Source organism: Pipra filicauda, unplaced genomic scaffold, assembly GCF_003945595.2.
Source record: "Pipra filicauda isolate LSUMZ 115617 unplaced genomic scaffold, ASM394559v2 scaffold25_size4600443_pilon, whole genome shotgun sequence".
Lineage (NCBI taxonomy): Eukaryota > Metazoa > Chordata > Aves > Passeriformes > Pipridae > Pipra > Pipra filicauda.
In genome coordinates this window covers 962,954-1,035,042 of record NW_024104376.1, presented here as the reverse complement: position 1 = coordinate 1,035,042, position 72,089 = coordinate 962,954, and the positions used below count along the sequence as shown (strand labels likewise).

At 41.8% G+C, this 72,089-nt stretch overlaps 1 protein-coding gene across 1 annotated transcript; it reads left to right on the top strand.

The window, feature by feature from the left end:
- Positions 1-15,516: 15,516 nt before the first annotated feature.
- On the top strand, positions 15,517-34,221 carry HAS2 (hyaluronan synthase 2). The gene is made up of 4 exons (XM_027726981.2): positions 15,517-16,085; positions 25,231-25,857; positions 30,384-30,485; positions 32,675-34,221. Exons 2-4 carry the CDS (start codon positions 25,231-25,233, stop codon positions 33,605-33,607), a joined length of 1,662 nt encoding a protein of 553 aa, XP_027582782.1. The 5' UTR covers positions 15,517-16,085; the 3' UTR covers positions 33,608-34,221.
- Positions 34,222-72,089: the final 37,868 nt, after the last annotated feature.

Genomic DNA, 72,089 nt, shown 5'->3' with positions numbered 1-72,089 from the left:
GGTGTGTCCCACTGGCATTTATGAATATCACAGATTTTATATAATAATTATGCAGCATTTTAGCTATAGTGGTCACTCTTATTGAAGCAGATTTGGACTGCTGTGAAAGCCAAGGCTGAGGGTATGAAGGATAAGCTTTTTCTCACTTAGCTACCTAAGTATTAGGCACTTTCTTTAAATGATCACCCAAGATTCCTCATGAAACACTCATCCAAACAACCTCAGGAAGGGATGAACAATCATCGTCAGTGTCTACACTTCTCTGTTGAAAAGTGGGAGAGAATTTAAGTGACTGTCTTGAGCTCAACATTTAATACTTAGATATATAAAGTTAGGAGGGATGAACTCAAGAATGAGAAGTATATGCCAAAATTACTTCACAGCTTTTGAAATTATGATCGTACAAGTAGTATAAAGAGCTTTGCCCAGATATAGATTAAAAAAGCTATCACTCTGCTGTAAATCTGTATCTAAAAAGTGTTAGAGCCAAAAATCTAAGACAAGATGTTAAAAATAGGTGTGAGGGTGTATATTTAGATATCTGAAGAACTGGTAAGGATTTTAAGTGTGTCTACTGAGCAGAGCCATATGGGCTCAAGGGGAGCTACTAGCTTTTGGTGTTCTTGAAATGAAGGAAGCTATGTGTTGAAAGCTTTAAACTGACAGAAAACTTTATTTTATGCCATTACTATTGTTATTATTAATTTTTGCTTAAAGGTTTTTTTACTGTCACATAAGTCAACAACAAGAAGATCCAATTTGTTGCCTTTTTTTATGTTAGAATCAAAGCTCAGGATTAAGATGTCCTGAAACGTTGCCTTAGGTGGGACATACAGAGTCAAGCACTCCAGCCCAGGTGTTCATGTTTACAGTTGGACAGGCAATTCCCCAGCATCATTACACTGCCAAGGAACAAAGATTCACCAAATAACTCACTCACATCTGCTCAGAAATACCCCAGCTGGCAATGACCATATCTTAATTTTGCTTATGTTCATCTGCAGACTCTAAACTCTGCAAGAGTCTACAGGAGCACTTTGAACAAGTAAGTGTGCCCTGAACAGGCCTAATTAATGCTGACAGCAAGGGTAGACATTACCTGGAAGGCAGTCAGTGGAAGTGGGAATAGGCCCTATCTCACCCAACCTCTTGAGTAACACCAGAGATTTTACTTGAAAATTTCAGGAATCAGAATGGATGATTTTTGTCTGCTTCCAGCCAATGATACAGAACAGCCCCCACAAGGAAGAATACAAAACAGATTAAATGTGTGTATCAGAGAATCAGAGAATCATATAACTAATACGCTTGGAAAAGACCTCTAAGATCATTGGGTCCAACTGTACGTGTGTGGGCATACACCTATGTGTGTGGAACTGGACTAGTGTTTAGAGGTGTTTTTCTGGGTTTCCTCCTAGGAAAGGGGCTAGAAGAGGATGAAGAAACACATTCAGTGCTGTTTAGTTACCAAGTTATTAAAAATGGTAGACCTACCAGAGTAGATGGTAAATGCCTGACCCAGGAAGCATCACTTACATCAAAACTGCTTCTTAAAGCATGAATATGGAAATACCTTGAAAGATGGTGACTCCTGGAGAGCCTTTTGGTCTTATCATGTATACAGAGAATCGTCTGTAATTACAGAGAGCAGTGTTTTTCTGTTCTTGATACCACTAAAGGCTTGGACCTCTTGAACCACAGCCGGTGACAGGAACCAGCCTAACTTCGATGCTAAAACTCTGCACTACAAGAAAAATACCAAGACAACAAGCACTACATTCTTTGGACTAAAAATTAAAAATAAAATATAAAAGGTAGATGGGGAGAGATATTTGCCACCTCCTAAGAAGATTTTTAAATCAAAGGGGGACACCGTGATTAGATTATGGCCCCAGAATGACAACAACTCAAATTTCTCTTTGAACTCACAGAGGCTCCCAGGACGAAGTGGTGTTCAAAGACAATTCCTTTGCATGAATAATATGGGGGAGGGTTTAATTACCACCTCCTCCTCTCATTCTTCATCTTCTCTAGCCAGAAAGCTCAGGTTTCAGCAGTTTTGTTTCTCACTGACACTCTGGCTGACTGGGGGAAGGGAGAGAAGGGTGGAAATACTACAAGGCTGGGAAAAAAGGGAAGCAGCCAGTGAGCTGTAGCAAAAAGGACAAGAAAAGAAAAGAAAAGGGCACTGCCTCATTCATACAAAAACCAGTTAAAAAAAAAAAAAGGAAAGGAAAGAAAAGAAAAAGAAAAGAAAGAAAGCACTACCCCACTAATATTGTAAATTTCTGGACAGGGTAGTGTCAGAAATCACAAGTCTTGTGCAAAATAATCCTGTGGCTCAAAACTCATCTCGTGCAGAGGTGTTACATTATAGCTATATGTGAACTCTGGTATATACTGAGCAGAGCTGTTTCAAACCTGGTTTCACTCTGGCTAAGTCAGCTTAAATAGAGCTGCAGCAGATCCAGATCAAGAATGAGTAAATCCTAATGTTTCCCTGTGTAAATAAAGACTGAATTTATCTTGCCTTTACATTTATGTTGTCACTTATCTCCTTTTTAATGGATGTAATATTAAGCACTTCTAATATTATTGGCCAATAACACAGAACAAAGAGAGAAGTGTGAGTCTGTTTTTTACAGATTTCAAATATTTTCAAAATACAGATGATTTGAACTCATATAATATTGACAGCTTAGAGGTGAGATGGGAAATGCTCTTGGTTAATATTACTCATAGTTTACAATCAGTCATGCTATCACTTGTCTCTGCAGACCTCTTAAAATATCTGCAATAAGAGTGCCCTCTCTGGACAGAGAAGTAAGCTCTCCACATATATTGCAGAGAAAGGGGTCTGGCTGTGTTTCCTGACTCAAATGGCTCCAAGCTTTCTCTGTGATACTTGGTGGAGAATCACCTCTTGCTGTTCTCTGCCCACCTCCTTTGCCATCTGAGGACCTCTGCAATGACGTGTCCTGACGTGAACTTTCCCTCTCCAGGACTCTGCTGTGAGTCAGTTGGAACCAATTACTGTGTTGTGCAAAGCTCACGTTAGGCAATAGCAGCTGCGTGAGGAAGCAGATTCCTCCCAGGTTGCTCCACTTCCAGTGGTTTCTGACTAACTATCCCTGTTCGTGCCAGGTGTCAATGGGACACCCCACTGTGACAGAAAGGCTTCGTTTGCTGTCCTCCAGCCTCTATCTTGGATGGAGGTGAGAGGCAGCAGAGCAGACTGTCAGAGTGCACTTGATTGGGTCCACCCAACCCAAGGTCACCTAAGGACACCTGGGACTAGGAGGAAAGGATCACAGCACGCCTGATGTCTGCAGTACCGAGTAGAAGCAGCCTAGAGTGTGAAGAACACTCTCAGAACCTCGGTCTGAGCTCAGGTTTTGACATCTCCCCTTTTCCTGTGCTAAACAGCAATGGCATGTCCTAGAAAAGTGCTCTGGAAGCTCTGCCTGCTGAGCAGAGGTCATATGAAAGACTCAGCACAGGGTCATAGAAGCTTTTGGCTAGTGCTCCACAGAGTACTGGAGCTCATCTACACTGTGGGCCAGTGCTCCCCCAAGCCCCCAAGACTTACCAAGAGAACTACAAAGGCCAAGTCAGAGGCAGCCCAAAAGGTGTTCAAAAAGTCAAGAAACATGGGCAGAAAGAGAACTGACTCTTAAGTGTGGTCTCCGGGCTATTTATATTCTGTAGGGGTGGCCTCTGAGCCCCTTTTGTGCCATGTACAAAAAGACAAGCCTAATCCTGCACCATACAAGGTGCTGTTTGGGTGATTATCCCTAGCAAGAGGGTGAGAGGGAAGTGAAAAATATTCAGTGGGGCTGCTGTTTCTGTGGGAAGAGAGGAATACACAAAGTGAAAAAAGATATTAAGAAAACCCTTCTAGATTTTACTTCAATGAAAGATTCCTCTCTGTTTCTGGGAAAAAAAATGGAGATGAGGCAGTATAACACATCACTATGAACTAGCTCTACCCACCTCTACACCTTGGGGGATTTGATTGCTGACTTGCATTTACCGAAACAATGCCCAGCTGAGGGGTTTGATCAGACACACCGAAGATGACGAAACAAATGACACCAGAGGAGATGGAAGTTCCCAGTAGCAGATACACGATAAGGATTTAGAGCATTTTGCAGCCCTGCCCTCCCTGCTGCGGCCAGCTCAAGCAGCCCACACAACTGCTGAACTGCTTTGGGGAAGACTGGTTCCTAGAAAAGATAAAGAAAGAGACATGGACAGATCATGCAAGATTAATGATGGAAAAAAAGTGAAAATACTTGTAAGAGGAAGTTTTCACTATGCCAGAATGGTTATTAATCCCCTGCAACTCCCTGTGACTAAGAGTTGTTAAACTTCATTGGCATTTAAAAATGTATTCTATTACACAGGCAAAAAAACAACTAAGACATTGCGTTGTGAAAAGGGGATTAACTCCAACGGGTATTTTTCATTCACTTTTAAGAGTATTTTTTCAAAAGTGTTTTTTACTATGTCTGTTTAATTAGCAACTAACGAGTTGTTGTCACTCCCTCTATATTAACTTTCTTTTCTTTTTTTTAATTTGTCAGTGTTTTTTAACTCCCATGTCAGATTCTATGAAATCAATCAGAGCAATAGAGAAATTTGAAAAATATTAATGTATTTCAAGCACTGGGTGAAAAAGTGTCCAAAAGACAACCAAAATCTATTCCCTCATGGAGATCAACATGGGCACAATCCTTAGTAGATATCACAGAAGAAACACTCGACAGGAAGCAAATCTTGATGGTCCCAGCATCACTTGCTTTGATGTTATATTTGAAATTATATTTATAGAACTTTCTTTTTCACTTTTTTGTGACCTCTTCAGGGTCTTTTTCACAGGTAAATCTAATGTAGCATCTTAGCCTTTCATTGCTTTGTACAGCACACCATTTTTTGAGCAACATGAGACCTTGAAATATCTGCGCAAAGCAAGACTGGCATTCAGGTTTCCAATCTGTTCAGCTATAAATGGAGACCATGGAGACAAGGATCAAGTCTTTTGCCTAACAGGGACAATATGATGGTAGGCACTACCAGGCTGCTTATACACCCCATACTCCAAATTCAGGTATTCCCAGCAGCTCTCATCTGAAAGACCACCCTGCTTTTGAGCTGTACAGGGCTGCTAAAGCACCAGCACATGGAAAACCATTTGCAATGTTGGGGAAAAAGCTGATGGGCAAAGGGCTGTGACCTTTGAGGTCACAGACACCCATACATGAGTTAACATCACTCTTAGCTTCCTCAGTTCTCGTGTGCACCAGTAAAATCCCTTTGAACATGCAGGTAGAGGGTTTTGATATCTGTAGTACCTCCTATGCAGAACACATAATACTGCCTCCTGAATCTTTAAGCTTGCCTTAAGCTTACACTGTTTGTCTGGAATTGGGTAAAGGGGCGTAAATTCACCTCTTGCAAAGCAAACGCTGCCAGTTCGTTGAAACACATGGTCCTTTACTTCTTCCATAAGAGAGGGTCTAGAGCAGCTAAGCAAACTCAAAGGCAGGATACAAGATAAAGGCAGCTTTGAGAAGAAGGATTTGAAGTTTTGTTTTTCCATTGCTCCATTCTAAAAATAACAATCAAACCTCAGGAAGGGTGAGGTGGCACCCTGTTGTTACGGACTGCGAGTGTTGGTGCACAGATGCTATGGAAGTATCGCTAGCTGGGGCCTGGACTTGAGCTCAAGCACGGTAAGTCCCTCAGGAATGGCTCTACTTCCCAAGGAAGCAGTAAAAATGCTATAGGTCTCTGTAATGACTGGTGTTTGCCTGCCTTCACAAATCACCTCAATACTTTCACCCACATTTCTTGAATATAAGAAACAAATAACATACTTATTTTTTCCATTGTTATGAGGAACTGTAACTAAATGATGGATACCAATTCCTGCTGTCCTGAGTGCTAGGAGAGAGAAAGCCTTGGTACTCCATCAGCTGGGGACACCAGAGGGTGAATCTAGGAAAAAACCACCAGCTGCTGTTCCAGAGTACCAGGAGGAAGCAGGCTGCAGGTTCAAAGGACCCCGCAGATGTGTCTGGAAAGGAAACGGGGAAAGAAGTGTCTGTTATCTGTCACTTCCCTTGGAGCAGAATGCAAAGGGTATTGGCAAAATTTTCTCTTGTTCTTTCAAGAACAGAGATTTATGAGAAGCTGTTCACTAATTTAGTTCTGCTTTTCCCATGATTTCTTTGTCTCCACTCAGGATGCATCTCCTTCCAGCAAAGAGTACAACTACACAGATGAAGAAAACCCCCAATCTTCAAAGGGCTGCAGCACATTGCCATAATGCCATCATAGCAAGACTTAACCCCATCTATACAGGCAAGATCAAACAGTATCCTGCAGAGTCAGGATGCTATTGCATTACAACATGATTCTTCCCCATGACAGATTTGGCCAAAAGCCAGGCAGTGAAATGGGTCTACTCGGAGTGAATGGACTTGGAGTCTTAGACAGCAGTTAGAGATTTATGCTGCTGCTGTTGCTTCGATCTCTGATATACTCACATCAGAAATCAAGACACTGTTTCCCATCATCACAGACTTACCCAACCATCTGCATGGAAGAAGAGAGGCTGCTGCCCTAAACGTGGAAAGGATCTTTCCTTCTTCCCTTCTGAACTTTTATTGGAGGGAGAAGAGATTTGATCCATTGTAAATACTGCTTTATCATAGGAAAGATAATTAGAATTGTATATATAATGTATTATAATATTTATTTGTGTAGTGATTGTAATATAATTTCCTTCCCCTCATATTGAATATCTTGTGTTGTGTCTGGAAAACCCCTCTCATACTGGGGTGAGTTGTGGGAGAGGGGCTTGGACTCAGAAGTTGGATTTTGGGGGTCTCGAACCACCACAATAGGAAGTGGCATAGATCTTTTTGCTGGCACTTTGCTGTCAAGATGTTTTAACGAAAGGCAATCAGCAGGAGATAGCAACCTGAAGTACCAAGGAATGCCACAAAATCCACAAATTTTTGTGAAGAGATTTCATCTGTCCTCCTTCATACATCCATACCCTTGATCTTGGTCTTGAAGTCATGGATGTACTTAACATTCCTTGCAATATGCAGGATGAATCCATCAGTACTGTGGATTAGAGAGCAGAGAGCCTGTTGGGGCTTGGTGAATCTTGCAGAAATAGCGGAGGGACCGAGGCCCTTAATGCATCTACGTTAAAGGGGCTTCTGTCTGCTGTAATCTGGAAATTGCCAAATGTTTTCTGCATGCATGTAGGATTGTACATGGCACCCAGCCACCACACCTGAGATGAGTCATGGCATATGATAAGCTCAAATCCATTGCAAAAAAAAAATTGCTAAGGGATTTGCACAAAAATATAGATTAGCATGGTCTGAATGAGTGCATTTGATTGGGTCGAGTGATGGGTTGCAAAATCTGGAACGCAATTCCCAGCAATCATATGCCTAAAATGTTATCATGTCTGTGTTTATTCTAGTAAAAGAAATTAATTAGAGTCTGTCCACTGGTCCTGAAGAGTCATGTTATCACTTGTGTTCTTATGACCATACTGGAGCCTGCAGCTCATCCTGCCTGGTTTGGGACAGTAGGCACAGCCTGTCCTGCTGCCAAATGTGCATATTCAAAAGGAAAAAAAAAAATCTTGCTTGATCTCACAAAGCTGAGACCCCGGCAAGTGACATTAAATGTCATGGGAGGACATAGCTCTCTCTAGAAAGTACTTGAAGACAAGGGACTTTTTAAGTGTCAAGTCCAACAGGACCCTGAGTTCCAGACAGATGGCAGAGGGAGGGTGGCATTTTTCATCACTTGTCACAGAACATGAGTGTTTGCAAAATCACTGTTTAAATAATGGTTTAGTGGTAGACTTGGAAGTGCTGGATTAACAGCTGGACTTAGAGGTCTTTTCCAACCTAAATGTTTCTATTCTATGGTTATGCTAAATTGTGTGTTTGCTTGCACAGCCCCTTGTGTGAGATGCAGTGGATTACTACAAAAGGTTAAAAAAATCAGTAGTGTAAGCTATGCTTAACATCTAGAAATAGGTACATGACAGGAGCACCAAAGGAATTTTATTATGCAGATTACTGTGCATCCTCCAGCCACAATAGGGGATGAATCACTCACTGAAACACAGGAAGATGGAATGGGGGGTTACATTTCTTTAGCCAGGGTGCTCCTCGAAGAGGCAGTCCAAATCATAACACATTGGCTCTGAATTACTGTAGGAAGCTGTTGTCCCTGATTATCTGGAAAGATCTTGGAAAAACCATACAGCCCTCACACAAACTCCTCTCCTGCCCAGGGGAAATGTTTCCAGCTTCGGGGGGTCAGAGACACAGTGGTTGCCTGTAGCCTGCAGTGGGGACAGTGGGTAGCAAGGCTCACAGCTCTCCCTGACAGAGGAACATGGAAGTTCACACATCTTCTCTTGGCATTATTTCCATGATGATATCCACCTGGAGAATTTCGCCCTCCTGGCAGTGGAAAGACTTTTACCCATCATAGGCTGGACAGTCAATGTCACTTTGGAGTGCAGTCACCAGCAGCAGGAAAAGCTGAACTCTACATCAGGGCATGTTATCACTGCCAAATCTCTGTTGATTCACTGATAGCTCTGATATGTCACCTGTGGCTCTGGTCAGGGAAAAAAAACCTCATTGTCAAGGCTTCAGTCTGAAAACAGGCATGAAAGAGGGGTGTCTTTGAAATCTGCCTTCATAACCAGAACCAAAACCAGCACTTTTAGTGAAAGATTAGGAGAGCCAGTTGAATTAGCAGGCTCTGCAGCCTGTCGGTGCTTGCATTTGCTTTGTTATCAGCACATACATTCAAATGCATGTTTGTAAAAGGGTTGTGGCAGCCCAACCCCCCCCCCCTCCCCATCCCGTGTAAATCATGGGGGAAAGCAAGAAAGTGTTTGCCTGTGATGAGACCTCTGCCTGCTTTGAGTGCAAGCTGCTGGGGATCATTAGTACTCTCTGATACTCCTTATTTGTAAGCAGCCCTGCTCTCTTCAGGTTCATTTCCTGCTCCACAATGCAACACTGTCAGATATTTTCACACACTCTGGATGCATTGTGTAACAGAGGGCAAAAATCTTTGGCAACTAAGTGACCACCTGACCATCTAATAACCCAAACAGCTCAGCTGTTGTATGCTGCAACCCAGCCTTCAACCCAGATCATCTGCCAAAAAAATCCATGAAGGCCAGGGAGCTCCAAAAAGTGGGACCTGCACCCTTCCCACAGCCTGACAGTGTATAACAGGCAATAAAAAATATGGTACTCCTGGGGCAGGAATTGATTGTTAGTGTTGTCACATAAGGTGATGCTGTGCATACATGTGCTGGGTCCCCATCTTGAGATGCACCCTTCCTTGGTAAGGTCAGCCACACTACCACACAGCCACACTGCTTGGCAGCCAGCTGGGAGGTGCACAACACCACACAAGTGTTAGATCCACTCCTGATTTCTAGCTACTTTTGATGGAAAATGTGTCAGTAACTCAGAGCTGCTGCTCTGATGTGGGATTTCCAGAGAATTGAGCAGGAGACACATGTGCCCTCCGATTTCTGGTAAATTTTCATACAACATGAGCAGAAAATGGGTCTCTAAGTTGCGTGAGTGCAGCTGCATCCCATTATGTCTCCAGGGGCGGCTGTACTCGGAAGCCTGCATGATGGTAACCCATCTCTAACCGAGCTGGTGATGGTAAGGAGGGGCTGTCAATTTAGTAGTATTCACCATCCTACCACTGATCTGCAACACGAATCGTGTTTTTGGAAAGTGAGCAAGAGACCATGAAATTAATTAGGTAAAGTGGTAACTTTGGCTGAACTATTTGGTAAATACCAACAACAGACAAAAGAGCACCCTAAAAATGAATATAAGGGGTGTCCTGTGCTCCTGCCTGAATTTCATACACTCTAGGAAAGTCTCACTCATTCCTTCTATTTCAGTTAATGAAAATTTTGTTTCAAAGAAAATTGAATGCAATGAAAATTTATATTTCATTTTGATGATTTTTTAAATTATTATTATAAATAAGCACCTTATAGGGTGCCTGTGTCTTTGTTCCCATGTGGTGGCTGAGGATGACTGCACTGGCTCTGTTAGCATCACTACTGGGAGGACAACTCCAACCACCAGGCTGTCAGAGGCCAGGGCAATGCTGCAAGCAGGCTGTGACCGGCTGCACCACTTCAGTGCTTTGCCCAAGCAGCAGGGAGATTAATAAAGGCGACTACCTCCAACCAGTCATGGAGGCTTCTAAAAGACACTATGATGGTGTATGTAAAAACCATTATTCTGTCCAGTTTCTCCATCTGAAGGTGTCTGAGAATGTACAGGAGTATGTCCACATCCTGTGAGCAGCCCATTGGAGGTGAGAGCCAAGGCATCCTTCCAGGTGGGGACCTGGTCCCCTTCAGGGATAGTCAGACTCTCCAGACTGGTCAGGATCAGCCCCACCAGGAGCTTGGCAGCAGTGAAATAGCGTGGATTAACATGTGCCAGCCTTGAGCTGCCTGGCTCTGGTCAGTCTAGTTCACTAGTAGAGTCATTGTTTATAGACCTACCTTTAATTGCACGTGCTTTTTGTTTCATGTGGTGTTATCTATGAATCCTACATAGAATATAATGCTTCTACTTAAAATTAACATTGAGACATTCTAAACTGGACTTTCACTACTGTCACATTAGGCTATAGGCATGTGATTAAGTAATTTCTCTTAAATTAGACTTCACAAAAGAAACCTCTAACTGACCTGCTTTCCCTTCTGCTCCATGCTGGTTGCACATTAAAACTCATTACTTCAAACCATCCTGACAGGCATTTGTGCTGATAGTCACAGTCCACTCTAGCTAAGAGTTCTGTACACATCCAAATGTGCATGACTTGTTTCTAGTCTGAACCTGCCTCTGTTTAACTTCTAAGTGTTGCTTCGAGTTATGACTTTCTCTGCTATATTAAAGAGCAATTGTTGGAAAGTTTCAATTTTGCAAGAGTGATTTCCTTTTAAAGACCAATGGTTTTCTCTGGACCCTGTAGAGCCTTGCAGATAAATAACCTTGGATTTAAATAAGCAGAACACTAGAAGCCTCTAAAATGGTTCTACATATGGTGAAAACAACCACAGTGTTAGGTCTGTCTGCACCCAGTCTTCATGAGCCTTAAACTGCCCATGACATTTATATTAAAATCTGTGAGTGGATTCTCAGTTGCCATAAAATCATAATTTAGGGCATGATCCTGCTTTCACTTACACCCATATTGGTTTCTGTAACTCTCTCACTTCCAGCAGAATCTGCTACATGTGGAAACAGGTGTGGAACATACCTGACATGTCAGCGGGGTTGTTGATAGTTCCATGGAGTCTAGGGGTAGAAGGAACTGCTAGATCACTTTGTCTGATATTCCTGTTATGGAAATCCATTCAGTTATTCTTGTACGGGGTCAAATAAATTGCACTGAACTAAAATGTAGCTTCCAAAAAGGCCTCCAGAGGATTTCAAAACATAGGAATACACCACTCTCCTTCATCATTCAGATAACTGTGTAAAGAAAGCTTGCTACTAAACTATGCCTTCTGTCTAGTATGAATATATCTACCTTCCTCTTTTAGCTTTTTACTGTTACATGACAAAGAACCTTATTTTCTCTCATTTTCTTACTGTGAAGGTAACTATGCATTGCAAAGTGTTTGCTTCATGCTTTTCTTATTGATAAGCTCTACACAGTAGCTGATCTGCAGTAAAAGAGCCTGTATAAATCCTTACCTGAGGGATGACGCGAGATAAGAGCCCTCACCTTCACTGAGGGATCACCTCCGCTCCTGTTTTCCTGGCAGCTACTAAAGAGGCTGTTTAGGGTAATCCTGCTGTCAGCTACCACTGGCTGCTGGTTTCCACCCCAGAGCAGCCCTGTCCCCTGCACAACCAGTTCACACGTAGAAATGGCTCGACTGCTGCCTTCAACACTGGTCACTGAAGGGATCAGTGAAGCACTGCAAACTCTGCTGGTCCAAGAGAGGGAGTAGATTGACATATGTGTGTGTGGTGTATGTTGGAGGCAAGAATTCACATACTTTTGAGGATGATAGGAAAGAAGAGGTGGGAAAAAGCACATGGAGCCATTCCCTCAGGCTAAAAGTGAGTACTCAATGATTGCTAAAGAGTGGCTTACATGCCATCAATTCATCCACTGATTTGATCTTCAGTAACCAATTTATTCAACCATAGCCTATGCCAAACTCCCCCAAAAATATATTTTGTCTGACCTCTGTCAAACACACCCATCGTCTCAATAGAAAATTAAGTTAGGTTAGTTAATTAAGATTATTCCCCTACAGCTGATGATAATCTGTGCCTGTGGACAGTGACAGCCAAGAACTCCCTTTTCCTCACTACGTGTGATTATAAATCACAATTAGAAAGAAGGATTGTTTGATAATGGTAACCATGTAGATGTAACATAACATATAAATGTAGATGTGACATAGTTCTAATGAAATACATCTACATCTGGTTTCTACAGCATTGCGTGGATTGGCATTAATCATATCCTCCTAATTTTAATTCCTTCCTGGTAGGCAAACCTAACTTACCGGCCTACATTATCCCACTTGCCCTGACAGTGTGATCGCACAACATGAGGTATGGCTGAGAAGGAAATAGCTGTGGACATGAGAGACTCACCATTCCCATTATGTCATTTTCTAAAGCAAAATTTTGGTGTGATTTAAGTGCTGCTATTGCTGCACAAAGATTTGTGCCTCACCAGGCTCTGTCTCTTGATCCCTGTTCAAACCTAAAGAGCACGGGATTAAGCCAATGGGACATTGTGTATTTCCAGAGTAATATACAGTCATCAGTAGAGGAGGCGTGCAGTCTACAAATATAAATTACTGAAAGGTGGAATAAAAAAAAAAAGCTAGTTCATTTGTAAAAAATGCTCATTTGAAAAAATTAATTTGTAACATTTGCTTATTAACCAAACTAAACCAAACAAGCCCACTCTCCCCCTGAAACCTCATTTCAGAAATTATCCTAGAAGTGAAGTCCCCTATGCAGGACATACGTGTCCCTGAATCAAGACAAGGCAGCCAAGTGTCCGAGGAACCCAGAGGCGCTGGCAGCAACAGCTCCTCAAGGCACAGTGTTGAGGGTAGCCATGCTGAAGGACGGACTAGGGACACCCATGTTACCACTTAATTCTCTCTTGCCTCTGACAGTGCCAGAGAAATTCTGATATCAGGAAATGACGCTTTAGGACTCATGCAGACATCAAGGACTTGGTTACGTGTATGATGGTAGCAGACCTTGATGAGGTAGCTCCTTGCCTGGATAAATGACGAACATTTGTCATTCTTCATGAACTGCAGTGATAGGACAAGGAGCAATGGGTACAAATTGAAAGAGGGGAAATTTAAGTTAAGTATTAGAAAGAAATTTTTAACTATGAGGGTGGTTAGACACTGGAACAGGTTTCCCAGGGAGGTTCTGGGTGTCCCAACCCCGACAGTGTTCAAAGCCAGGTTGAATAAGGCCTTGAACAACCTGGTCTAGTGGAAGGTGCCCATGGCAATGGGGGGGTGAGACTAAATTATCTTTAAGGTCCATTTCAACCCCTTAACATTCTATGATTCTATGGTCATGTTAAGCCTGGCTTACACTACATATTTGGCTAGTAGGAAGGCTGCTGTGGAGAAGGGGTCAAGTAGCCTTCTTGACACCCTTCTGGCCCTCTGGCCCTGTTAGGAGCAGACACTGCAATATGTCCCTTGCCTGATGAGAGAGGCTCTGTAACAAAAGATGGTGTGACACAGATCATTTGGAGGTGGTTGGAGTACGAGAATGGGGCTGCCTAGGGAGGAAGGCCTGAAAAGGAGGAATGCCTGAAAGCCCCGACAGACTCCATGCTTGCTAAGTCATGATGTACTTTCAAGGGCACTCTAAACCATCAAAAATCAGATTGTTGCTAAAAGCAGTTGTTTTGCCTTCACCTTGCCCAAGGCACTTCTTAACTTTTGCTGTTCCCTCTCCCCAGGTAACTAATTTCTGACCTAGGTTAGTTCTTCTGATGTAGGAAAAGGGACAGTGAGGGCAAGGGTGAAACAGCTGCTTTCCCTGCCACATCCAGGTTAAAACTGCTCACAATACTGACTTAAACTACCATCAGACTTGTTATTTGAGACAGATGGATCGTTCAAGGATCTCGGCTTTGATGCAGCATCCTAAAGCCACTCTCCCCTTGGAGCACACCTGTGCTCTAACCACTTCCACAAGACAGATTCCCAAAAAATCTGCAGTCTAGGTAACCACCGACTTTAAACCATTTATTTGCACATGAGAAGCCCTCAGAGGGCTCCGAAGTTTTCCCACACGGTAAGGTAACGACAGGCGATAACTCGGCGAAGAGTCACCTCCGGATTTCCCAACGGTGTCTGGACACGGCTCCCTTTGTGGGCGCGACGCCTCAAAGCAGCGACCTTTGTGGTCCTTGAGAAAACAGCACGGGGGAATGGGAAGCTGATCCCCGCCATCCTCCCCCGCGGGTCCCCGCCAGGGCACGGCGAGACGCGGCAGCGCCAGCGCGGCCCCGCTCCGGCCCCGCGCCCGGCGCTGGGGGATTCCGGACCCCGCGCTGCTCCACTCGCCTCAACAGTGCCACCCAGTGCCTCTTTTGTATCATTTCAAGTGGAAACGGAGGCTCGAAAGCGGGGAAATCCGCCTTTAAGGCAGAACAGAGTCATAACGAGCGAGTGAAAGCAACTGGCGAGCAGCAGTGGGGTGTGCTGTGAGTTGCGGGTGCCCCCGGCTACCGCGAACCATCGACAGAAAAGAGCGGACATTTCTGATTTAAAACAAAACAAGTGAAACCCCCCCAAACAAAACACCAAATCAAAACCCATGCCACAGTTTTCCAGTTTTTAAATGGCCTAACGTGTTTCCTGGCTTGTTTTAACGTTTGAGGCGGGGGTATGAAGTTCAGTGGGAGCTTCCTTGGGTCTTTGCTACAACAAATGTTCCTGTGAGTGAATGGGTAAAGCAGGATTGAAAACTGAAAAGTTCATCCATTCATAGAGGAAATTCCCTTATTAATAAAAACCAGCAGCAGCAATAACTGTCCCAGCCGAATAGTGGCTGTGGGAGGGACGAGTCCCACACCCCAAGCCCAGGGACGCAGGGAGTGGGGAAACTGGGGGCTTGCCCCCACTGCAGGGCACGAAGAGGAACCAGTTGGTGGCAACATATGTGTATTGCATTTCTCTGCAAAATTTGCAAGTAGCTAATTAAATTTCTGACGCTAAATCCTTGGCTGAGATCATTTCAATGGGCAGGGTTGGTTGCTTTTTTTTTTTTCCTTACAGGAGTTCCCTCCCCTCCTTCTTCCCATCCTCCGCCTATTAAAACAACTCAAGTCTCACTTGTTAAAAGACCCCATAACGTGGAAGAGGCAGAAAAGCAGCAGCAGCAGCAGCAGCAGGAAAGAAAAAGACGTCTGGAAAATATTACCCGTTTGCTGCTGCTGCTGCTGAGAAACATCATTGAAACTGTTACTCGGGCAGCAAGGTATCACCAGAGACTTTATCTGATGCTGTACATCTCAAACTTTCAGACGCTGCCTTGCAACTTCTCCAGGCTCCTGGCTAGCGGGGTTTGAAATAAGATCTTCAGCTTCGACCACGAGAAACTAACTCCTAATTTATTATTTCTTTATTATTATTATTATTATTATTATTATTATTACTATTATTTGAGGAAAAAAATCCCACAACTTTGAGCTAGAAACTGAAGCAGAGAAAGACAGATACGTGGTAATTGTGAAAACACGTGGGAGAAAATGAGTAGGACTGACTAGCCTTAAGCGACTTTTTTTATTATTTTCATTTTTAATTATTTTTTATTTCTGAGCGTCTCAATAAGTCCGTGAAAAGTGCGATTTGATTTTTTTACCTCAAACTTGGAAACTATTCAGCGGGAGCAACGGTACGTGAGACCACACAGTTGGCTGGAGCCCCTCTATGACCAAAGGACAGAAGGACAAACAAGGTAGGTGATTTATGATTACGCTTCTGTCAGCTCAAGAGCAGAAGACCCCCTCCTCCCATCCCCACTATTCAAGGGAGGAAAGCTGAAACAGATCCCCAGAATACGAGTGGGGCTGGGGGAGGATCTTACCGGCTCTTACGCTACACCTATTTCAGCAATGAATAGGACCGTCGTGAGGATGAATGAGTTTTTCAGGTTCAACCCCTCCTCCGTGTAATCCGTTTAAGACATTGCTGAGCGCCAAAATCGGGGGTAGGGGGGGGGGGGGGGGGGAGCCACAAAAAACAAAACCTCTCAAAAGATCCTAAAATTAAAATCTAGAGCAGGTTAGGCAGCTGCTCCGCTGAGCCCAGAGGGGAAGGCGAGACCAGCTGAGAGCCCAGGTGGGGTTCTCTCCGGCCGTTCCCCGGCTGTGCATCCAGGGCCAGGCGGGGGACGCGACAGGAGCGGCGGGAGGGATGGGACTGAGGGAGGGAGGCGAGGCGGCGGGCGTGGGGCTGGAGTGAGGCGGGCGTCCCGCCCCGGAGCGGGGAAACAAGCGCTCCCGCTGGGGCGCCACGCCGAGCGCGGAGGGCGGTTTCCCGAGCTCAGGAGGTTCGGGGGAGGCGGGATGCGGGGGGAGGCGGGATGCGGGGGGCGGGGGCTGCCCGCGGGCTTTCAGCGCCGCACGCCCGCCCCGGCCCCCCCCCCAGCGGGGCGCCCGCCGGCCAGACCCGCGCTGGCGGCGGGGCCGGCCGAGGGAGGGTCGTACTTCGCGGGGGGCGAAGGCAGCGCCAGCGCAACCTGGGACGGCCCTGTCGGGTCCCGCACGGCCCCGCACGGCGCGGGTCCCGCCACCCGGGCACAGCCCCCCCATCCCGGGCGGAGCGGGGCCGCCCCCCGTGACGTGGCGGCGCGGGGGATCCCCGGCCCCGCCCCCTCTGTGACGCACAGCACCGCCCCCGCAGGCGGCGGGGCCGGGGATCCCCCTCAGAGCGGCCCCGCCGAGCGCACGGCACCGCCCGAGGGAACTGCGCGGCCCCCGGGCCCCTCCGCCTGAAAACCGCGTCCCTCTGTCCCGGACAGCCCTGCTCGGCACCTGTCCGAGCGTCCGTTCGTGCCTCTCGGACACGGCCGCGACTCACCTCGCCACACTCCGTAGTAATGCTGGCAGAAGGGTGAAATGGACCTAGAGAGAGAATTTACCCCATTTCCCTTCCCCCGAGAGGACCCCAATGTAGTACAACACTCCTGATGGGCGTTGTCTTAGTCTAGAGGAGGGAAAACTGAGGGGGGATCTCATCAATGCACATAAATATCTCCAAGGTGAGTGCCAAGAGGATGGTGCAAGACTATTGTCAGTGGTGCCCAGTGCAAGGATGAGGAGCAATGGCCATAAACTAAAACACAAGAAGCTTCACCTCAACATGAGGAATAACTTCTTTCCATTGAGAGTAGCAGGGCACTGGAACAGGCTGCCCAGGGAGGTTGTGAAGTGTCTCTCTCTAGAGACATTCAAAACCCACCTGGATGTGTTCCTGTGTCACCTGCACTGGGTGACCCTGCCTTGGCAGGGGGGTTGGACTGGATGATTGCCAGAGCTCCCTTCCAACCCCAACAGTTCTGTGATTCTTCAGGGCTGCAGTGATCCCACATCTCCCAGGGCTCAACTGCTCCTCTTGTTTCACTCGGCTTCATAGTCTCCTTCCTCAAGGATCATTTTTCCATCGGCACCCATGCACTTTTTCAAAAGCACACATTGCGTGTAACATGGATGCCTTGGTGGTTCTTTTGGGGATTGGTTAGGTTACTTCACCTGAGGGCGATGGCAGTGAAATATGTTCTTTTCCCCTGAAAAACTTTGTGAAATTCAGCAACTCCTAGGTTAGAGGAGTTTTGTCTCTGGTGTCAATAAAGCCAGGATTTCATTTCAGGGTAGTAAATCTTTCTTACCCCTCATGCAAGCAGAGAAAAACCTGAGGAAAGATTTTCCCGGTAGGAAGAGCAACTCTACTGGTTTCAGTGGAGTTTTCCATGCAAGTTCACTAGCAAAAAACTATTTGTGGCATGAATGACATTTGCTTCAAGGTGTTGCTATTTAAGATTAGTGTATAAAGCAGTAAAGTAGTCCTCCATTCAGTGTAGTGGGACTTGACTAAGTCAAATAAGGTATGACCTGTGCTTTATAACCTAATTGCAAGATAATAAGCTGTATACACCAAATAAATATTTATTTGCTGGATTAAGTAATGAAATAGTCAAGTTTGTGCATCCAGGGACTTCATAACTGGCAACCAGAAAGTATTTCTGAACTATATTTTTGTTCACCACAGTCCAAAATATCTGAGTACCAGTATGATTTACTCCTTTATTTATTTCTTGGAGCATTTGTCTGGGGGGAGTTGTTGTTGGTTTGCTTTTCTTTTCTTTTTGCTAATTTAACAACTAGTGTATCACTGTCTACATTACACTCAAATCCAACCAGCAGCTGTAAAATTCATTCCATGTTGGTTACTCAAACCTGTAAGAGACTAAATTTAGGCAGTTTAGTGGGAAACATACGTTAATCAGATAGGGGATTCTTGATTTGCTGACCAAAGCCTCTGAATACAGATACACTTTGCCATCATTAGTAATCCTGTTCTTTACTTTAAACTTAACCCCAGAGTTAATTTTAGTCTAATGTGAGCCCTTTCCAGAAGATCAATAGCATAACAAAATCTGGAAGTGATAAATAACCAAAAGTACCAGATACGGTAACTGTGCTGTAATAAATATGTACAGATGGAGCATAACTCTTCAGTTTCCTCTCTGCAGACTGTAGAATAGAAGAGGGAGTCTGGACAGCTACTTTGTGCTTGTAATTAATGTGTACTTGGAATAATTTGTACTCCAAGGATAAATGATTTAATTTGCCATCAAAATGAGGCTAATAATGAATCTAAATATTGGCTGAAAAATTGTAAGCCTCCAATACCATGTACACACACTGAGTGTGTGTGTGTAGGACCAGATACAGCATGTGCATGCGCACACAGATGCACACACACACACACACACTTGTGTAATTGAAGCAGTTGCTCTGATGAAGTCAATGCTATTATTCTCATATGTAAGGCGGGGGGTTAAGGCTTATAAAGATGGCATTCTTCGACTGTGAGCAAAATAGCCCTTGGTAGCTGTATACACTTATAGCCATGTGTGTTGGCCTTTATAGCGTCAACCTCACTGATCTCAGGCATCCTACTGAATGAGAGTTGCATTTTTGTTGCAGACAAATCCCTACTGAGTATACTTTCAGGTTAATATAGGCAAGGAAAATAGGAAGTGGTGTGTTGGGTAACTAGAGAACTGGCGGATCCCATATCACCCCAGAAAGAGTTACATTGCAAAAATATCAGTAACCTAAGCCTTAAGAAGGGTTTTGTAGACCTCCAAAAACTTCCTTCGTGATCATGATTCCCATTTTACAGGTGAGGAAGCTGAAACAGAGAGGCAAATTCACTTACCTAAGGTTATCCCGCACGTGAATAACAACACTAGGAACCAAATCCAAATTATCTGGGTCCTGATCAACTCTTAGATTCTCTAACATAAGAAATGCAGTGGTTAACACTGACCCATCTAACAACCTTCATAAGGGAGGTTAATCTGTATAATAAATTTCTCAAACATATAGACACATTTTTATCTTGAGTGTCCCGGAAATAGCATCTTCACAGAGAAAGATTTTTTTTTTTACACCTTTACTACAGAACTGCAAGATATATTATCCACTGATTTCCCTCTTCTGCAAAAATACCTAAGTGCACACTTATCTTTAATGGCATGCTTGTGTGTTTTGCTGAATCCAACGCCTCAGCATTAAGGTCCAGTACATATTCAAGAGTTCGCCTTTGATACAGGCACGTAAAAATGAGACATTTTCAAAGGTTGTCTGTGCTCAGCACTTCTGCTTTCAACAATGGTTGCAGACAAATCTGACCTGTGGATCTTGTGTGAAAAGTTGATTTGTATTATCAATTTAGTTTGAATCGAGAGTGTGCTACTGAAGTCAATGCTACGAGTGCACTACCACCAACTAAATTGCTTGAGTTTCTATTGCAAAGCAATCACTCGGCACTCAAACTGGATTCCTCTTGAATGACCTAATTGCAAGCTACACCCCTGGGGGACACTTTTCAGGTTTTTAATCCATGGAGTCTGACTATACTTAGTTCAGAGTAAAACATGAAAATGTATGGAGGATGGAGTTGGGCCCTTAGCACCAATTCTTCCTCGTTGCAGATTTGTTTCTGTAGTGTTAGACTGTTTGCTGATGGGACCATAGCCCTAGATGTCTAGAGAGAGGTACAGATCTTTTGAACCTTTATGTGGTGGGTGGACCTTGGCTGGCTGCATAGTGCCCTCCCAGCTGCTCTATCTCTCCTCTTCTCAGCAGGATGTGGGTAGAGAAAATAAGAGGGAAGATCACCAGGTAGGTTGAGATCAAGGCAGCTTGATAAAGCAAAGGCTGTGTAGAAAGTAAAGGAAAACAAGACATTTATTCTCTGCTTCTCATCAGCAGGTGATGTTCAGCCACTTCCCTGGAATTAGGGCTTCAGTACAGGTAGCAGTTGCTCTGGAAAAAAAATGTCATAATTAATTCCTCCCCCCCCTCCTCCTTTTAGCTTTTATATCTGAGCAGATGTCATGTGGTGTGGAATAACCTTTGGTCAGTTTGGGTCAGCTTTCCTGGTTATGTCACCTCCCAGGATCTTGCCCACCCCTAGTAAACTGGTGTAGGGGAAACATTGGAGAGACAGCCTGGATGCTGTGAGATGCTCAGCAGTAGCCAAAACATTGGTGTGTTCTCAACACCTTCCTAGCTATAAATAGCACTATGAGGACTGCTATGGGAAAAATTAACTTCATCTCAGCCAAATCCAATACAGGCAAAAAATGAGCACGTTTGTGATTGAACTTTTACTATTGTCTCCTGGATACATATTGACTTTTGCAGCTTATGGCTGTGATTTTTTAAAATGTCTTCAAATGTTTGGAATTAATAAGTCCTAATTCTTTCAAACAACCTTCCAAATCATTACACATGATGTACAAACTTTCTGTCTCCCCCTCTTGCTTTTTAATATTCTGGGGAAAACTATCCAGAAGTACTACAGGGCAATGTTTGAGTGTTGTGCATGAAAGACAATTTCTGACAGAGATGATGTAGTGAGCTGCATCCCCATTTGTTACAAGCAAACCTAACTTCAGTTTGATCCCCTATCAGTCACTGGTTCCATGTCCTGTATCAGCAGATGCCAGGTACCACCTGGTTTCTTCCTTTAAAATAAGTGAAGAGACTGCAAATAATATTGATGTCTTCAGACACCAATGCACATACATTTTCTGGATATGTATTTGACCCTATCTGTTTGTTACCTTCTTGATGTATTAGTAAAAAAATACGCTTTTTTTCTCTATGCCTCCTGACTTCTCCTGTCTTCAGTTCCTGTTACTGTCAGGGATCCATGAAAGCTGATTAATAACCAGATGGACAGACCCTCCTACATGATTTTGGAGTGGTGTTTTACCACAGAAGTCACCAGCATTCTTTGCTGAGGAAAGACCAAAGACCCAGCCCAAAGCAAGACATATGAACCTGCTGAATTTCAATCAAGTGTCTAGATCTTATTAAAGTTAGATCTATGTACAATAACTATAGTCAACTGCTAGCCTAAATATTTTTCAGAATAGAGAGAACTGGAGCATATTTTGCTATGTTCTTCTAATTTGAGATCTAAGGCATTATTCAGTCTGAGAAAGGAGTGTGATCTCTAGTGCTGCAGTTAATACCTCCATCATTATATGCAGAGGGTAGGTATATCACTCATTTGTTAACCTGATTTTTTTTCTGAAAATGATGTTAGAAGACTACAACTTTTAGTCATACCAGTTCTTGATATTAATGTAGAGTAAGTTCTCCTTTGTCATAGGTTGGACAAAAAGATCCTATTTCTTGTGGCTTTATCAGGGTGCCAAAAGAGACACAATGCCAAAGAGTTCACTAGGTGGACTCTGATGCTGAGTACATGCAAGAGTTCATTTCTTGTCCATGCTTTTCCATAAGAGCATCCAAAGAAAGGCACATTGCCTCCTCCTGTACAGTCACTACAAGGCACGTATATCCTTGGGACCTCTTAGTGAATCAAAATGTGTGAGTGAATCAGCAACAGCCTACACAGCATTAGGATTTAGCATATGACTTTCACATTTAATTTCTACTAGATGTGCTGTGAGCACTGCTCAGCTCCATCCACGAAAGTAAACAGCTGCAATATAATGACAACAAATTGCTCAATAGCAGACTTTGAAGCCTCTTTACGTACACTCATCTTGTTTATACAAACCTGGAGTCTGTTTGCTGGAGGCTGCATAAAGCTCGTACTGGGCTCAGCACCGTGGGGTTAGGGGAAGGTGTGTGTAAAGGATTTAGGTGCCCAAATTGCAAAATAGAATTATTATATTTCACTGTGTTAGGCCAGGCTAGATGCTCATAACAGCACTGTCTGACCTAAAAATCTCTAATGCAGCTGCTCCCTACCCTTGGTGTTAGCATTTGACTCAGCAGTTCATTTTTGGTCCCAGACTTGTACAAGCATCATTTCCTTTTACTTTTGGCTCAATTACTGGAGAAGGGTGGAGAGTTTTTGGCTTCTTTGCCATTGTTTGGGCATGTTCAAGTTGATAAAGATCATTTCTGCTGGGCAAGCAATCAATAGCTCACGTGTTAAAGCTTGAGAATATTGAGCAACTTTTTCCAGAGTTCCTTGAGATTCAGTCAGTTAAAACACTATACATAAAAACCTCAATTGCACATACAAAGAGCAAAGTTTCTTTGATGAAAGCCAGGAATTTAGATCAAAACACCATTTATTTTCCTAAGGATGACAGTGAAAGGATAGAAAAAATGCTGTTTTATTAGCACCAGAAGTCCATTTCTTGATTTTAAAAGACTGGGGGTTTGTAACAGAGGGAAGCTGGGCTGTAATGACAAGATCAGAGAATTATTCTTTTTTTTTCCTTTTTTTGCAGAAGCACTTCACGGGTACAGAAAAGCAATAACAAATTAGTATAAAAGATGCCTAGTACAGTATATAGGCAGTCAGATGTAACCCCTCCAGATCTTAATCTAAATCCTGTGACTCCTACCCATCGAAGCGGTCCATTTATTTCAGCCATATAATTGTTAATGTAAGCAGACTCTGGCCCCTACTCACTAATACAAATATTCTATTTCTGGCAAGAGAAAAGAAGTGATAAACCCCAAAAGGGAAAGCAGAGTACAGCTGCACCATTAATGAGACATTTACCTTGATGTTTGTGACATTTTGCATGCTTGCGGAATTAGTAAACACACAAGCTATTTGACTTTAAGGTAATCTAGAAGGGGATCCGTTACTTAATCTCTTTTCTAAAGCAAGTCTAATTTGGGCACTGGGTTTTAATTCATATATACCAGTGGAAGTAAGCATATCTTTTATTAGGCTTCTTTATCACCCCCACTGTGAAAAATTTTCAGACAGGCCAGAGCAGGGATGGTGGATGATTACAGCACCTGTCAGAGCCCAGCCATAAGTATTCAAGGAAGTCATAAAGATGGGGTCCGATTTCTTTAACGGTGCCTCCAAATATACATTTAAGAGGCTTCCTTCTGTCTTGAAATTTAAGACCCTAAATAGCCAGTGGAAAAAAAAGCAAAGTCTTTGTAACCTCCAACTTCATGCTCATCTAGTTTTATTTTGATTTGGTAAGTGATTCCGTGTTGACTTTTCCAAGCCTATAACTTGTCAGACATATATAACTGATGACAGCTATGTTGCTGTAGCTTGGTAGTAATTTTTCAATGAAGAGTTAAAAACATATATGAGGTGAGGAAGTCCTGTTCCAACGTCAGCTTTGGCCAACAGATGGTGAAACAAATATGATCAGCAAATGAGCAAGATGATAGCAGCAGGGAAAACATGAATAATAGCAAGAAAACACAAATATTAAGTCCATTACTCTGAGAGGATCTACTTCAGCAAAATATTCAAGCATGAGCTTTATTGACTTGCAACACACTTGCTGGGTTAGCCTAAAACAGACATTATCTGTTTTATGTCCTTCACATTAAATGCATCCAGTGACAGAAAACATTGTCATTAACTTCCTGTAATTCTGAGAAAGCATAAAATTGTTAATGTGATTGTCAAGAGAAAGCAGTTAGGTAGCAATACAGTCTGCCTCTCTGCCTGTCTACGCTGTTTGTCTCGAGAATACCAGAGCACCCTCCATGCCAGCCACAGCCCAGAGCTTAGGTCAGAAGATTTTATAGGCAGGTAACCTAAGTATGTAGAAGTGGTCAGAATCAACTGATGTCCTAAGGAATTTCTGAGTCCAGGGTGGAGTCTTGGCTCTGTTAAATTTATGAGTATTTTTGCAACAGACTTAATCTAAGTCAAGCTTTAGCCCCTATACACACATGCTCACGTGTGCATATATCTATGTACACAAATGTATAAATAATACATTTTTGCAATGGTATTGAGAAGACCTTTTAAAGCAGATGTCTGATTATATAAATATAAATTATAAATATAGTCAGACATCTGTTTAAAAAATTATAAATACATTCAGACATCTGTTTTAAGAATGTCTTTCCAATATTTTTGCAAACATAACTAAGTGACCGAAACAATTCAGGGTGGGATGCGGTCATGACATGGATGGGGGATGAGGAGGGGCTGCCCAGACATTCAGCTGTTCCACTCGCCTGTGGCTGTATGAAGCGAGTGATGGCCCAAGAGCCCTTCTCCAGTCTCCTCAGGGAAATATGACAGAGCATCTCATCCAGCAAGCCCAGGCTGCCAAAATAAGATCCTGACACAGACAGCAACTTCTGTGAGGACATTACAAATAGCAAACATCTCTGCTACACTAAGTGTGTTTGGGTCATGCTTTACATGCAGAAAATACTGCAAAGAGATGTTATGTTGAGCAAGGTGATGCCATAAGTCTGTGAGCCAGAAGCTCAGGGTGTATCTGTTGCTGCTGAGATCTGTGTTGCAGCCACGTGAACCGCTTATGAGATCTTATGCCAGCAAGTGGTGGCTCTGCTAACGGTTTCCCTACTTCTTTGCAGATGTATTGTGAGAGGTTTATATGTATCCTGAGAATACTTGGAACCACACTCTTCGGGGTGTCCCTCCTGCTGGGAATCACCGCTGCTTACATTGTAGGCTACCAGTTCATCCAAACAGACAACTACTACTTCTCCTTTGGACTCTATGGTGCTATCTTGGCATCACATCTCATCATCCAAAGCCTGTTTGCCTACCTAGAGCACAGGAAAATGAAACGGTCGCTAGAGACTCCAATCAAGCTGAACAAAACAGTTGCCCTTTGTATTGCTGCCTATCAAGAGGATCCTGACTACTTAAGAAAATGTTTACTTTCTGTGAAAAGATTGACCTACCCTGGAATTAAAGTTGTTATGGTCATTGATGGGAACTCAGAAGATGACGTTTACATGATGGACATTTTCACTGAAATCATGGGTAGGGACACATGTGCCACTTATGTCTGGAGTAATAACTTCCACGACAAAGGTCCAGGTGAGACGGAAGAGTCTCACAGAGAAAGCATGCAACACGTATCTCAGCTGGTCCTGTCCAACAAAAGTGTTTGCATCATGCAGAAATGGGGTGGAAAAAGAGAAGTAATGTACACAGCATTCAAAGCACTGGGGAGAAGCGTGGATTATGTACAGGTAGGTATTAGAGCATCAGGTCAGTGCCAATTCAAACACACTTTGAAAGAAAGCAGCTTTTGTATATTTTATGCAGCATGTTAGAGGCTATCCTAGTCCCTGATGAACACAGTGCTCCTTTCAGTCTGTTTGGAAACAGCTTGACCGTTAAAAGGGTATTTTGCTAGCTTTTAAAATGGCCTGTCTATCTGTGACTATGTTAAATCTGTGCGCCAGCTACTGGAGAAATCCGAAATCCTCCCCCAGCCTTCAGTACTGCCCTCTCATCTAAATGGTTTTGCTTCACACAAAGACAGTGGCCTCCTGAAAACCCCGTCTATGCTCCTGTAGGTTAAGATCTTGGGTAAGGCTTTATTTTGTGAGGTTGTCAGTGGCTCCATGTGAGCAGACAGACAGGTATTTGATGGCACTAGGGAATATCTCAGAGCAATGGTGGAATCTGTAAAAAAAATGAGGATATTTTAAAGGCATCAAAGGCTATGTGGAGTATTCAATAAAAGGGTCAATGTGCAGATTTGAAAGAAAGATTTCTCCAGCTAAAGCCTGAAGGAGCTTTTGCTTCATCATTTACAGCTGCATTACCTCACTCACCGCGACTTGGCCTTTAAAGCTCTTACAACACTATTCACTTAAAAATGAATTAGGCTGGGTCCTCTCTCCCTGTTTTCAAAGCAGCAGAGGCACATTTCTTTCCAACTGCCTTGGATCCCCTGAAAGATTGTCTGTGCTTTTGTCTTACTTACATGGGAGCACTTCTCACTCCTGCAAACAGCTCTGCTGATTGTAGGAAGGGGAAGAGGTCATGTATAAGGAAGGTGGGTGGGATCAGGATCTCTAGCTGGACACTAAGGTCCCTTCCTTATCATTCAAGGCCAACAAGGCTCATTTGACTAATACCACTGAATATGAAATGATCTTCCTAATGAACTACCCTCAGTTCTTCCTGCCTTCTCCCAAACACAGAGCATCCAGCAGTCTTCTCCAGTGGAGCAGCAGCTCCCCGTGAGATGCTCTCTGCTGGCTCAGGGCAGCTGCATGGCTGAGCCATATGTGTTTCTGGGGTCTGTGCCCAGCCTTGTGTGGGTGTGTGCATGCTCTGCACAGCACAGCATCCACGTGCACAGTGTCCAAGGGATGTGGAGAGCCTGCCAGTAGCTGGGCTGAGACCAGTGAGTCTTCCATGCACAGGAGGGGCAGGAACTGAAGAATGCCAGGAACCGCTCTGTTATTGGAGCTGAGAGAGTAAGGCGAAGATTTAAAACCCATCCCCTACCACTTCTCAGACTGAAAATAATTTATTCTCTGAAAAGAGTGGCCTTAAGTTCTCCATTGTCTGCACTTTGATTCTGTGCTGTAAGGAACTATGATGGGATAAAAATGCTGATTTTCTCTATTAGCATGGGTTTATAATTACTTCACACACAAATACCAGATTGCAGAGAAAGAAGGCAGAGAGAGGAAGCTGATTCATTGCAAGTTTCCTCCCTTAGTCCAGGTCTTGCATTTTTCAGGGAACCTGGAAAAAATGTTTCTATTTCAACAGTCATAGCATAAACTGAGAAAATGGAAGAGGTATTTCTGGTCAGTTAACACTCCTGACTGGGCTCAGAAGTCCTAATGAATTAGTCAGGGACTGTAATACTGCTCTGAGCAAAGTTTGCAGTAATGACTAATGCCACAGTCACATCTACAGTTACATCTGTAATAGAAATGCAGCACCTTGGTGGCCCTGGAGTCACAGTCATGAAGGAATGTAGCTAAAATGTGGCTTTGTTTTATGAATGAATGAAGGTTGAGATATTTTAAATGGTTCTTTGGGGGGAGCCAGGGTAAATTACTTTAAACAGGCCCAACATATTAAAGGCTAAGCAATCTGCATCAATGATAAAGCACTTAAAAAAGTGGACCATTCAGCACCACTGCCCTCCCTGAAATTGTAGGCCTTGAAATTGTACGGTTTTTAAAACCCCACCTTGGGGTTATGGACAGGCAACCATAAGCTGTCAGACCAGTGCAGATAACAAGCTGTTGCCATTAGTTGTGTCTCATTAAGTACCTGAAACTGCTGTGTAGGCTTATTTCCATCCTGGAGGAGGTTAGCAGTGTGCAAGTAATCAGGTGCAGGAGTTAAATTGGCAGGTGTCATTGGTGCAGAGCTGGTTGCGGCAGCCGGGGTACAATTCATCTTGGCTTGATGGAGGTACCTGTGCGGACAGTCCAGCACAGTCTGAACTTCTCAAAGCAGCTTGGATAAGCTGTCACTGGCTACAAAAAGTATCTGAACAGCTCGTTTAAGGTCAACCGTCCCTTTAATGCAACGCTGTGACCCAAGGCAGTAATTTTTAGGTCACTCAGCCTTTATGTGGAAAGATGGCAAATTGCCTCTTAGGCTGTCCTGGGCCACCCCTGGCTGGGCAGACCTCAGTGTGTTTTATTTGGGTTCCTAAGTGTCCGTATTTGGGAGTGTCCTCTTTTCACATGCAAAAACCTCATCCAGATGAAAAATAATGGCTTGTTAGGTTTGTCCCAGAACCCCAGACATGTCCACTGTGCTGGCATGCCCAGGACATGTAATGGTAACTTGTAAATAAATCCAGTGTTTTCCTCATTTCATATTAGTGAGGGTTCTCATGGGCAGGCCTTTCTGCTATAAAGAAATGCATCTGATGGGGGTGGTGGCTGCTCAAGGGACAGGTTCTGGAGGGAAAGCAGAGGGACTGGGGGGGGAGCTGATCCCAGCCCACCACTCATGGTCACAAGAAATGGGATGCCTAAAGCTGCCTGAGCACCCTGGGAATTCAGCAAACTACAGATTACCTGTGCAAAACACTCGGCAACAGGTCTTTCCAGGAAGCCCCTGGTGAAATACAAGCATCCTTTCTCCTCTTCAGTAGAATTGTTTTGCTCCCTTTCTATCACCAAGCACTGCCACTGATGACAGCTTTCCACTAAAGCTGGAGGCACACCTTGGCCGGGTTACAAAGGTTCTCCTTGGGATGAGTCCTTTGAGGAGAAGAGATGGATGCATCAAGTTAGGGCAAGCTGGAGATGCTTGTGGCTTTTCTTCTGATGGAAATATGAGAGCTTTCATCACCTTTATCCTCTTGGCCCCCTCTGAGTGAGCATAGAGGGGAGCATGCTGGCAGACTCCCAGCTGCATCCCAAGCTATGCAGCCCAACTATTCTGGGTAACCTCTCCTCTTGAGCCTGATCTATAGCAGAGCTTCAAAATGCTCTCCTCCCCCTTTATAGACAAGACGTGAAGGTTACTGCTCCCCTGGAGTGAGAGGGCTTGGGTTGAATTGAAAGTTTGCACAGAAGAACACCAAAATTAAGATACCTGATACAAAGTCTCAGCAGAATCTGTCTTAATATGTTGTTCATGCAGAGCTACTGACTTTAGCACCTACCGACGCCATCGAAATCACAGGAATCAGTGTGGGGACAAACTGGAAGCAGTATGAGAATTTGTAGGTCAGGATTCAGCCAGTCAGAGGGGGATTTCTGGGACAGTCTCTGCTCCAGTTCCTGGGCGTCTGTGAAGTGAGTTCACACACTATGTGGGCAATGCTTTCAGCACCAGCAACTGCAACAAGGAAACACCCACTTTTTTAAAACAGGCTGCAGCCCGTGCTGTTCTCCTCAGAGCAAATGAAAGCAATGCCAGCTGCCTTGCAGACCGGCCAGCCTGTCTGAGCCCTCCTCCTACTCTCCAGGGGAAAGCCAATTTCCTAATGTACACAGAATTTAGTTGACTAGGAGTGTTTGTGTAGCTGAAATGCCTTGCGTGTGTCATCTATTTCTGCCCTGATCTCATGGAGTACTGAACTTCGAGACTCATTCCTTCTGGCCTTACATATTTTTTATAAGAATGCCAGAGAAAAATAGCAAATAATTTCTATATATCAAATGTCAAATCATGGCACTACTAATAACACACCGTACATCTAAAATTAAAAATGAATTTGTGCTGGAATCCAAGATACATATCTTACATGAATTGCTAAAGTCTTCTGTGAGTGAAAGAACTATTAGGTTTCTTACCAGACTCCTACTTGACTTTTTTCTTTCTTTTTTTATAACAAGTGTCTGGAATTTACCTCCTCACTCCTTCCCTCATATGGCAGTGGGAAACATTTGACCAGGGTGCTCCAACTGTGCAGCTGATGCAGGGAAACCCTATGCTAGGGCTCAACAGGAATCTGCTGCACACCCACCAACATTGTCTCACTCTGTGGTGCCCCATATCTTACTCAACGAAGCCAGCCCACTGTGTTAGTAAAAAAACAGAGCTGATACAGAAGAGAGGATTGTTGGAGGGCACAACCTTAACAAGGTCTCTGTTTCATTCAGCAACACTCTTTGCTGCCTGGTACAAATGACCTTTAACAGAAATATCAATGCAGTCTCCAAAGTCAGATTTAATTACATTCAGGAGAATATGCATTTAGAGTCATTATAACCACTCGCATGATTTTTGTTTTCTTCTTTAACCCATTTTTGTTCTCATTTTGTCTTACTTGTAGGTCTGTGATTCAGATACAATGCTTGATCCAGCCTCATCAGTGGAGATGGTAAAGGTTTTAGAAGAGGATCCAATGGTTGGAGGAGTTGGAGGTGATGTGCAGGTGAGTACAACAATTTTCAGATTAACAGAGGGGTTTCAGCAATTATTTGCATTGCAACTGATTTCCCTGCCTAGAATAGCACTGAATATACTAGATGTCTACATACTATATGTGTATATATAATATGTGATACCATTATAGAGGCTCTTATCATACCTTGATCTTTCTGTCGATTGAATGGAAACTCTTATTCTTGTACGTGAGCACTGTGTGATTTTAACACCCATAGCAAGCAAACAAATATTATTCTGCCTCATATATGTAAAAAGAAGGGCACTGGCGTTGTCAGGACTGTTGTGGCATCTTTGAGTCTCTGGGTATAACTGCTTGCCCAAGGTACCAAAGCAAAGCTATAGGGGAGCAGGGAACTGAGAACAGGTCTCTCAAAACCATGTTCAGCATCTCAAGTACTTCTATTATATTACTACTGTCATCCAAGATTGTTAGAAATAAAAGACATTTTGAAATGCTGTGCACTATGCACTCTATGTGTTGCTGGGTTTCCCCCGCATCTCTGGCAGGCAGGGCAATGGAAAACTCCTACGTCAGACCAGCTCCACATCTGTTAGGATTTCCAGCGTTGCCAAGTTTGGCTGACAGCTACAGCAGAAGACTGTTGGTTCCTTTTGACACAACTCCTTCTGCTACACTTTATAAAGAAAAATGTGTATGAATATTTCAATAGGCCTTAGGATCAGTCCCCCATGCTCAGTTGGGCTTTTTATGTGACACAGAGAAGAAAGACCATCTATATGGGCAAGCACTTACTAATGAATGCCCCAGTAGTCAGAAGTATTTCAGGCATGTGGCTCTCAACTCCAGAAATTAAGATTCACACAGAAACCTGAATAACTTTGGAGCTCTAGACTGGCTACAAACCAGGTGTCACACTCACCCTATGCATGTGAGATGCCAGGCATGTGTGAGTACAAGTGGAGGGAGGCAGCACAGGTTCAGCTGTGACAGTGAACATTCATAAGCATCTGCAGAGAGAGGTGGGAAGGACATGTGTCCTCTGGGAGGAAAGGTGACACAATGAAGGCTCTGGGCTTTTTTTTTTTTTCCCAGTTCATTTTCCAGCATACACCAAATGCATTTGAGCCAGGCTTGTATCTATCTCCAAGCCCTGCTGCTTCTAAAATATTCTGGAATTAAACTGAAACAGAGACAAGATTGGCCCGTGGCCTTCACACCTGACAGAAATTAGGGTCATCAGAACAAAGACTACTCTTTTTTAGTTACAGGGCAATGCTTTCTAGTTGTAGAAGGCCACAGGTCCCCCTGAAAATCCCCACACTGAGAAGACATAAGTTCAAAGCCGGCACAGCCACCCTGCCACACGCTTCCTTGCTGTATCTTCTGGCACAAGCTGTGTGCTGAGAACTTGGATGCAAAGCCACGAACTGGTACATCTGCAGGCACTCATACCTCCACTGAGTGTTCAGTCTCCTAGACTGTGCTTATGTCGTATTTTAAGTGTAGGTCTGAGCTTCAAGTGAGCTTTGGGGTGTGCAGAAGAGAAAGACTGAAAGCTTTATGGAGGCCAAAGGACTACAGACTCTACTGGAATATCACCTTATGTCTTGGGACAAAGTAACAGTGTTGGTACTGCAGAGGTAGAACAGGTTGTTCCTCAGAGGGCCTACTGTCGGATATGGGGACACAGTCCAGGGTCAAGCCTCTGGGGCCTTACAATACCAAAAATCTAGGGCAAAGACCATGTGCTCAACTTTTCTCATGCTCCTGTGCGAGAGCTTTAGGAAGGTTGGAAGAACTTCTGTGAGTCCCAAAGATGGGTGTGGGGAGGAGAGCAGCAGGAGGCCATGTCTGGGACTCCACCAGCTCTTAGAAATGTCTGAGTCCAACAGGTCTTTAAGTGGGGACAAAGGGGAGGGAAGAACAAGACAGAAAAGAAGGAAGTTTCTTGGTGGAGAAAGGAAAGTGTGTGAAGAAAAAGAAAATATCTTGGTGGAACATACTTTTGAAGGCTTCATCTCACCCTTCCTGTCAATGTCCTGGCTGAGCTGTTTGTGTAACTCCTGGGTTTGCCATGAGCTGGACTCAGGAGTGAGGTTCCCACCACCTTTGGTCCAGTGGTTCTCTAGTCTCTGCACATTTCTTATCAATCCAATTTGCATATTTTCTGTCTCAAGAGCTCATCTAAAATGAAAACTTTTTTTATTTTGCAGATTTTGAACAAATACGATTCCTGGATCTCCTTTCTGAGCAGCGTGCGATACTGGATGGCATTTAACATAGAAAGAGCCTGTCAGTCCTACTTTGGCTGTGTACAGTGCATCAGCGGACCTCTGGGAATGTACAGAAACTCTTTACTCCATGAATTTGTGGAAGATTGGTACAATCAAGAATTTATGGGCTCCCAGTGCAGCTTTGGAGATGACAGGCATCTAACTAACAGAGTGCTAAGTCTGGGCTATGCAACAAAATACACCGCTAGATCCAAGTGCCTTACCGAAACACCGATAGAGTATCTCAGGTGGCTGAATCAGCAGACGCGCTGGAGTAAATCCTACTTTAGAGAGTGGCTTTATAATGCAATGTGGTTCCACAAGCACCATTTGTGGATGACCTATGAAGCTGTAATCACTGGATTCTTTCCTTTCTTTCTTATCGCCACAGTCATTCAGCTCTTCTACAGGGGAAAAATCTGGAACATCCTCCTCTTCCTGTTGACAGTTCAGTTAGTTGGCCTGATAAAGTCTTCCTTTGCCAGCTTCCTTAGGGGCAACATTGTCATGGTTTTCATGTCACTCTACTCAGTGTTGTACATGTCAAGTTTACTGCCAGCAAAGATGTTTGCAATTGCCACGATAAACAAAGCAGGGTGGGGCACATCAGGAAGGAAAACCATTGTAGTTAATTTTATAGGACTCATTCCAGTCTCCATTTGGTTTACAATCCTCCTAGGTGGCGTAATTTTCACGATTTACAAGGAATCAAAAAAGCCATTTACTGAGTCAAAACAGACAGTTCTCATCATTGGCACAATACTCTATGCATGTTACTGGGTTATGCTTTTGACTTTGTACATGGTTCTTATCAACAAATGTGGCAGGCGGAAGAAAGAGCAACAACACTACGACATGGTGCTAGACGTATGATGTTTCCGTGGGAAGTTACCCAGAGTTGTAAAGCAACCCAACGACCTTGTAGTATCTGTGGCATCAGACATATGTTGCCAAGGGAAATGGATCACTGCTGCTGGGAATAGGACACATATTCCTCTGGGTTCGTTTTCATCCTGCCAAAGTAAGAAAAAAAACCAATTTTTTTTTTCCAAGGGGGGGAAGACACAAACCACACAGTTTCGACCTGTTCGCAAGAAAACGGGAGAACTTCTATGTTTATGCACTTTTTTATTGTGCATACGCCTGACAGTGTTACATTCTATATACCTCACTGGTCATGCTTATGTGTGTGGACAGACAGGAAAGGATTTTGGAGAATTTGGAAAAGGACCTTACAACCCCTTGCAACCTAATTTATGAACTTCTCTTTTTTTATAGTTCTGTTTATAGGAAGGGTCTTTTGTTTTAGGCTGCCAAATGTAATGCCAAAGGTAAATTTTAAGAGGCCATTGGCTGAGCTGTATTTTTATATTATTGTATTATTTGTGTGTGTGTATTTTTAAGCCAACTTTTTTTTTAAATCACATATTTTATATTTTACTATCTGCCAAAAAAAGCTGCCTCCCCAACATTTTGTTCTTTAGCCTTTTTAAATATATTTAGGGAAAAAAATCAAACTTTCTCACCTCAAATTTCTGCTGAAATGATATTGTTCACAACAGAAAAAATAAAAAGTCTCTGCATTTTTGCAACTAAAAAGTCTCTCTGCATTTTTGCAACTAATGAATGGTTATTTCTGTGAAAAAGCATTTAAATGTGCTCTTTTAAGGCATTTATTAGGAAAGGCCCAACATTGTCAGGTTTTGCATACAAGCATATTTGTGCATAAAAAAGGCCAAAAGGGTAGATATGTGCAATTTGGGGTTTTTGTTTAGATAACATTGTAAGAGGGAAATTTGCTTCTCTGTTGAGAGCTTAATATCCCTAACATGCACAATAAACCATAAGGCAAGGCAGGCCTCTCTGCCACTGGAAAAGACATTGCTATAGGAAGACTCCCACTGATTTTATATAGGACTTGAGGAGTCAAAAACTTCTGATCTGGAAAAATACTGGGCACCCAAAAGTGCTGTTGATTTCACTGATGGTTGTAGTTGTTAATACTCTGCTAGTACCAAGCAGATAGTTCAGATTTTTTATTTAAAAAAAAATACGTGGAAGGAAAAACTTATCAACACTTTCAAAATGTGTGTGGTGTACTATAAAATTTCTGCAGTGCCCTTCATATAGTTTACAGAAAATACAAACATCAACTTCTCTGACATCCAGTGTAATACAGACCCCAGTACTGAGCCCAATCATTTGTGTTTTACTAGAGCATATCTACTAGAAAGGAAGCCAATTTTTTAATCAGAAAACATTGAGGCTTAGCAAATTCATCACTTCCTTGGTACCTAATAATCAGTCTCGGGCATTTATTTTGGACCATGGTTTTGAGAAATAATATTCAGGACTAAATTCTGCAATCCTTCACCAGCCAAAGGAATGTGGCATTGAGCCTTAATATACTCTATAAAGAGCAACAGAAAGCCAGCTGCCCTTTTTAGATTCTGGTATTAAAAGCACTGTGGTAAAGCAGAAATCAGCATATGATGCTTAAAGAACTTAGAAGCATTTTCAGCTTCTCTATTTTATGCAGACATGGATAGATTCTGCTGTAGAATGAACTGCACACACACTACCTTATTTGTCTGATTATCTTGAGGTACATGATTGCTTGAAAGTCATATTAATATTATGTTAATGATTGGAGAATTGATTCATGTTAATTACAAAATAGAACAGTATTAAAAAAAAAGCAAAAGAAAAGGTAAAAATAAAAAAAAAACTTGGCTATGCCTTTTAACTATTTATGATGTAAGTTAAAGCTTGGGTTAACATTCAGACGTCAAATAAATCTTCTCATTCTATAAAAAGATTGAATAAATTGCCTGTATTTATTCTAGCAATTATTCAATGTCCTTCCAGTATAGGTTGTATATTATAATTGCTACTTTCATAAATAAAATATTTTTGATAAGATCATGACTAATTCATGGTATTTCTCATCAGCACTCGCGCTTTGAAGCCACAAATCTGCACAGTTTGAAGGCTGTTGTTGTCATGTCACCAGCCTGATTTCCAAGTGGGAATTTGCCGTTGTACCAAGCCATCAAGCACTCATGGAATGTGTGCCTGAGGAAACCAGGGCTGGTCCCTGCTCTGAGAGGCAGTGCAGTACATGGGGAGCACTCAGAGTCTCTGCCCACCTCTGCCAGCAGCTGCTAGATCAATTCGGTCAAAACACTTCCTTCCCTTTTTCCTCAGCTTCCTGATTTGTAAAACAGGAATAGCAATCCAACTTGCAATCCCAAGCAATCCTTTTGGGAAAGCACTTTGAAGTTTATGGCCAAAGTACTTTACATGAGAGGTGATGTTTTCCAACCCTCCTGCCCGCTGAATGTTACCACCCTCCATAGTTGGGGAAGCAGAGGAGGACAAGTATGTGGCCTTCTCCTGCTCCTCATTACAGCTGTTTGTCAAGCCTCCTTTGCCCTGACACAGCTGAAGTGCATGTGTATATTTTCTGTCACTGAAAGTTATGGGCAGCAGCCACTGACACAGGGACAGAGGGAGCAAAGTGATATCTCATGCATCTCTCAGACCACAACAGGATCATCACAGGTCAGTTACTTAAGAGACAGCTTCTCAGCCCTCAGTGCTTGTTACTCTATGTCTACATACTGTGCCCAGTATTGACTTCCCCAGTACAGGGACATCATTGATAAATTGGGGCAAGTCTGGTCCAGGGTCAGCATGATAGTTTGAGCTGAAGGGTCTGAGAGAGCTGGGCTAATTAGGCTGGAGAAGGGATGGCTTTGGCAGGAGGACCCTAAGCCTCCCCAATACCTGTAGGGAGGTTTTCAAGAGTATAGTTCTAGATCTTCACAGTGCTGCTTGGTGTGAAGATGAAAGACAACAAGTTTGAGTGGAAAGGGCTGAGGTTTGAGGTTCAGCCTGGGTATGAACAGGGACTTCTTCCCTCTGAAGGCAGTCAGACATCTAAGCAGGTTGCCAGGACAACGCAGCCTCCATCCTGAGAATGTTTCAAGACTAGACTAAATAACACTGAGGTGCCTGATCTGACCTCAGAGCTGCCCCTGCTTTAAGCAAGAGGTTCAGTTGGTCCTACACTACTTCTCCTGCTATCCTTTCTGAAGCAGGTGCTGACAGCTCCCACCCACACGGAAGTTCATTCCCATCTCTATTCCCTGCACTGACCCCAGATACAAACAGCTCAGCAGCAGCTGGTACTGAGTACCCAAAAAATCTGAGCCCGTCCTGTGACTATGTCACTCTCCTCACTGTGTTTGTGGCTGTTTAAAAAAAGGTTTTAGCAGAAAACTAGACTAGAAAACAGTTCTTAATTCCTGTTTTTCATGAATAGCAAATATATTTGTGAGATCTCTGTCAAAAGAAGAAAACATGTTAAAAGAAAAATTTGATCTTATCAAATTCATTTCGGGTTTTTTTAAAAACACTGATTTTTTTTTCACCTCTGATAGACAGATGGTGTTGAAAAAATTCCCACAAACTATGAATGCTATATAAAAGTCTAAAAAGAATATTTTAAAAAATGCAATGAATTGGCAATATTTCAAGTTATAAAGCATTTCCATAGTAGAGTAATTTGGATTTGAGAGCATCTGTTTGCAGAGGTCAGGTGTGAGTCAAAACCTATGATAATCAGAGGTGCAGCAGGGAGAAGGACCCCTCCTGTTCTGTCTGCTAACAAGCTTCATTTTGGCCAAGAATCAGGTTTCTTTCAATGGGAAATGCATGAATATGTAGCAGAAATTTTCTAGGAGGCAGAAAAATTCCTGTCGGACACATACTGCCAAATATGTCCTGATGCACAAGCTGTTGAGAATCTGTCTGTTAAAAAATTTGGTCTGAATTTTATTCTTAGCAAGAGATATGATGGTGAAAAGGAGACAAAAGCACTGAAAGCTGTTGATGTGGTTTGGTATTACTGACATTGAAGTTGGTATTACTTCTTTGAAGTTAAAATGATTATCTTAAATATAGTACAGTTTTCCCCTAAATTTTATTTGGTCTAAGTTTGCTATTTCAGTTTTGTATCTGATGGATGGGTGCCACAAGTCATTGCTGCTTCTTCCAGCTATGGAAGAAACATATTATACTTTATATAATATAGTATTCTGTCTCTGTCAAATAAATCCCACTTACTCTCCTAGAATAACACCAAGATTTCTGTAAGTTACCATGACTGCATACAGGAAAATAACCTTGTAGTTACATTTAAAATAGATAAATGAGAGACCCAAACCAAGTTTCTGAGCTTTGGTACATGATAATGCTCTGTACCGTTCAAGTGTAAATTTAATCCATGGCATGTTTTTGCCATGGGTCAGAAAGTCCTGCCCCAGAAAGTGCTGGACACAGCATGGATTGATATATGGAGCAGGAACCAGCCTGGTTTGGGAGACTGTAGAGCTTAGGTGTGATCCCTGTCATCAGTTGTTCTCAAGATTGACAATAGTCCCTGGCTTTTTTTTTCACTGGATTGCATATAATATCAATACCCCACCAAGGAGGAACAATGCTTATTCTCTCAGGAGGTCTACAGATGTGATTAGTTCTGCAGCTCTTGAAAACACCTTTCTTTTTTTCCTTTCCTTTCCTTCATGCATTTTCTAATCCCTTTGGTCACGAGCAGGAACCAAGAAAAAACACTACCCAGGGTGTAGGACCCACTTGCTGGCATTAATGCTTCCATCACTTCTTTTACATGGCTTCCATGACTTCCCTGCTGGGCTGACTTTCTCCTGGTACTTCAATTTGCTCCAGGTGGGACACACCCTGTAGAAATGAAATGGTTATGACAGAACTTTTTTTGGCTGCTTCTTACAAGTGTCAGTGAGAACAGAAAGCATTAAGAGCTTGCCTGTGATCAGTGCCGTTTTATATAACAGAAGAGGGTGACATATGGAATTTAACATTATCAGTCACATTATTAAAGAACCCACAGAAAAAGCATGTGCAAGAGTGACAGCTAGCAAATGAGTCACAGGAAATTAGATTTTGGTAGTTTCTCTGCCCATATAATTATCTATTTCATATTCTTTATGAGTGAAATCAGCACTTTTTACTATGCCTTGACCCTGCAGCACTTTGGGGACACATAGAACACCAGAGTCATGAAGAACTGAGATGAATGTGACTAAAAATACTTTAAATGGGTAGCTTGCTCCAAATTAATTACGAGATTGTGGCCTGTGTATGCTCTTCAAAATTGCTCTTTAGCTTTCCATACTGATTCTTTTTTAATGAATGTATCTTATAGGCTGCACCTATCCAGTGAGTTGATGCTGCAGATCACCAGTGATTTCCATCTGCCCTCATTATTCATGACCTTCCACAAAAATTGCACAGCATCTTTTCAGCATGGGTTGGTCCTGACCTGGATTCTGCCAGCATCTATGATATCTGGAAAACCATGACAGTACTTAGAAATGTCTTAGAAGATATTTCAGTATCAAAAAATAAAGTCTGTGAAGATCATGGGAGAGGGCTCCTCCAAAAAAAAGAGGAACCATTTGATAACAGAAATAGAACTCCAGCATTGCACAGTACACAAAGTGTCTATTTTGTGCTATACAGTAGAGCAACATACCTTTTTGGAGAGGGGGTGTTGGGTGGGGCTTTTTTTAGGGGGAATGGGGAGTGGAGGGAGTGGAGGTCTGGGGAGGTTTTTTTTTTGAATGACCACCAATAAGACTTGCTGGCAGCTCTTCCTGGAGATAGAAAGAGGAGGGAAAGCGGATGGTTAATGCTGTGACCTGCCATCTGGCTGAGCATGTCAGGTAAAGAGATAAAATGTTCAGGTGTAAAATCTATGGTGCTTGACTTCAGCCAAGAGAAAATTCAAATAAAACCACCAAAAAGGGATATCCGTGTAACTCTGAACATGGATACACCCCAGAAGTTTAATGTAAACCAGGTATGATATTCCCCCCTCCATTTTTTTTTTTTTTTGGTAGGACTTTAACACAGCTTATTTCTTGTGCACTAGAAGTCTGACCAAGATGCGCTCACACGATCACAGGTGTACTATATGGAGGTACCCTCCTACAGGCACTGGAGGAAGACACTGAGCACCTACCCCCTACTGCAGAGCACATTAAGCTGAGGTAGTTGCAGGTGTGCCTCCGAACATGCACTGTCTCTGTACAGGACTTTGCACCGGCCAGAACTAAAATACCTGCCTCACGCTGCCAGCATCCACTGTGCTCAGGATGTTCCTAGATGAACAAGAAACAGGCTGTTGGCTGAATGACTGCATATTCCCCTCTGAAGCAACTCCAGTGCATGACAGGTGCATAGGTTGCACATATGATGCATCCAAGTGGTAAAACAGACCATGCTGTACATGCAGCAAACCCATATTAGCCAGGAATCACAGGAGACGGGTGTGCAACTGAGACATCTATTCCTGGCAGCAGAGGAGAGAGAAGAGGGGTTTCATCATTATAAGAAGCATAAATAAGGTGTAAATAAGCTATCTGACTGCACAGCACCTCCCTTTGTGGCCAGATGAGCGTTGCTGTGGCTGCTCTGCCTGGAGGCATTGGCACATCACCGTGTTACCCCAGGGGAAAAAGAGATCGAGCCTATAGTACCTTATGCTGGGTGCAGTTGGCAGAGCACATGGTCTTCCCTCTTGGCCCACTGGACGCAGTTCACTCTTTTGCTGACAGAGCAGCTGCTTTACACATACTGCAGCATGACATCACGCTCACGGGTAGCTGCCAGATCCATTAATTTCAATTTTTATAACTATTAGCCTTTAATTCTAGTAATTATTTATTTGATGGTCTTTTGGCTTAACACAGTTCCAGTTCTAAAGCACATGCTGTAATCGGTTGGATTTGTTCCATGGAGAATAAGTCATGCCCCCAGCACAGTGTACTCCCCAGGTATCCTGACAGATCTCACGTGAATATCTGTACCTGTTGGGGAGCCCATGTTGCCCACAGCTGCCAGCTTGGCCCCTCTTGTGCTTTGTCGTTGCTCTGATTGCTCCTTATGTTCTTAATTAAATTAAAGGAGTGTGAGGTTCTGGCCAAATTAATCATGGCTGGGAATCAACGTTCATATTTCCCTTTCAGCTTTGAAGTCTGTCTAATCTCTCCTGTTATCACTATAATATCTGAGATGTGATGAGGGCTTTGTAAGTACACAGATTAGACAGATTGAGAACTTAATAGGGACATATGGGTGTTGTTTCTCAGCCATTATTCTCTCTGTAATTGTGGTGGAAAGAATCTGTCAGCAGAAATGCACTCCCCAGTAATACATTGCTGCAGCATGTTGGTAAATGTTGCGGAGAGTGCTGGTCTGACAGAGTGTGTTCTGCACACACGATTGATCACTCCATACCCTTTGTTTGGGTTTTTTAAAACACCCAACCAGCGAAGGAGTCACTTGGAAATATATCTGGCATTGACTTCAGCTTGCCAAGAGCTGTATGAAGTTTTCTGATCAACCTGCTGTTGAAATAAAACAAAAAGCTTATTATCTTTGCGGTTTTCTGCCTGTGACTTTTGGGTGATACACTATGAGCTAAGAAGTAAAGCCTTGGGAAACTCAGCATCACTGCACAGGACACCTACATCCTTTTGTTTTCCAGCCACTTCCTCAAATCTAATTTGTTACTTCTCTGTTTAAATCAGCACAACCAGGTAGGTATAAAACTAAAGTCTTAACCACCCACAGCAATTACACATTATTTTTCATAAGATTAGGCAGGAAGCACTCTATAAATTCCAGTAGTTAACACTTGTTTTAATTGAATTGCTCCTGGAGTTTGAATGTAACTGGTATTCCTCTGCTCTGATGGTTGTTTTTCCCAAACATGGCTGCATAACAACAAACAGATGTTTCCCAAGGGAGACAAGCCCACGTTTTGAGTGATGTAAAGCATGCCTCTGTTCTGTACATTTATCAAGTACTTCCACATCTAAAATATCTGGAAAAATATTTTTGGTTCAGCTACATTTAATCCACTGGCATTAACAGAAGTTTAAAAAGATCTTGCAATTATCTGGAGTTTAACACATATTAAATAATTTGGTCCTGATTTGTCTTCTTGTCCACAGGCGAAACAAGTCATCGGGATGCAGAGACACTTGTTTTTCTAAGAAAATCAGAAAAACAGATAATGGATCATTCCTTAGATTCATTTAGGCTGCAAAGCATACATAGTACAGTATCTTAGCAAAGCAGCTTTTACCTGCTTCTATGAGGTAAACTACTAAAATAACTTGCCCAGGACAATATTGTGCTTTAGAAGACTTGTATGTAGACTGATGATAAATACTTCATATTGATTTAGAAATAGCTGAGGCATGCAAGATGCTCAAACCTTTATACCTGCTGCCATAGGATATTTTATTTTTTGCACCCTCACCTGCTTTAGCACCAGGTCAGCCAGGCTAATGCAAACCATACTTATCTATGCTAACTTCAGATTAAATATTTGAATAAGGATGTTCAGGCAAATATCACTCTCAGTCCCTTCTATGACCCCAGCTGTGGAGGCAATGACAACAGCCAACAGCCAGGGTTATTTACTTCTTCAAGAATTACAGCTACATCAGAAGGCACTGTCTGTCTTTGCCCTGATACATGTAGACTGTAATCCAGCTGGCATCATCCTGTGCTGCTGCTGCCAAACTTCTGAGAGGGAGGGGCTGCATTTTTAAAGCCTTGTCTGCACATGTCAGTTAATTTAGTATATGTTAAGTCATTTATTTTAATCAAATAGATCAATGAAACTCTTGAGAGTTTACTCAGGCACACCTGTTTTGTTTTTTTTTTCTTTTAAGCCTGTATTATTCAGAATCAAAGCCAAAAAAGTCATTCTTACACCACAGTAAGTCTGTTCAAGAGTAGAAAAGGCCTCCCGCATGGATTGTCCTATATTATCACCATGTTCATACAAATAGTAAAATTCAGACAAGCCACAACTCATTTCAAACAGGAACATAAAAGCACTGAAGTGCTAGAAGGAGCAGTCTTATATTACTTATATAGGAGTAGAATACTCTAGAAAAGCAGGTTCCAACCCACAACTCCGAGAGCCCTCAAAAACTGGTTGTTTTCAGAGGAAATAAGTCAAAAAACAAGACCAGCAGGCAGAGCCGAACTTGTAACTTCAGCGGTTTTGTTTGTAACTTCCACCCATGAGCTAAATGAAGGTTTAAGAGAACTGAAGAGGGTTTTTTCCCATCTCTAATGACTATGAAATAAGTCACTGGTGAATTTCTTCTTGTTCAATTCAACCCTAATGATGCTTCAGTATTTAGCAGAAAGGTAAGAAATTATCCATTTAAGGAACTCTGAAGCGCTGTGAAATGCATTCCCATTTAACACATCTCTGATAAAAATAAGACTCCTCAGAAATTGTTTTCCACTTAAAGATCTGAATATGCTTGTTAATTCTACAAATAAAGATTCTGTGCATATAAATGCTCAGTGTAATCAGATTTCTTCCAAAGTATTTGTTCTCAGAAAAGACAGATTGCTTTTCTCCTTGCCTTCCTTTTCATGATGTCAGCCTCCAATCCACTGGAGGTTCCCATGTCCTAGAGAGTCCCTACTGGTCCAAAAAAAGCTTTGTGTTAACTCAGTGAATGCTCAAAGCCATGCTCACTTGCATACGTAGCTTTTCCAGCACAGTCTTTCCTTTTAGGTCTGACTATAGACATTGGGTAGGAGTCCACAGGAGGCACATGGGCTGGAGTACCTCAGTTCCTATCAACTGTGCCCTCTGCTCCTTCCCCTGAGCTTTAACTAGTTCCCAAGCTATAGTCCAGAGTTACCCTCCATATTCAGGCAAACACAACACCAAAAATATGGAGTTGAATGATGAGTTTGAAGCTTTCTCCACCTGTTCTCTCAAATGCCAACCAAACTTAACCTTTCCTTCTACATTTATTGTGGAATCGAACCTTTAATTTCACCTCTTCTCCCTGACAAGACTATTTGATTTCAGCTGTTCGAGCTGCCAGAGCTGAAAGAAGGTAGTTGCTGCAACACTGTTTAGGGTGGTTCAGAGTACTTTCCATCCTCTCTCTGAATGTACTATGCAGCAGTGAGAAATTGAGTCTGTGCTGCTGTTAAACCTTGAATCAGTTCTATCTGTAAGACAAAAGATGATTCCCTTTGTTTTCTTTCCTAGACCAACACAAGACTTAATGAATTCAAGACGTGTATGTTCAAAGTCAGCAGGGACACTAAGATAATGGGAATTACCTAATTGACACATACCACCCCCCACACACTTCATAAAATCCAGTCTCAAATTGACTAGTACCATGTTCAGAAGCAGGCTTTTCACAATGTAACAACATGTAAAACTACTACAAGTTTCTGGTCCAGCGTTACATAGCTATGAGTCTAGTCTTGTGAGGTACTAAGCCCATAGATCTAGCAGAGAAGGCAGTGAACTCTGCCTGCATCTACAGGTCTAAATTCAGTGTGTATTTTGCCTGAGGGAAGACTATTATTTTTCATTTCACTTGTCTTAATAAAAATTCTTTGAAGTGCTAATTATTCTTCTGCTGCCACTTGTTGGTATATGCAGAATGTACTGCTTTCTGATATTTCTATCTTATCTGTTTACTATTTTCTAGTGAGTGGCTTACTATGAGCAATTCATTCCTTCATTTGCTCTTTTACCTTCTTGTACTAACATTTGAGTTCAGGGTGGAAACTTCCACTTCTCTGCTGGAAGAGATCAGACAGTTGACAGAATTTTTGCCAAGGTATACAGAAGTTTTACAGGGGCTTTTTCTACCTACTTGGCTATTTGTAACTTACTTGGTCCTCTTATACTTTTAGTCAAGATATGATCAGTACTCTCAGAAAGGTTGCTTTTTTAGGTTTGGTGTTGAGACCAGGTTTTGTAAAACCCCACAAATTGTGTTAGCTGAGCCACACACCAGAGTGCAGCATATTTTAGCAACTGTCTTTTATGCACTTCATTAAGTTTTAGAGTAACAAGCATCTCAGTGTTCTCCATAATGAAAGGATTCTTTGAGTGTTAAATACTCCTTTGGTTGTTTTTAATCAAGCTTAATATGTGTGAAATTTGTGGGAACGACAGTCCCATAGACTAACAGCAACAACAGGTACAGCCAGAAATCCTGACTTGCATAACATATCCATAACATAACACCAGTTTTCTTTACCTTTGACCTACTCAGAAGATCTCGGTAATCAATTTTGCCCTCACAGACATTCACTTGGGGTACTCCCTGTTGTCTTTCAGCAAGGATACTCACAGGTAGCTTTTTGACATAGGAGCTTCAGGAGAAGGTGTAACATACCACCTGGCTTCCTTACACAATTCAACTCACTGCAGAACCCTGTCTACGCTTTTATGCTTTCACAGCTGGCAAAATGGGCAAGACCTTTTCACAGTTGGGCAGTGCCATGTTATCCACCTGCAGGTATTCTGGGGGGCTAACTTGTCAGTTAGATAATCAGACTTCAGTAAAAATCTCCCAACTATGGATATCTTGAAGTAAAGACACAGAGCAAGTGGGACAGGTTTATATATTTGTTTCAACTTCACTTAAAACAATAGGCTTGAGGTGTTATTTGCCCTGTTAATTTCAAAGGGTTGTTAACTAGATGCCCAGTGCTGATAAATGTCATCACACTATGTCCTTTTTACAGTATGTTCCAGATCAAAACCTTGAACTGAGCACATGTACCCTTCTTATGTTGCCTGCTTACAGAGCAATTATGTCCTGGGCACATTTTAGCCACTGCAGAGCCAGGCAAACCCATCTTAAGCTGCCTGTCCCAGGGGAATATGTTTCAAACAGACTTGGTAGGACTCAAAAAGCATCGCAGAGGTGAGGAAAAGAAGAGTGGGGAATCATAGGAAGCTCCAGCAAAGAGGAACACAAGCAGGAGCGTCCAGCAGCCTTTTCCAGTGACATGACCCAGGCAGAGTGTTCACCTCTCAATGGGCTGCACTCAGCTGTGCAGCAGAAAAAGTATTATACAGTAAAGCACATTATATTTACAGCCCATTCAATGCTACAGCTGGTCTTGTAAAACTGCCTGCAGACATAATGGGCTGACAAATATATTCCAAAGACTGTACAACAACATAGCTTAAAATGAATCATGATTGCTATGTAAATCAAGTGCAAAATCCATTTTAATGCTCTGAACTGTATTTCCCCCCTTTTTTTTTATCCTTTTCCATTCCATATTCACTTTGGACTCTTTTCCTGCCTTGCCAGAGCAGTCTCCCAGACACAGGGACATCTTCTGTTGTTTACTCAGTAGCAGTGAAACATTTTCATATAACTCCTTCCTTGATGATAGACAGTTTAAAACCAGGGAACTTGAAGGAAGAAAATGTTTAAATTTAAATGAGGTTTAAAATACATAAGTACATATATATGTTAATATACATATTTTTGTATAGTTTGTATATATATTTGAATGTAAGAGGAAGAATAAATATCACTTTTCCAGCCATAAGTCAATAATAAACTTTTAACAACAAACTCAACAGTTTTTAAAATTTGAAATGAACTAAATTATGCAAGTTTCAGTTTTTCTGGTCATGTCCTATCTCTTCCAACCAAATGATCTCTGCTCTTTCCCATCTCTGTGTTCTCTCCCCTGACAGCTTCAGACCTGTCCATTTCTTCTCTCACCACACAGACGCTTTAGTAAAACTTGTGTTTTTTTTCACACACCTGGCAAATTTCTGCTTAGATTTTAAAAAGAGAAGGGAAAAAAATGTTTAGTAAGCTGTTTTCACTCCCAAATTTCCTGAATGCAAGGAGTAGGAAAGACATATGTTCTTAGTAAAACCACACATCCTGAGGGACGAGACCTGGACCCCTGGAATAGCTTTTAGCACTCAGCAAGATGGATCTACTCTTCCTTATCTACTCCACTGAGAAAGAGAAGTTGAAGTGAATTGCACTGTGTCAGTGCAAAAGCAAAGTGAAGCAGCAATGCCTCACATATTCTTTCCCTCTGATTTCCAAACCGTTTGAGCAAAATCTAACCATCAAGCCTCACTGAGCTGAAGTCTCTCTTTTGTTCTTCATTTCCAGCTTGAATGATCCCAGATTTTCCCCAGATCTTCAAACACATCCCCTTACACTCTCTAGCCTCCACAGAAAAAGGAAAGCTGGCAACTTCAAGAGCAGCGGCCACTCCTCCCCGCTCGGAGGCCACTGCACATCTCTGCTTTGATGTGGCTGACCTCCTCTGAACTGGAGAAGACTGTTGCTTCTCAACTCAGATTTCCCCAGAGGCAATGAATTATCCTGACAACTGACTACTGACAACCAACACCTCCCCAAAGGGCTCTGTCCTACTGTGGGAACTGACACTTCAATGGGAAACTTGGATGTATATCCCAGGCTGGAAGTGGGGCACTTGGTGCTTAATGAATGTTTCTATTTTGCTGAGAAACAACCACAGGCCAGAGGGTCTGAGCTGGAATCTGAAAGTTTGAAAGTGTTTCGATGTGAGGACTCATCTGGTCTTGTGACAAAACAGAAGCCAATTGTGAAATCTGAAAATGTTTCTAAATTTCCCAATTTCTAAATGGTCTTTAAGATCACTTCAATGTGTCACTTCAACCCGAAGCCTCCATGTGTCATTGGTTTGTGACTCCCTTTACTTCCTCTTTTGTGCCATCCTTCCCATGCACATCTCCTCCACTTTCCACTTTGAGCGAATAAGAATCTATGAAATTATTTTTCCTTTTTATGAGGCTCTGTCAGCAAAAATTTTGCAGAAATGAGAAGTATTGAAGACAAAAATGGTCATAGTTTTTTATAAAATAACTTCTGTTTTCACATCTATATTTTTGTCCTGAGGAATAAAAAAATCAAATTGCATAAGGAAAATCGGAAATGTTGTATTATTTTTAAAGTTCCACATACTAAATCCACTCTTATTCTTCCCCAGCTGCAAGCTTGCACGTGGGCAACACAGTAACACATTCAAAAGACTATTCACAATGTGTGATTTAGGGCTGATCCATTCTATGCACGAGAGGGTTTTAGGTAAAGAGCTAGGGGGGTTTGTTATGGTATATTACACCAGGAAACATGCAACTGAAGAAACCCACTTGAATTATTAAGCCTAGTCCACCATCATAGTTAAGTCTGTGTAGTGCAGGTGGCTTGACAGATCAATCAATCCACCCCAGCTATAAAATAATTCCCCTGGAAAGAAAGGAAAATAAAAAGGCATCACTAGTGTCTTATATTAGTTTGGTTAAAAGCACAAGATGTTCTTTAGAAGTTGAGTACCAATACATAAAAATAAAATGCCTCCTATCTGCCATCATCGCTTAGGACATATTCGTTCTAGCACTGGATTTAGTGGTAAGTCTAACCTTGGGCACGTGAAGTAGACCAAAATATCTGAGAGCAGAAATATTTTGGAGTGCCATTAGGAACAGCCTACCTATCAGGTGTACTGGGACTATTCACCAACCCCAGATGTTATTTTGTCAATGAATGCAATGAAGCATTAAATAAGACACATCAAAAGCTAGATCCTAAGTTTGTATATATCAGTTTTATTTGGCAGATTTATGTTGACTTACACCAATTAAACACATATTGAGTTTTGGATTGCATTCTATACAATACTCACACAAATTCACGTTTTACTATATTTTAACAATACTTTTTTCCAGCAAACCAAAATGGGCTTGAGCTCGCCTTTTAAAAGAATATAAATTCTTCTGCAAAACTCAGCTTTGAGAATGTCCTGTTCCCTTCTTCAGTGTCACTGATGGGCAGCAAGTGATTGCAGCTGATAGTATCTGCTAGCCAGAGGATATGAATGTGCTAATCTTACTTCCAATATAAACAACAGTTGGGGCAACTTTTTGCAATGTAAATGGTTTGTTGGGTGCATTTTATGACACAGCTTGTGTCATCACAAGCACTGGTCATTGTTTGCTTTTCTTTAAAATTAAGTCAAAGTATTTCACGGTATTGTTTGGCACCAAAATAAATTAGGTCCATTTGTGTATAGTTTAGGTGCAAGTGTGCACGTAGGCATTTGTGCTCAGTTTTTAAAGGAGATGCAATTTTCAAGAATTCAGAAGACATGAACTGCATATAAGGACTTAGAGTTTTCTCAGTAATGAAGAGGATTAAATATACAGAAGAAACAATGCAGGGCTTATTTTTTTACTCCCCACTTACTGAGATATGCTTTAACATTGTATTTTCAGGCATTTGTTTCTGTCAAAAAAAGATGGATATTTACCTTGGTTGCTTATTGTTTGCTTGAAAATTGAGCTTCACTTTGTTTGGATGAGTTTGAGACTATCAAGCTGCCCAAAACAGCCCAAAAATCTACAAGTCAGAAAAATTGGATTTGAATCTGTTTGTTTTTTTATCCATAGTAATTTTGAAAGACACTTAAAAACTGCTATTAACTGAAGTGAACTTCACATTTGCAGTCACTGAGCTCACTGAGAGATGAAAGGGTCCTCCTGGCCATTACTCAGCACTTTCCCTTCACGTTGCCCTGTCCCACCATGGAGGTTATTAACTTTTTACAAGTGCTGCTCACATCCTCCCTTTGATGGATGGTCCTAAGCTTGTACTTAGATTACAGGATTTCCTAGCCAATGCTGTTTTGTTATTGAGGGGGAGGAAATTTTAGCACAAGGTGGTTTTTCATATCAACCACTCCATTCTCCTGACAAAAATTTACATGGGGAGTCTGCTTCAAGGAGTTTTGTGCCACACCAACCCGAGGCCTTAATGGAAGGTCACGGGTGCCCCACGCACAGGGTGTAGGTTTTGGACTAGTCCTCCCCTGCTTTTTGTGTCCAACCGCAAGTTACAAGGGGGCTTTGCCCTGGGGCTTTCAATGCTGCTTTCTTGCAGCTCCCACAGAGATGCAGGAAACATGGGGTGACCCGTGGGAAGACTTGAGTGAGAATAGAGGGGAAGGGGGCAGAGAGAGGGGAAAGAAAGCACCCTTTAGCCTTTCTGAAACTCTTGTCCTCTTTCAAACTGAAATTAAAAAGAAAAAAAAAAAGAGAAGGTGGAGAGGGAGGCCAGAGGGAAAGAAATTTCCCTCCCACCTCATTAGTCTCTGCTCACTGTAAACTCCCAGTTGTGGCCAGCCAAGCTCCCACCCTTCTCTGCCCTCTGGCCTCTGCACCTAAATTTCTCACAATCTTCTTCCCAGCTGGAAATTAAACAAACAAACAAGGAAACCAGCCTGAGTAAGAATGTCCCATTCTCCTTTATGGATTATTTAGAAACAAAGCATGGCTGGTCTTCACCATCTCTAACTTTCTGTGATTTCCAGCTGAATTTTCATGACTCATGAACTTACTTTTCAGTTTAAAAAACTTACTGGCTTTGTTTTTTTTTTCTTCAGTGGAAAAAAGCTGACACCAGATGTTTCTTTAGACCCTTCCCTGTCCTGAGTGAGTAAACACCAGAGAGAAACAGGAGGTTCTGTCATCTTGCTCCTCTCCAGAACACTAACAGTTTTATCGCTTAGTTAAGAAATTTAAACTGCTACCAACTGCATTTCCAGCTAAAGATATGTAAGTCTTCACTCTTAAAATTAAATAAAAGTTTTTGCTCATGAATAATACGTCTGTTTATGAGCAGTGTGGTATGATGCACTGATACAATAAAGCTCTTGTGCTGTCTGAGTCCTTGGCTCCAATGAGTGTGTCTCCTGGCCCAGGAAAGCAACAGCCCTCACTAACAGCCGCCTGTCAGTATTTTTAAACCTCCTCTCCTAAAATAACATGTCAATGTTTGCCTACTGAACTTACAGGAAGGCTGAATGAAAATTTGCGGGCACACCACTGTAAATGGATTTTGTCACGGTTTTTATGATGTCATCAGACTATTTATTGTGCTGTGCTGAGAAAGTGAGTGAGAATTGCACTTCCCCTTGTGGCCCCCTCACCTCTGAAGGCATTTTTGAACCCTTTTTTTTTTTTTTTTAACACCTCGCAAAGTAGGGGGTTGAAATTGTGGACAGCAAACTACCACTCCTCAGGTGAAGGTGAGCAGGTTGGATCCGTTCTGCCAGCTGGCATTCAATCTTGCTGTGTTGTTTACAAGCAAATCATAAAAAAGCACCACACAGACGATTTTCATTCCTTCTCTGTCAGTAATGCCACTACATTTGTTTAGCAACTAGGCATGGGACTGTGGTGCTAGTCAGTATTTTATATTCTGGTAAAAATCTACTTTTATATCAAGATATTTGAAAGAGAGGGAAGAGTAAACAAGCTCTCATGTCCCAAGATGTTTTTGTACCAAGACCACTACATCTGCAAATTACAGGTATTTCAAACTTTTCTTCAATTATGCACACATAAAATATTAGATCACTGCATGGTTAGCAAATATTATTGTAATATCACCTTTCATGTAGAAAAATGACAGTTACTTCTACCTCAGTCTTTGCTTAACAAGTAATTCAAAGAAGAAATCCTGAGCGTAGGAGTTTTTTCAGCTTACCAAAATTGTTTAAAATTAGGTTTCATTCTATCCTCCTTCTCCGGTCTGTATCTTCTCTGTATCTTCTGTGTGCTACTCATTCATTCAAAAATACATGCCTGGTTTCACATTGACACAGGTAGATTCTTTTCCAGCAGGATCCTGGGGTGCCTCAGGCCAAGACCTAGTGGTGTGAGTGATTTTCACTACAGGCAGTAAAACACATTTTATGCGTATGTGCATTTTCCTGCAGAAGTTCTCTCAGTCGTTTGCATCACAATTCCCAGAGCTATGTCTTCACCTCACAGCCTCAGGGGTTTGGGTTTCAGCACTGGTGTAGGTGGAATGTGTTTGTAAATGGTGAGGATTTCAGAGTGCAAAGCCATCTGATATAGGTCTGGGGGACATCTGGGGGGGAAGGCAGTGCTGTCTCACACTGTCAGTGGGAAGCAGACCCTGGAGCAAGCCCTCCAAGAACTGTAACTGGTTTAGGTCTCAAGAAAAACCAGTTGCTTCATGCTGGGAGAGATCCTGAGTGAGCACTAATGCACAAAACCTGTGGGTGATGTGGGGAGGGAAGCTGGGACAAGGGATGGAGTAGGGGAACTAAAATAACCAGGAAGTCTATTTGTAAACTGCTATTTCAGTAGTGCCAAGGTCTTCAACTTAATCTTAAATCTGATTTCTCCTTTGGTCTGCAGGAGCCTGTCAATGCAGCCCTTCCCGTGGAAACCACATACCTGAGTGTGCCTCCTAGCCAGAGTGTGCTTAAATAACTTGCAGAACTAAGAGGCAGGCACGAGGAGAAGGACACCTTCTTGGACAATGATATTTGTGAAATATTAAGACAGAACATGATAGATTTCGGGGCTGCAGCAGGGCTGGGGTTTTGTGGCAGGGTGTCAAAAGCTGTTCCTGGTATTGTTTTGGTTTCCTTCTGAGCATGCAGAGTTGCTCTATTTCCTTCAGAACTGCAAGCCATTCAGATGGATCAGGGTGATAAATGGTGAGAAATTGCTTTGCAATTTAGCTACATATGGAAAACATGCTTTGAAAACTGTATTCATTTGTCTTTTAAAAGGTGAATGTGGAGGTTTTCTAATCTTAGGCATATTTTTGAGTCTTAATTTCCCAGTATAGATCTATGTCTTGATTCCATCAGAGTTAAATTTAATATTATATTTGTTTTGCAGTCAAGAAAAAAATGCTTTATCCTTCCTTGTTTCACATTTCTACACCATTAATTCGTGGTAATATGACTTTTTAATTTATAAGGTGACTTTTGTTGTCCTCTTTCAGTCAGGACTTTATAACAATAGCAGACTGAGAAGTGAAGACTAGTTCCTGTCCTCTTAGACAGGATGAGCTGCATCTATGCTTCAACATACACATCCAGACCACCCTACTGCAGCCAGTTGGCATTGAATCACCTCTTGCTCTTACTTTGCTGCTGAAGGAACAGGGTCAAACAGACTGAAAAACTCCACACTCTGAAATGAGCTTTTAACTCTTGAAGGATGACAGCATTTAAGTGGATGATCTGGATGTGGACTACAGCTCTGATAATATAACTACTCTCTAAATAGAGAGCCATTAAACACTAGTTTAACTCTGGATAGAGATACAAATTGTTTGAACATTAGTTTTCCGAGTGTTTACAAAGACCATGTTATTATAATATGATGTCAAAAAAGTGTGGCAGCCTAGATCTTAGACAAAATGAATAAGAAGATAAAGGAATGAGCAGAGACTTTGTGCTATTGATGGAATCACCAAAGCAGTGTGAGTTAGATACAAGCCATTCACTTTCTCCAGTATCCAACAAAATGCCCATGCATTCACACAATAAGAGCAATCCACTGCTGCTGTATTGTATCACTGCATACTAACAAAACAAAACTGTGAAGAATGGTTGGTTTCCTTATTAATCCAAACCCTGGGATGAGTTTAGGAGCTCCAAAGAAATGTTGATGCTCTCTTTATCACAAAGTGTTATCAAGGCTGGAAGTGTTGTCCAGGCATAGTTGCACTGGAATCTCATGCTATTACTTCATTCTTTGTCATTTCAGGGGATGCTGGTTCTTACTAAGTGGGATGAAGGAGTCTTCCTCTTGTTGAAGGCTGCATGGTCTTTTTGAGCACTCCTGGACGTCCACACTAGCACACAGCACAATGCCAAACACAATTAGTGCATCCATACAAAATATGGCCCCAGGCCTTACATAAGGAAGTGGTGGGAATACCCATCCATGGGCTGTGGGAACCTTATTTTTCAGGTGCAAACCTTATGATCTGAAGATAGTCTTAGGCATTTTGTGGGGTCTTCTACACTGAAACAAAGGATAGTAGATGTGTCTCAGGAAATGAATACACTTAAGAGCATTCAGGCTAAAATTATGTGTCTTTTGCATTATCCGTCTTAATGCTGATAGGTTCTAGAACTGATTTAGTTTAACTTTGCAAAATAAGAGACTAAAAATCAGCTTTATGATATTTATGTGTTTTCCTTGTAAGGTTGATAAAATCTATATGCTTCTTGCTTCATCTTGTCTACTCCCAGTTACCCCTAATTTTCCAGATGCAGTTGCCACCCTAGTTAATTGGATTACTTCTGATTCCTGCCATAAAGACACTACCTTACAGAACTTGTAATTGCAGAGCTGACTGTACCTAACTGATTTCAAGGTTTTAGATTTAGGGGGTTATTAGAAATATGGTCCACACATGCAACATCTTCCCTCAGGATGTCTGAGGTTACATTAATTAATCGAGCATCCAGGATAGGAAACATTAATCATTTGTCTCTGTACATTGCTGGGATTATTCCAAAACCTCTTTTACATATGGTCAGAGATAAAGAGCATGTCCTCTTCTCTAGGGGCATACATCAAAGATTTGCAGAGGTTGGACTGATTCATCGGCAACGCTCTTAGGCCGAGGATGTGAGTCAGTCACAAGCAATTTGACTTTAAACTTCCATAAACAATTTTTACAGATGATACAATAAATTTGTGTTTTCCTTGCTCTCCTCCTACATTCAATAGTCTGCTATATTCCCTTTATAACAATTCCTTTTGCCTTTATCTCCAAGACACTAGAAATAGCCATGGATATAAAAACCTGAAAATCTCCATTCTTGAGCAGAGTCCAGGACTCAAACTTAAAAAGCCATGTGATGAACCAAGATGCAACCAAGTGTCCTGTCAAGTCAGTGTCCTTAGGGTTCATGTTCATGGCGGTGATGATGGGAGGTAATCAATGACCTTATGGTGTTCTTGAAGTGTATTGTCTGTTCACGTCAGACTCAGGTGAAGTTTTCCAGAAGAAACACAGCAAGCTAAGAATAAGATTGGTAGTTACTAGAAAGATCAAGCTGACCGCTATCTACATGGAGAATTTTTCATCAAAAACTAATAGTCTAACTCTGTTCTCACTACATGAGAGAAGCCCAGGTTACTACAGCTAAACCAGTAGAGTTGCTCAAAACTCATAGTGGTGTAGATGCACTTGATTTCCAGGAAAGCAGTAGGAGTCTTATTATTCATTCCCTTTTTTATTCATTCTTTGATATGTTCAATTTCCAACAATTCTTCTTAGTTCACCTTTTCAAACTATAGGTAGTAATTTAGGTTTTCCATGCTTTAGGGTGTTTACAATACCACAAGAATCTAAGGCATCTGATCTTCTTTTCTTGAATCTGAATAACACCATCGGTGTGAGTTTGTTTTCTACTGCTTTGTTTTGAAGAGCTAAGCTATCCTGAAACTATCTTGGTCTCTAGAATTGCATGGTCTAAGTTAGTCATAGGCCAAAAAGATCACTCAAGATCACAGTCAAGACATGCAAAGTTTTAAAGCTTAATACATCAGTTCTATATCTTTCTTATATTAAGCTTCTTTCCCAGAAATGCACAGAGAGGAACGTAACAGAAACTATTGGGGAAAAAGTATTATCTCCTGTTCCCTGTGGTACTACAAGGAACTAGAAAAATAAATATTAGATAATTAAAAGGAATAACAGGCTTTGAAGGAACATTTTCTTATGATCAAAAGGTTGCATCATACCTAAAGCTAAAGAGTTTTTATGTTTATACTTTATAACTTTAGCCACCTGGACTTAATTTTGTAAAAAAGTGTTCCATGCCCGTGAAGAATAAAACCATGTGGGAAAAGAGCAACTTCTTGAGATTTTTGTCCTGCTATGGAATTGCTGCATGCTTGTACAAGAGAGTGAACCTTTTCTTGTGTGTATTCCATGATTACTGGGCCATTCTCTTGGTTTCAGCTGTTCCCTGAGGCATCCAGTCCACATCAGCAGTCATCCTACTTTTGCAAATGCAAAAAGAAGGTGACTCCATTAGTCAAGATTCCAAATCCACAGAAGAAACAGCATGCCAAAGTGCACAGATGCTAGTAAATGTATGCATAGTTTCAGTATTGCTTCAGAAAACATAGTGTAGCTCATTACCTTTCTTCCCCACAAGAGAAATTGCATTGAAAAACAGAGAATAAACACATGGCTTTAAAAGGAACTGCTAATTTTTATGTTACTTATAAGGAAATAGTCAGATCACACTGGCAACAAAATGTATTTTTCTTCCTTTGATTCACAAATCTACAGGAGAAGGGAAGTGTTTATCACCTCCCATTAGAAATTCTGAGCATGTTGCATAAAATACAAATCTCCATTTGAATCTTTTGTTTTAAGTGAATTCTTTTCAGTATGACACATAGATAGAGAGGAAATTTTAGTTAGTATTGGTTTGGAACAAAAAAATTAGCCATTTTTTCAGTAAGTAATTTTGGAAAGAACCCCAGTTTTGCAGAAATCTCAGTTCTGCCTCATCCTGTTTTACAGAGTTTCCTTTCTTTGCAGATTCTGGCAGAATTCTGTTTGTTAATTCCCAATGACTAGAATTAGCCACATAATGGTTTTTATGGAGCTGCTAAAACATTTGACTCAATTAATTGGCCAAGAATATGTTTACACTTACAAATGGCCTGCTTAGAAAATTCCCAAGGAATAACCTACGCATGAAACAATTTTTGCAAGAGATCCAGCTCCTCTTGCCTCAGTTTTAGGAAGCTTCATGTAAAGGCAGTGCCTGCATGCATGTGCCTGCATGCTTCAGATGTAAGGGGACCACACCAACAGATGCTTTAAGGTGCTTTAAGAGAGCAGGAGGCAGAATGGAGACGTCTAAGTCTAAAACTGCAATCCACAAAAGCCTACCTCATCCTGCAGGAGATAAAAAGAGCCACAACCAGAGTTAATTTCCCCAGTAAAATTCACCACGTGCTTCCAGTGCTTGACAACCTGATTTGCTGCCATCCCTCTGGAGCTGAACATTTTGGTGCCTTTCCTATGACTGCAGTCCTTTGGGACTTGCAAACTGGACACTCCTCCACCCATGTCTCTGGAAGCACAATCTAGCAGGTGTTTTCTGGAAAAGTTGGATGTGTATTGGCAGCACTCATTTCTGCATGAAGCTCAGCCGGCCCTTGGATAAATCCTGCATCTGGAAGGAAAGCAGAACTGTTGCTTTCACCTAAAAATTTAGAGATTTAAAGCACTTATGCAGGAAACTCGAGGCTTCACTCCTCCTCAGCCAAAGGCAGTTCCAGCTCAGATGTGCAAGCTCCCAGAGGAATACTGGGAGGGAACATCCTCCTCTCGATATGTCAAAACTGATGTGGCTGAAAAAGCCAGAGTCAAAGGGGCAGGAAAAGAGTAAGCCACAAGTGGGTGATGTTGTCCTTGTGCCTATGAAGCACAGACTTCAGGCTCTACAGCACACTAAAGAATGTTAATAATTTTAAACTAGAACCCCAGTGAGGGAAGTTACCCCCAACACCTAACTACTCCTTTTTGTTGTCTCAGCTACTCATCAACACCATTCATTTTAGACAGAAGACTGCAGGTAAGCACTTCTCAGTTTGAAGGACACCTGCTAGAATTTGAGTTAGCAAATTAAAAAAAAAAAATCTTGGAAATAAATTTTCTCATGAGTTCTAGGACAAAAAAGTAAAATAATAGAACCATGTAACCTAACATTTTCTTTTCTTTAAACTCAGATTCATGCTAATTCTTTCATTATTTGTTCCAAATTTATTGAAACAAGGAGTGCACCTGAACATCTTAGAATGCAGTGACTTAGTTCCACTCTTCAATATGAAGGATAAAAAATTAATTTTATTCATATAAAAGAGAAAGCATAAATGTGTATCCACAAATTGTTTTTCATCATGAGTATTTCAGCTGATGGCTTCTAAATGACTAATTGTACTTGCAAATTAATTTCCTCATATTACAATGGAAAGAGATTAGTTATTATAATTTGGTGTATTAATATAAAAGATGTCTGCGGTGTTTTCTAAAGTAAATTGAATATACTTTTGATGTTGTATGTAGAGTTGGAAGACTGTTTCAACCTGCCTATTTCTCTAAAAGACTGAGGAAGACATTAAAATATCAGTGTCATAAAGGTAAGGAAATAGTGACAGACAGTTGTGAAGATTCTATAAAAACCAAGGTTTCTGATTTACATATTTTTTTTTAATCAATAAAAGAATTATGTAAAAGCCTATCAGACTTTTAAAATTAACCAAGCCACATCTGTACAAAGATTTTCAGGTGTATTGGGAGTTTTTGGCAGCTCAGCTTATTTTGAAAGTTCGTTTCATAGTATCACAGAATCACTAAGTTAGAAAAGACCCTTAAGATCATCAAGTCTAACCATTAACTTAGCACTGACTAATCCACCACTAAACCATGTCCCCAAGTGCCACAACTACACATCTTTTAAATAGTTCTGGGGATGGTGACTCCACCACTTCCCTGGGCAGCCTGTTGCAGAGTTTGACAGCCTTTTCCATGAAGAAGCTTTTCCTAAGATCCAGTCTAAACCTCCCCTGCTGCAACTTGAGGCCTTTTCTTGTTGTATCACTTGTGACCTGGGAGAAGAGACCAACCCCCACCGGCTACAATCCCCTTTGAGGTAGTTGTTGAGAGCAGTAAGGTCCTCCCTGAGCCTCCTTTTGTCCAGGCTGAGCCCCTCCAGCTCCCTCAGCTGCTCCCCGTAAGATTTGTGCTCCAGACTCTTCACCAGCTTTGTTACTCTTCTTTGTTGATACCTTTGCAATTTTGGAAATCTTTTTCTACTTTCCACCCATCTGTTTCAGTTAATAGCTAACTTCACTAGAAGAAGTTAAAGGAAAAGAATAGCCTTTTCTATGAAATCTCATTCTGTATCCAGAAGCAATTAGAGCAGTGATTTTTCTCACAAATAATATATTTTTACTTCAGAAGAAAGTGTGTTTGTGCTAATGATCTTTATGAGGAAAAAAGTGAGTCCAAAATACCAAAGGACCCTAATACAAGTTGGAATTCTTTGAAGGAGGAAGTTTATAAATCATTCTTCCATATTATATAAATACGTCTATATGTGTGGATTTAGTTAGCTATTTTGTAAAACCCACATCTTTGTAAACAAGTTTGTAAATCCTGTTAGCTAATTTATAAAACTTATATCAAGTACTACAGTCTTTAGTCCTACAATACCCAGCCTGAAAAACTATTTTTAAATTTAATACTTAAAAAATGTATAATCTGAATTTACATCTGTAAAGTATAATTTATACGTGGAAGTCATAGGTAATCTGTGGAAAAATGTGCAGTATTCAGAAACTGAGTAATATCATAGCAGATCAGGCTACAAATTAAACTTTTCCTTGAAACTAGGAGATCTTAACTACGCATTTGATAAAAACTTAAATCATATTCTCCAGAGAGGAAAATAGAGGGAAAAGAAGCATATGGAGGTCAGTCTGGGTGTGACGTCCATTACTGCATCAATCTAAGCCGCATTAGTCATTTCAGTGTATTTTTTTTTTACTTATGTTGCCACTTTGAGAGCTTGTGTACATTGTGGGAAAGGAAAGGGAAGAGAAAAAGAAAGAGGAAAAGGGTGAGGGAAGGGAAGAGGGAAAGGGAATGGAAGAGGGAAGAGAAGAGGGAAGGTTTGGGAAAAAGAAGGGGAAGGAAAGGGGAAGGGAAGAGAAAAAGGAAGGGGAAGGAGAAGGAGAAGAGACTACAGGAGTACCCACATTGGCAAGATGGAGGAACAAGATACAGCATGCAAATAAACTGTTCGCTGTTCATGGGCCCTCAAAGGCACATGGGCCTTAACTGGGCAGGCATGGCGTGCTGTTGCCTGGTTGGTTGTTCTCAGGGATCCTCAGCTTACAGAGTGTTGTTGGCTAGTTTTCAAATGTTATTTTTATACTGCTAATGTGATAACTAAGTGATGGCCATCTCTTATTCCCAGTTTTCCCCTATTTTCCTCCATAGAAAAGTAGAGCCCATTCCCAATCTAGACAGAGAAAGAGTGACTTCACTGAAAGATTTTAGAAGTATTCATGAAGAGAAGGTATCTGCTTTTTAGGATAGCTCAGGGAAATTGCTCATGGGACAAGAAAACCAGCAGAAAGCACAGTGATGTGGCAGTGGTGTGCTATCACTGGAATGGGCAGTGATATGGGAAGAGGGGACTCACCAGAATCATCTGCAGTGGTGCACAAACTGGAACAAAAAGATTTGTGGGAGGATTTAAATACCCTTACCAAGGAGTGTGTTTGCACCCTTGCCTTCATCTGTAGATCTGTCAAGAAAGAATAAAAATAGCTTTAAATCATGTCCCACAGTCTTTGGAGTGCTGTAGACAAACTGAATTTTGTCACCTCAGTATGAGAGTCCTGGACCTGGTCATCACCTCCAGAGAGTTGAACCCTGGAAGGCAAGTCCTGCAATTCCTCCTGCTTTGGTCCAGTTCATGGACAGCAGGACACAACCGTGGGATTTAGTACTGGCACAAGTTACCCCAAGAAGAGTGGGGGCCTCCTTGTTCCTTACTTCAGTTTCAGATGAGGGAGTCCATTTGGTCGAAATGGAGACTGATCACAACACTGATCTGAAATGACGCTTTTGGCTTTGACCTTCCCTCTCCTGAATTTGCTTAACCCGCGTGTGGCCCTTTATCATTGATCAGCAACAAGAACCTTCTGTAGAGTAACACCACCTTCTTCCTACACCTTCACACAACATTAAGCAATTGTAATATTAATAATATCAGATTTCAGGTGGCCTGAGTGCTTTTTTGGTTTTCATGAAAGAGGTAATTAAGCAATTTCTGTAGAGTTAAAACTTGGAAACAACTAAAGTCACTACCCAAGGCAAGTGGGCCAATGTGCCAAAGCTGGATCAACGTATGCACAGTTTATTAACTCTGCCTCCCTATAAGAAAGCAGCAGTGTATGAGTATGGGTTTGCAGGGATCACAGAGCCATGAGAAGCAGCTGCAGGGGGTAGCCTGACCAAAAGAACAGGCAGAGCTTTACTTCTGCCTTCTCATTGGAAGTAAACCAGATGACAGCAAACCGTTGTTCATGACACCAAACTTTCCTCCTAAAGAGGAAGAAACCCAAAAAACGAGCCCTGAGAGTTCCTGAATATTAATCAGATGTTCATGACTGTAGTGGGGGAAACAGTTTTTCCCCCTGCAGTTATAAAATGGTAAAACCCCAGGGGTTGGTGACCCTGGAAGTTTGGAAGTTTTATCCAATGAACGCTTCTGCGAAATATAAACATACCACAAGCAAATGGAAGAGAAGCTTAGTTGTAGTTTGGTGGTGGAAGTGGTAGCCATGTTGTGAATGCCACGAGGAAAGGGGCTCGGAGCCCCTTGGGGCCTCTGCCCCCCCCCCCCCAGCCCCCGGCAGGGGGGGCTACGGAGACTTGGAACAGTGTTAAGCTGGACTATGTGTCTGTAGCTATGAGCTGGGGGATGTTTTCCACCGTGAGTGAGCAGAGACAGAGCAGCGGCAGAAGCAGCATCCAGAAATGGTGGCAGGGAGCCAGAAAAGATAAGAAGTGGCACAGGCATTACAGCCAAGTAGGAGAGACACAGAGATGTCTAATGAAGAGAGAGAGAGAGCAGGACTAAACTCTACACAGAGTTTTGGGGGTAAGAACTGAACCAGACCCCCCAAAACTCTTTTGAGACCCCTCTTAAGTTGGGGTGGTGGACTCCTACTGGATGGAAGTCCTAAAATGCAACATGCAGCACCAGAGAGAGAAAGAGCTGAGAAGCTCAAAGCGTCCTGGAAAGCTAGACCGGGACGGAGAAGAATGCAGAGGGGGTGACCTTGGCTCCCCCCTCGCCGTTGCTGCCAAGCTGGCAGATTGAGGCAGAGCACAGGAGCTCTGCAAAGGGGCTTGAATCCCCTAAAGATAAGGACCGTCACGGAGACCCCGGAGCTTCGTGATATGACGCAGTGAAGTGACCCTTGTCCTGGTGAACACAGCCTACAGAAGAAGACCCTCGCTTGAAAGACGAGTGGCCGAGGGGCTTGGATACCCCTCATGTGTGCTGGCAGAAATTCAGCTATCAGCTGCTGCATGAAAAGAAGATAGATGACTGCTGCCCTAGAGAAACTGCTGCTCTGAGACAGGAAAGGATCTTTCCTTCCTCCTTCCTGGACTTTTATTTGGAGGGGAGAAGAGATTTGATCCATTGTAAATACTTATGTCATGGTAGAGATAGTTGAGATCGTGTGTATAATGTATTATAATATTTATGTGTACAGTCATTGTAATATATTCCCTTTCCCCCATTTTAAGTCTCGTGTAGTTGTCTGGAAAAAACCTTCTTGCATTGAGTTGAGATGTAGGAGGGGGCTTTGACTAGAGAATTAGATTTTTGAAGCTCTCAAACCATGACAATGACATAAGGGATGGAAAGGCTCTGAGGCAGCTGTAAGAGTTAATGGATTAATTTGTGAATGCTTTGAGATTTTGCAGTGGTTGGAGGGAAGCTCATAATGCTTGCTCTGCATGTATTTGCAACTCCCTAAATAAAGACCACAGTGCCAGGGCTTGAATTTCACGCATTAATCCACTGGGACCTGCAAGCCAGACACATGGCTCTGAGGCAGCTAGGAAAATAGATCTTTGCTGTTTTTCAAATCTGTCTGATTAGCTGGATTTCTATCATATGAGCAACCTTACAGCAAAAGAACAGTCACCTCTTTAGAAAGCAGCCACAAGCATAACTTAAACAAACTCTATTAGAAAAAAGGTAGTGTCTGTCTGCAGCCACCAAGTGGACTAAATCTGTGCTGATTTGGGTTCTGTTTCCCACAGTGAAAGAGTGGGAAAGTGATCTTCCCTTGCTCTTGGGATAGGAATGGTATTGGATGAATCAGCCTCTTACAAGAGCTTTTTGGACAGAATGCAGGAAAATCTTCATATGATTTGAATTTGGTTAACTCACAAGCGTTATTGTTTTACGTTGTTGGCAAACGTAGTATCATTAATAATAGGATCTGCCAAAAGCTACTACTTTATGGGACCTATGACAGTTGAATCTCTGCCTCAGTAGCTTACAGACTCACACACCTGTTAACAGGACTCATCCTGCCTGGCAGCAGAGACCTTGCCCATGGGTGCTGTGGAGTGTCATCAATTTCCACAACTGCCAAGCCAGCCTAGGGCTCCTGGCACTTTGTGGGACTGACTTTTATAGTTCTGTCCTTTCCAGTAGACCCCCGGGGTATTGAAAAGAGCCAATAAACAAAACAAAACAATACAAAAGCCAACAAGGAAAAAAGACCAGTATTTGCTGAAAATACTGACCAACATTTACACTGATTCTGTTAATGTGCCCCTGAAATTTCCTGCATGTCCTGCTGTGCAAATGCCAAAAAAAAAAAAAAAAAAAAAAAAAAGACTTTATTTCTCCAAATATTAGAGAATATTTTCTTTGGCTTTACTCCATACACATCATCATTCCTCACACCCTACGTTTCAGAGCAGGGTTTGAAAAGGACATGCCTGGGGAACATTTCATTTACTGACTCTGAGATTTGAGTTTGTATCAGACAGAATCGTTTAGGTTGATAAAGTCCTCTAAGATTATTGAGGCCAACCATCAACGTAACACTGCCTAGAACCCAAGGATCAGGTTAATTTAGCAGGGTGTTTCCATTTGCTCTGTGAACATGGTGTACAACACTGATTACTAACCATTACCTGTTGCCAGCATCCTTATTCTTACCTACTGAGGCTGTGCAACAGGGTCATGTGAAATTATTTTTCCCAGGCTGTGGCAGGCTTTGGGGTTATGGCACAGTAGCTTGAATTTCAAACCATGAATTGAAATCACAGCATTAATCAGGGCTGAGAGCTTCTGGGCTCAGTAAGCTGTGATCCACCCCAACAGCAGGCCCTCTCCACCATCAAGGGATTGAATGTACAGACCCCATTTATGGGCAGCAAGTGAAGTTGTTCCCGTGCTTAACTGGGAAAACCAACTCATTACCACGCAGCTTGTGCCATGCATGCTGCTGCTGTCATAACTCTTATTTTAAATTTGTCATTCTTGGCTTTCAGCAAAAGAAAAGAAGTAGAGCACGCAGAGCAGAATAAACTCTGTACTCCAAGTTCTGGGCAAAGCTGCTCCAGTATGTATTAAAAAATGTAAGAAGTACCATAGCCAGCCAAATCAAAAGCCTGTCTAGCCAAGTATCCTGTCTCGGACAGGATTATTAGCAGATACTGAAACAAAAGTATGAGAATTAAGGCATATAGAATCCTTTTACTACCTTCCAGCCTCCAAAAATCAGGAGTGTAGAGATTTCCTAAGACCGAAATTACATCCAGAGTGTAGTATCAAATAGTTAATGAAGCACTCATCCTCCATTAATGTGTCAATCCCTTTTGGAATTTATTTATTTAATTTTTTTGGCCACAATGTAACTGTAGGCCACACAAAAAGCTTTCCTTTTTTGCCTAATTTTAACTGTGCCTGACAATTTTATTGGGTGTCCCCTAAGATTTTATGTTCTGAGAGACTGTAAATGATTGGTCCCTGTTTGTTTTCCCTGTACCACCCTGTTTTTACAGAACTGTGCTATATTCTGCCTCCATTATCATTTTTTACAAACTGAGAAACAACATGATTTAATCAGCAGAACAGAGAGACACACCAAAGAGGAAAAGAGGCTTGTGGTAGAACCAGTTGTATAGGAGGGAGGAGTTTCTGGAGACAGGTCTTTCTCCGGACATCTCCTCACCCACTCTGTAGACCTGTGAAACTGAAGAACAGATACTGTGTCCTGACACCAAGTAAGCATCATGCTCTGGAGTCAGAGTAAGAAAAGCCAAGGACTATTCCTGCTCTGAGACTCTACATTTCTCCCCAGGGCCACCAAGATATGGAGGTGGATGGCAACTGTGACCTAAGGGTGCCATGAGAACCCATCTACCACACTGCTCTTAAAGGCAGACAGATAATAAAGGAGAAGGCACCATCTTCTCTGATGCACGTGACTGCCTGCGTTGTGGGTCTGAAGGAAGTTAGGCAGCTGAGTGGCTGAGGACAGGGGGGAATTTTCTGGGTGATTTCACAGGGAAGTCTTAAAATCACCTGACCAGGAAGCTAGGGTTGATGATGCTTTTTATGAGCAAAGAGAACAATGATCTTAAACACAGAATTAGTGTCAGGGACCAAGGGGAAGATTTGAACTCCTGAGCAGGAAAGGAAATAGATCATAGACTGTGCATAAATTTGGAGAAGGGGTTGCACAAACTGCTTTGACATAGAAAGAGAAAGGAAGTTAGCGGGAGTAAAAATTCACCTTGGTCTGATTGTAAGGCACAGAGAAAATGGAAAAATGAGTCTCTGAAAAGAGAGAGTTCACAACCCTTAAAACTGAGGAGGGAGATACAAAGTACCAAGTTTCAGGAAGAAAAGTCAGTAAACTCTTGAGTCCATGGCCAAAATTTCATGGTGCTTCAGCCAGAAAGGAAATGGGGAAAGAAGTAGGGCAGAAGGCTCCTGCCTGAAATATGGGAGTTGTTCTCTGATACAGTAGTAATAATATAAGTACAACCAGTCCCAAAGCAGAGAAAGGGTAGGAAAGAAAGCAAGAGATCAGCTTCACTGACCTTTATCTTTACTGACCTTAAAAGATTTTATTACTGCTATAGATAAAATTAGGCCTTTATAGGAAAACCTCTTTTCCCTCTTGCTCTCAGCTCAGGTCTGGTTCTGAGTCATAAAGTCATAAACTTACAACTTCAGCTTCAGTTCGTTTCGTGAAAAGTTGTGTTACAATATAGGCCTTTAAGGTCATTAAACTCAAGTGTATGTGGAAGAGAAAAACAGCAATAAGCAATTCTCAGAGATAAAAGCCTATGCAGATAATGTTATTCTAACTTTGCAGAAAAGGAAGATGTGAAAGGAAAAGATGTCTAAATGTAATTTTTTAAAAACTTATATGCAAGATGGAGGGATGGGTCTTTTCCACCACATGGACAGAACAGGCTGTGATGCCAGAGTTGTATGTGCACATGAAAAATCCAAGGAAACTAGTGAGCCACAGTCTGAGGCAGCCGCCCTGGTGCCCCTTCCCCCTGTTGCCAGACCTGCCTCCAGAACGAGCAGAGCTGGGGCGTAACGCCCCAGGTCTACTGGCCGGGAACATCCTGTTCTGCAGTGCCACACTGAAAACTCTGCCTGCACGACAATATATTCCTAATAGTCTTTCAAACTGTTCATGGAAACTAATCCCTCACTCGCAGATTTCAAATAAAAAGCATCATCATTGTGAACTGGTGTCCAGAGCACATGTTTTCATTAATCAAGATGTTAATCATGGAATCACCGAGAGCACTGCCAGACAAATAAACATAGTCAGGACATCCAGGACTAACAAACTTTGCAGTTTGTGGGACTGCTTTTTCCATGATTTTTTGTCATATCTTATATATCTAACTGGCTTTAACATCAAACACCTCCCTATGATAACTTGCATAATTCCTTTTTTTTTTTAAATAAAAGGTAGCTGCTTGCCTTAACTCATGCTGCTTGTCTTCTAAGAATTGAGTCCCTAATTTGACAAGCAATAACAGATGGCACCCTAGCTTAAAAAAAAGGAGCATAAAAGGAACTGCAGCCTCGTGACCTCTAACCCTAAATCCTGTAAGTTTGGGCAGGATGTCTTGATAACAGAAAGACAGTGAGGGTTGCTTTCTCACTCACAAGTTTTCTCACTGCTCTTTTGCCCTGCTCTGTGCCTGTGAGCTCATTCCCATGAGAAAAAAACCTATTTCTTTCATTCGGCGTCATTCCTTGAGCTGAGATTGGAAATGGTTTAACTCAAAGTCCTGCTGTGGACATTCATGTTCTCAATGCTACTGCAAGTTGCTCTGCCCACCTCTGCATGAGCAATTAAGATCTATAGAGAATGCTAAAATTTTGATATACGCTCTGTAAATTAATAAGATTTGTAAAATACCTATTCTTCTGGTACGTGTAACTTGTCATCCGTATTCTTGATTTTCAAGAACAAGTTTTTTAGCATCTACCTTAAGGTCATGATGCCTGAGACCGCTGGATGTTGCAATGTAATTAGCCATTGTACTTGCAGAGCTTGTGGTCTCTTTCCTTTAGCCATTTTCTCTGCTAAAACCTAAGAAAACTACCTTCCCTTCCACCTTACTGTAGCAAGGAGAAAACAGAAGACCTGGTCTCTTCTCTTGCTGCTACCCTCTCTCAACTACAGCTACTCAGTAAAAATCTCTTGGCTGAGAGAGTGTTGCAGATTTGCTCTTGTCTCCCTGACAGGCACCACAGAGAGGAGAACAAGACTTGGTCAGAGTCTGCCTGAGCCAGGCAGACTGTGTTAGCCTGTGATCTCCATCTTTATTAGTATGACAAGAAGTCCAGCAAAGATACAGAAAGTGTTTACAGATGGTGGAAGGACCAGATAAAAACAATAATACTTATTTGATTCTTAAAAAATAATAAATTAATGACTCAGTTTCATTTCATATTGTAAAGACATTGAAATGTGGAAAGCATGAGACCTCAGACAGCTCAGAACAGCTCTCAGCTGTGTCAGAAGAGTTTTCATCCGGATCTTGTCAGCTCAGGTAAGTGATCTAACTCTTGCCTATAGCAGCAATGCCCTACAAGTACTTAAAAAAATTTGAAAAAACATCTTCTTATGTCCCATCTGCTGTTTCCCAGCTTGAAAGTGAGATCCTGAAACTTAGGCCTCTTTTAGAATTATCTTCCCTGTGTCCCCTGAGCCGCTTGTGAGATATCTTGTTCTCTCTTCTTTCATCCATTTTTGCTCACTGTCTCACCCACAAATGTCAGCACTTCCTGAAGCTTCCTGAATTTCTTACTTCTCAGCTAAGAAATATTCCACAGACAAATCCTGGCCAGCGTTACCCAGGATCAGGTATTCATGTATATGACCTGCTTCAGGGCTGTATGGGTGAACACTGTGCAAATACTTCACTTACAGAAGAAAGACACAAGTCTGCTCAGATAAAACAAGACTCACTCAGTGAGGTCCGTGCTATTTTAAGGTCAAGGTCTAAATTCACCACTAGCTGAATACGACTGGATTCAGAAGAAATGTCCCTGATGAAAAAGCCACATCCTCTGTCTGGGATGTAGCTAATCATCCCATCCTCTCACTTTCTGACCAGCAAGCAGAGTGTTTTGCTTTATAGCCTAATTCCTCTAAGGTTCTCCACAGAACTTCAAAAAAAATACTGTCTTAGGAAGTCATCTAAGCTGCATTTTGCTCCTATTGGGTTATAAACCAAGTACTTAGTGGAGGGAGGCAAAGGTGGAAGATCCAAAGCTAAGGTCACAGCTTTGAAGAGCAGGTAATCCAGCTCAGTTTTGTGACCACTATGTGTTTGTGGGTCTTACCCGAACAGTGATTCAGACCTGGATGGCTCTGGTGTCATCAGGCCATGGAGATGGGTTGGACAGGGCAGGATGCCAATATTCCAAGCAGGGGATGGGGCACCCATAGCAACACATCACATCACTGACTTTTCTGAACACTCCAGACCTGAGACACAAACAATTGCCCATACCAATACAGTGCTCATCAACTTCCAGAAGGATTTGTTGGATTAAGAAATCCAGATTTGTTGGATTGGAAACCAGCTGAGCATGAAGTTAAGACAAATTCCTGATTTAAGCTGCTGAGAATTAAGAAATGACAGAGTGGTTTCCTGGACTAACCACATTTGCCTGCCTTTGGTTTTTTCCCTTAGAGCAAAATGAGAAGAAATGGTAAGCAATTTTTAATTTGACATGTTCTTTCCATCTTTTCAGTTCACTCTATTAACTGTAGAACAGTTATAAAATAAGAAATTAACTAATTGGGAGACTGTACTTTACATCTGGAAATGATCTGATCACACTGATTAGGACAAGACAAGTCTAGTATCCAGCAAATCACTCACATATTTTTCCTCTGCCTAATTTCTTGTGCCCATTTGTTCACAAAGCAGTTTGCTTCTGACTGTAGGCAAAGCTCTTCACAAAAGGTAGAATCAAACAGGAAAAATAAACATCACCTCAAGCTGGTACCAGAACAATCTACAATTTACTCATGTCTTTCTGAAATATTCCCCTTGTTTACTACAAAACTGTCTGGATGAAAAAAGAATCTATAGAGACAGACATTTTTCAAAGGTTAGATTAAACAGGTCAATAAGTCAACAGGAGGGAAACATAGAATCTGCTTGTGCTCTTAGTCACTTCGTGTAAAAACATTCTGAAATATTCAATTAACTGTTAAAAACAAGTTTCACAAATTTCACTCTCCATCATCGCCCATACTCTTCAGCTTTGAGATCCTGATTTAAGGCTGTAAAAAAATCCAACTGCAGAAGAGCGAAGACCTGTTATCTCACTAAGCCAGGGGAGTCTCTGCTTTAAATTGTAGATTTAGAGGTAGACCTTCAGAATGAGGCTTCTTTATAGAGCCTACCTCCTGTACCCTGACAGGTCTGTCCTCTAAGTTCACTTACCTCATTTGTCTGCCTATAATATGATAAGAACAATAAATAATAAGGCTACAGGAGGCACCTCAGTTTGCTGAATGAGCGTTTTATCATTTAAATTAAAAGCTTAACTTACAGTCACAAATGGCTCAAATATTTAGCCAAAGTAATACTTCAAAAATTACTCCTTCCCTAAACCTATGAGGTAATTCATAAGATATTGTCATTCGGGAACCAGAATAAATATTATGAAAGGCAAAAGATGTCAAATCTTGTAGGCAATGGAATAACCTAAAATTAATTCCAGTAATGAATTTTGATACAATGATTTCTAACATGTCTCTTTGGAGTGATAAACAACCTGAGTTCAAAACTGACTCAAAATCCAATATTCAATACATTTATGAGTAACCACATGGTAAACTGACAGCCAATTTATTTCAGCATAGCTGCTTGTGGTAAACCTTTCAGTTCTTTCTTAGTAGGATTGCTGGAAAATTGCCAGTTACAGAAATCTCTGGCAGTTGTGAAGTGCAGCTGTGGCTATCTGCTTAAGTTTCTATAAAATTAATTTGCATCAGGCAATCTCCAACATCTACTGACTAAAACACACATAGGTACACATTTCAAAAATACTATGGTGATCTGATGCCAGTACTGCTTTCCTGCACCATATTAATAATTTTCATACATTTTTATTGCTATGACAAATAACATAAAGCCAGTAATTGTGGTTTTTAACTACTTCAGAGTACACGTGAACTTTTTGACCATATAACAGAAAAGAGAAACAAAGAAAATAAGTCTGATGTAATTTTAGTGCAGTCAAACCCTGTAAGTCAAAATGGATAACGTATGCATCACCTCTCTTAGTGATATGAATCCACCTCACTCAGTATACATAAATAAACTATAAATATAAGATTCCTGTCTATTTTTAAAAATTATGCATTCAGTGAAGTCTTTGGAGCTTGAAAATATGCAGGGGAAAGGAAGAAATAGAAAAAGATTCCTCTTTTTGTCAACTTCCAAATCTTCTCCCAGTCTTTAGCTCATAGGGCAAATATGAAAGTTAGCTACAGAAGAAATTGGCCACTTTCACTTGTATGTTTACTGTAAATGATTTAAGCATTATTTAATATTTTTCTTTATTTGACCGAGTCTATACTTATACCAGCATAGAGATTTAGTTAAAATTGCAATATCTTGTGTGCCATACATATACCAGCAAAAACCCTAACGCAAGCACAAACTATATCAGCATTAAAGTGTCTATGCCAAAACTGACAGCTCTGTGTTATCCAGGTTAATGAGAGGCTGGAAATAGCTTCCCATACAAGGGATATCTGTCCCTGTACCCGTCTCTGGCAGGATGTACATTGCATGGACCCAAGGCTGTGCTTCTAGCAAGTTTTAACTACTGGGAGTCAAACTGCTTGCGTGCACCTATCCTGTCACCAGGGCCAGCTGCTGCCCAGTCACAGCGCAGCCCTGTCTGTTTGGTGTTGAAGTTGCACCAAGAAGTCCCACAGCACTCAAGCTGGCCTTGAGCATGTCTTCTCACATGCTTTTGCATCCATGATGTGGATCAGACTAGTTAATTAAAAATTTTGTTTACAAGAGATTGGTTTATTTACCTGGGGAACTGTTACAACTTGCATCTACACAAGGAGGGTGTGCTGATGCAGCAGAGCAATGTGAAGACAGCAGTAAATCATTTGAAGTACTGAATACAGTCTTTGTTTATTTTGTCTGGATGTGTTCCATTTATCTGATTCACCTTTGAGTGTTTGATACATCCTGTCTTCATCTGTTATGGCTTTAATCTAGTTTATATTGTTTGTTCTGCCCAGTCCACGTATAAGGAGTTTAAAAGAGTTTACCCTGAACGCAAGGTTACTGAACTACAGCTACTGAGAAGAAGAGGGAATGTTAAACGCTTGGTAGTTACTTTGGCTTCTCTTCTTGCTGCTAGTCAGTTGGTTTTCTATCCATCTCAGCTATCTCTAGCTACAAATACAGAACAGTTTTAAGTATGACTTTTTTCAGACTTGGTAAATTTTTTTGATTCACAACATCTGTTGTACATGTGATGGTGAAACATTGCTCAAAGGAAGAGAAGGGAAACACATTGATGCAGGATAGTTTGATGAGGTTGTGTTTCTCTCAAGATGTTCTTTACAAAAAGGATGAGTATTTTTTGTTCTAAAGAAATATTTTGATGACCTATGGTATCACAGAGGGAGTTCAAGGAAACTATTAATACATATTTTTAATAGACAGCAGGTTTCCAGGACTGCATCTGTTCAAACATACCATTTAATCTATAGAGATGGGCTAACACAGACCACTGTGCACCAACTAAGGCTGGAAGTTCTCAGTGAGATATGTCTCCTGTATTTGTTACTCAGTGTCAAGGATAACAGGTGAGATATGATATTCAGAGGTTCAAAAGCTTGAATCACAAGGATTTAAGGCAACTAACTCCCTCTCTTTCTTACATATTCACTTCATATTAATAGAAGATTAATTCAGTTGCCAAAAGAGAAATGCCATAAGGTATTTTTTATAGTCTTCAGCTGCTTCTCTAGAAAGGCACATCTTGCATTGTGTCTGCCATCTTTATACTGGACTCACTAAATATCTCATATGGCACTAGATGTTTAGGCATAAGAAGTTATACTTAAATATTACCCTAGATTCTACTGAAACCCAGAATTCAGCACTGAAATTACAAGTTCCTGAGGGAAAAGGGATCTCGGGATTGCAATGTCGAGCAGAGCAACAGTCTAAATTTAAGTACCCCTTTGAGAGTTTATTCCACACAACTTTGGAAATGTAATTGAACCATGAAAATTTAAAGGCTGTTTATTGCAAATTCTCTCTGCAATTACTAGAAAGAGGTGAGACACTTTCAGAGACTGACAAAGATCTTACATGTAGATGACCCATGTAGCCCCTCTGAATTGTACGGTCATTAGTTTTTTACTGTAAATGCCACTGTCAAAGGAGTAAAATTA

What these genes read in the sequence shown, in the direction of transcription:
- HAS2 (XM_027726981.2), top strand. Translation starts at nt 25,231, where the DNA reads ATGTATTGTGAGAGGTTTATATGTATCCTGAGAATACTTGGAACCACA. An exon ending in GAAGCGTGGATTATGTACAG is followed by an intron (nt 25,858 to 30,383) that starts GTAGGTATTAGA and finishes TCTTACTTGTAG; the next exon opens with GTCTGTGATTCAGATACAAT. An exon ending in GAGTTGGAGGTGATGTGCAG is followed by an intron (nt 30,486 to 32,674) that starts GTGAGTACAACA and finishes TTTATTTTGCAG; the next exon opens with ATTTTGAACAAATACGATTC.